We start from the raw sequence: 60948 nt of genomic DNA, 5'->3' as shown, positions 1-60948 counted from the left end.
AGGTTCAAGATTAGGTCATTGATAGGTGATTTGACATTTCTTGAGATCATTGCCAGAAGTGCAACATCTTTATTCATGCTGTTTTCTTGATATTAAAGAAAGATGCACCTTGTACAAAATTGTAAGTATGGTCTATAAAATTGTATTATATTGTTTATACAATTGTATGTATTTATTTATAGTATCATAATATTATCTAATAGCTGGATATGTTGTTTTGATGTAATTTGTAAGTTATTTAGTAATATCAGGATCTACATTTAGTAGATTTGCCTTAATTATCATTTTTGTCTCATCTGCTCGAGTGAGGTGAGCCAAAGGTGTCACTTTACAATGGTAATGTGGCGTTGTCAGTGATTAAGTTTTGTAAGTATTTTGCAAGTATGTTGAAAGGAATTCATAAATATAAAGATGCATATGATATACTAGTTTCAATGGAACACGTGTTTTAATTTTTGGACATCAAATTATCATAAATTAAATGTCTCTGTGTCATGGTTTGGTTCTTGTCTTGGATTTTCTAGATGTTAAATTTTGAAAGTGATTTTAGAAATACAGTAAAACCTGTCATGAGTTACCATCCCTTGTGCCTACAAAGAAATATTTCTCAAGACAGGTGGTCTCTCATAATAGTTTTGTATTTGTACTAAAAGACCAGTTTCCATGGTCAAATTACTGACCTTTTATAGAAGGATATATAACCACAATGACTGTACATACATTCTGTTCTGTATTCATAGTTCTTGTTACAAATTACAAATTATATAACAATAAAGATATACTTCAGCTGTTAAACATTAATCATATTTATATTTGAAGATCACATGTACATGTATTAGCATTTGAAATCATTTCTAATTTACTCCTTGTCTGTTAAAACACATTGAATTTGTTTTACCAACACTTAAACTATTTATGGGTTGTCTTCTCTTTTCACTTCCTTCAGTTACAATAATTATTTTCTGCCAATTGTTATTAAGGTGCTAGGTCAGCGGTCAACAACCTATTTTACATAGCATGCCATTTTTTCCAGATTAATTACAAAATGAATGAGTTTTGGCTGCCCATTGCCTGCCACACAAATTTCTTGACGTGCCATCTTGTGGCATACATGCCGTAGGTTGCCAAATCCCTCTGCTTGGTGTTAACATTATCAGTACTCAGTTGTAATAATGACTGTAATGACGGTTTTGATCTGGTTTGGGAGAAATGGAATATCAATGCTCAAAAAGTGCAAAGTACGATCATTTCATTTGTCACAACAGTATTCAAGTGTGATTCAGTTTTTAAGCCAATTTAGGAAGCAATTAGCTATCAGTAATATCAGCAACGCCCAGCAAAATTAAATTTCAGAACTGGATGACGGAATTTTACTTTTTGAAACATGCCAGCAAAAGAACAAATAATCAAAACAAAATAAAGTGGGAGAGAGGCAATGAATTCTTTTTTTGTACTGCAAATAACATATTGACATATGTCAGCATGGTTTTGACCATGATTGGCTCAGAGAATCCAGCAGAGAAGTTTGAACACCAGGACAATCCAGGCTCTGGTGAGTGTAGTAATAAACACTAATGAAAAGTGTATTACCTTCAAACCCTCTATTGAATTTATATTTGAATTGTAGCAATTATAAGGTTGTGACAAATATTATTAAAATGGGAGGAAATTTTGGAAATTGGAATCTGGGCTTGTGGAATTTTAGTCAGGGTTTGTGGATTTTTTTAAGTCACCAGCTCTGGGCCTGTCAGAAATTACTTTTTTGAGCACTGAATACATGTACATTTTATATATACTGATGAATGAAATAAAAAGACAAGTATGTCATCGAGAAAGCAGATCATTTATTCAGAGACATGTCAATGGTTTTAATTTAGAGATGACATAACCAGAACTAACTCTTTAAACAAAAACTAACTAGCTGCACCAACTTGAACAGACCACAGCTTGGTGTGTGGGATGTAATCATTTGTGATATGTACTTTAGTCTGGTTTACAGTCCATAACAAATTACACTAAATTTGACATGCCAGATTTACAAACAGGTAGCCAGACTCCTTTGTTGTTTGTTTGTTTGCTTTTTGTTCTTCATCAGAACAGTCTTGACTTTTGAAGCAGTCATGTTTACCAATGATTACATAAAGGTCAGTGGTGTTTATCTCATTTTTGCGATGCAGTCATTCATAGCAGAGTAGAAAAGCATATTTTGCCAAGACATTGTGGTCTCTTGTTGCATTCAGCACGTAGTCATTCACAACTGTGAATTTGTATAATAAAAATTGACTTGTGCGTTATGATTGTGGTTGTAAATGACAAGTGGTTGGTCATAGCAGAGGTTGCTCAAGACAAGTTTTACTGTATCTCCTTTCTAAATTAATTCATTAATGCAAACTCGTGCATGGCAAGTACAAAATAACAACATAATGACTATTGCAATACTAGAATCTTCAGTGCCCCGACATTTGTTTCCATTACTGATAAACCATTGCTTACCCTCATTCAAAACTACTGGTCATAAATTATGGGTTGGTATTTTGTCTGTTGTCCCTTGTCCATAAACACAAGTTTGTTATCTCTGCACCTCCTCAACTACCTGGAGGATCACCATGAAACTTTACACACACAAATTCCATCAGTAGTCTAAACGAAAATGGAACCAATCTGACTTACAATATGGTATCACATTGGCTATCTCAAAAATATTGTTCCTGCTAATCCTCCTGAAAGACTTTTGATGCCTAGTTGGTATGAAACGAAAATGGTTCCAATCTGACTTACAATATGGCCATCACAGCAACATTCTGGAATTTTGTGTTATTACTACTCCTCCTCAGTGGAAAGTTACATTGAGATGGGTATTCAGTAGAAGAATTCTTATAATGTCTAGTTGGTTCTAAATGAAGATGGTTCTGATCTGATGTACAGTTTGGCCATTTTGAAATTCTTGTGATACTACTTCCCTGAATCGATGTTCATATCAACTTGGCAGTTGTCACTAAAAGACAAGAGATGACTGCTTGGTCATATATATAGTCCATGCAGCGAAATCAGCCCACTACACTACAAAGATCATGGAAAGTTCCAGCTGCAAAAAGCTCTTGGAGATTACTAACAAGCTAATGTCAATGAAAAAATCTACGCCACTTCCAACTACCTTCTCTCCAGTCGACCTTCCGGACATGTTTGCAAATGTTTTCCATGACAAAGTACAAACCATTAGAGATAAGCTTGACACCACAATTTCAATTGACTTGTCGTCACCATACATTTGGGATACAGAATTTGAGCGGCAACCATTAGCAGCATTTGAATCTGTCTCTATGGATTTCGTACGTACAATCGTGATGAAGAGTGCACAAAAGTCATGTGAACTTGATCCAGTTCCAACATCACTGCTGCATGAGTGCTTAGATCCAGTATTGCCTTCACTAACTGGTGTTATTAATACCTCTCACTCATCTGGGGAATTCCCATCATTTTTCAAAACTGCCATTGTAAAGCCTCTGCTGAAGAAACCAACACTAGACCATAACGATTTAAAGAACTACCACCCAGTTTCTAATCTCCCATTCATTTCAAAAATCTTAGAAAAGGTTGTTCTATCCCAGCTTGTATCTCATCTAAATTCAAACAGTCTTTTTAGCAATGTACGATTTGCATATCGCCCTTGCCACAGTACTGAAACTACTCTTCTAAAAGTAGTTAATGACATTCTCTCTGCATTGGATAGCGGAAAGATTACAGTCCTCACCCTCCTTGATTTGTCTGCAGCATTTGACACAAATAGACCATGATATATTACTTCACCGTCTCCAGCATGTATTTGGCATTCATGATACAGCCTTACTGTGGTTAAAGTCCTACTTGGTCAACAGGACACAAATTGTATCTGCAAATGGAATACACTCCAATCCTGTTGATCTATGTTGTGGTAATCCACAGGGGTCTGTTCTTGGACCTGTTCTCTTCATTCTGTACACTCAGTCGCTCTCAAGTGTCATAGATCATCATCCAGTGTCTCATCAGTTGTACGCTGATGACACGCAAATATACAAATCTAGCCACCCAACTGAAGTTGATGCTACCATCCAAGGTGTAGAGAGGTGCATTTCTGATGTGAAATCATGGATGACTTGTAACAAGCTGCAGATGAATGATGATAAAACTGAGGCCATTCTGATCAGAACACAAAGACTTTCTCATTCACATCCTTTACCTAAAACAATAAATATCAGCAACGCCAACATTAAATTCATACAATCAGTACGAAACACATTAAATTCATACAATCAGTATGAAACCTAGGTGTCACTCTGGATAGTACTCTTACATTGCACCAACATGTCATAAACATATGCAAGGCTGCATATCTTGAGCTGAGACGCATCAGCTCAATTCGCAAATATCTTTCAGCTGATGCCACTAAAACACTTGTGTGTTCATTAGTACTTTCAAGACTGGACTATTGTAACTCAATTATGTCTGGTTCAAAAAGTTCAAAACACAGCTGCTCGGATCATACTTAGAGTACCACGATCAGAACACACCTCCCCGATGCTCTGTACCCTACATTGGCTATCCATTCAATCCAAAATCAAACACAAAATTTGTTCTCTGTGCTACGTTTCACTGTCGGACTCTAGTCCAACATACCTATCTGACCTCACCCATGTGTACACACCAGCAAGATACTTACGCTCCTCTTCTGACAATCGTATACTCATTATTCCAAGTATGAAAACAAAGTCATATGGACAGCGTTCTTTTGCATACCAGGGCCCAGCAACGTGGAATGAATTGCCCACTGAACTTAGACACAAAGACACAGTGATCACATTCAAGAGGGCTCTCGAAACTCACTTATTTCGACAGTAAGAACAAACTTAAAGACCTAATAATGTTTCCTACCTGAAATATTCTCAGCATGTTTTTTATTTTATTTTTTTAAAGTTTTTCTAATTTCATGTTGTTTGTTTTTGTAATAATATTGTTATGTTTCTTATCTTATAGGTGTTGTCTAAAGTTGTAAAGTGCTTAGAGCTTCTAAAGATTAGACGCTATACAAAGTCCTCATTATTATTATTATTATTATTATAAATGAAAATGGTGCTCATTTGATGTCAAATAAAGACACCACAGCAGCCATGTTGAAAATCTTGCTGTCACTACCTATCCCTGAATGAAAATTCATATTGACAAGGGTTTTCGCCTGAAGTCATCTTCATTATCTAGTTGGTCCTTAATAAAAAAAATATGCAAATTGACCCTCAGTTTGGCCACAACGATCTTTATCTTAAAAATATTGCGGTCTCCATTCCAAAATGGATGGCTCAATCAGCACGGGATTTTCACTAGTATATTTCATATTATACCTAGTTGTTCGTAAGTAAAAACAGTGTTAATAGTAGATCCAACATGGCTGCAATGATGGCCATCTTGACAATCTTGTTGCCATTACTCCCCAGAATGGATGAGGATATTGACCTGGGGTTTTCACCAAAAGACCACTGATGATATCTACTTGGTCCTGAATACAGATGGTGCTAATCTAACATCCAACATGGTCACCACAGCAGCAAATTTGTAAGTCTTGTTATTGCTGAAGAAAATCAGAGATACTTACAAGACTCGGCAACTAGAAAGAAGAAATGGTTTTATCTTGAATTCCTAGAAATTCTTTTCAGCCAGCAGAGCATCAGCCCCTTTGTTGTTGGATTGCAACAAAATTTCACCTTGTAGATGTCTGTCTGCCTGAGATCAACACAATGTTCATTTTTGAACATTCCTTCTAAATTAGTTAATTAATGCAAACCCAGCATGCATCACGAGTATAAATAAAAACCAATATTTAGGCCATTGCAATAGTATGTTCTCATAATGCACCACATTTATTTTCATTACTAATAAATCATAATTTAACATTCTTCAGTGTTGCATGTAGATCCCAAGGGCAGGGAACATTGTCACCCCCTGTCCTCCAAACTTTGAATGTTTTGACCGTTAAATTTTTTCTGATTTTAGAAATGCGAATTACCTGCCATGATAAAGCTTTTCATCTTCTTTTAAGATTTGGCTATTGCTTGAGCAACATAGATGTGGATACATTTGTACTTAAGAAATATAGTTGGATTCCAATTTTTCCTTGATAAATAAGCACTTTGTGGGGGTGAAAAGATATCAAGGTTGGGGGTTGGGGTATAGGATAAAATATTGCAGGAAACTGATTCCATGCTCTTGATATAACATCGCTTCACTTTATTTATTATTGGGGTTGGATTGCATAGTAATTCTGCCTGTTCTGCCATCTGGCATCAACACTCAGATTATGGTTTGTGTTATAAGTGATTTTATCAGACATCATTACTTGTGGTATCAGGTAGGATGTCGTTTAGATGTGCCATTTAGAGTACTTTGCATTTCAGTGAAAGGTAGGTCACTGCGTCCATATCATCCATTGATTTTTATTAACCCTTACCTTAAGCATCCTGAGGCACATAACTTGATAAGTAATTGCTTCATGAAGAGTCATCACTGAAAACTTAGTGATGGGGACCTATATTTCATGGTTAAAAGTGATATATTCTTACCGTTTGTTTCAGCTCAGTTTTGCCTAGCGAGGCAGCTTTGTTGTTGTTGTTCTTGTTGTAGGGTTTAACGCTATTTTTCAGCATACAATAGGCTATACATGGCAGCCTGTGTTACTGGTGGAAGAAGAATCCGGGAAAACCCCGGAAAGAACCACCAACCCACGAGAAGCAACTGGCAAGCTTTCTCACATACCCACATTGGCTGAATCCTAGACTTGAACCTACGCAGACTGAGGTGAGATGGCAGAGCGCTTTAGGCCACTCGAGGCAGCTGTTAGTACCATTTTTATAAGTCTTTAGTATGGCTCGGCCGGGGTTTGAATCAGCGACCTTCCGCATCCAGTCGGTCTGATCATTTCGCATGTTTCTTCTTTTAATCCGTTACCCAATCATAATATCTTAGAGAGAACTACTACCTCCCCGATAAATCTGTTAGCTAAATAGAGCCATCAACACCTCTGATTCCAGAAGTGATACAAAAGTATGAGAATCGGAGTGTCGCCTCATCCTCATCACACTACTCGAATGGAAGAAGTCGTGGATCAACGACCTTATCAATCTCACAACAGAAATTCCACTGAAAATAGCGAATTTCCCTAATCTACTAAAACAACCACGACGGCAGTTTCACACCCAAACTAGACCTACTGAACCAGTACGTCTGGATCATATTCAACAGGCTCTCAAAAATAAATAGTTCTCTCAACCAGTTATAGAGAGAATCGCTCAAGTAAGAAAGCCATCCACTCTGTAAGCTTATGAAGGCAGATGGAAATTTTTAGACAAAAACACATACTATTATAAGCATTTATACCTGAAATAGCTAACCTTCTCCAATGGCTTTTCGACGAGAAAAAGTTAGCACCAGACGAAAGAGAACATGTTACAGAAGGCGATAGAGCATTTGCCCATAAAACAAGCGGTTGCGTTTGTCTGGCTGTTGGACTCCACTGGCTTTTAGACTTTTTCTGGTCATGAAACCCAGACAGAAATTGAAACTTGTGATATATTTGAGTCGGCTTTATCAGTTTATTGCTGCCCCGAAATTCTAAACGGAGACGGGTATCCGTGCGGCGTAACGAATACGCTATCAGTCTCAATCAGTTCGACGAATATTTCCATATATCTAATGACATGGTACCTCGCAAGTTCCTTCGTTGGGGGGGGGGGGGGGGCATTTTTATACCAAGTTTCTTGAAACTCGACAGGAATTGGACTATGCTTATAAATGAATGTCAATCTCCACACCTTCCGTGCTTTGATGGAGCATATCCAAGGGAAAGCTGTTTTCATGACGTCAGTCAACCACCTTCATAAAACGGGGGACGAAATCACCGTAGATCTGAGGTAACGTATACGATTTTTACCTTTGGTATTCCCAATACCATATACGCATACAAATCTGATATATCCCAGACAGGTTTAACGTTCTGGCCGATTCATGATGAAGGAAAGGCGAACTGCTTGATACAAAGTGGTTTCTCCAACCGTGAGTCTTTTATCGGTTTTGCTGCATTCCATGGTCAACAGCAGGTGGCCGTCGACACCCTATCATATGTGTGGACATATTCCTTCCCCCAGTGGTTTAAATACCGAAACCTGTTCATTAGATGAAGCACAAGACTTGCAACATTGTTCTGATCGTTCATCTCCGAAGGGGCATACCCTGGGTCAACGATCTGCTCGATTTCGCAACAGGCGTACCTATTATAATGGTAGATACCCCAACGTTGTACAAGTAGCGGAGGTCATCTTATTACACACGTGTCTGGAGAAACTCATTGACGCCGGAAACTTGACAAAGGTGCATTACGTGAAAAGGAGTTTTATGTTTCAATCGTAGAAAGGATCTCGACATCTGGAAGATGTTTTAATTTAAAGGCGTACGAGGGGAATATACATGTTTTCGCCAAGTGATGTTATGTTAATATTATCAAACCAGTCTTTGCCTTCAACCGTTAGTTGGGTAGCATCTTTCTTTTCCTTTTTGCTTTTGTTGTTGTTGTTGTAGGGTTTAACTCCATTTTTCAGCACAAGATAGGCTATACATGGCGGCCAGTATTAATAGTGGAGGAAGAACCCGGAAAGAACCACCGACCCACGAGAAGCTATTGGCAAGCTTTCTCACATACCCACATTGGCCGAATCCGAGACTCGAACTCGCGCAGAAAGAGGTGAGATGGAGTGATCGGTAACGGTAAGCGCTTTAGACCACACGGGGCCCCGTTTCCTTTTTTGAGAACACAAGCTCCAATTCACGATCAGGGGACACGTTCCATGATTTCAGACATGTTCAAGCGTCATGGAGGGGATGATATTTGCCGCAACAATGATCTTTCATAATTCTTGTACAGTTTCGATATATACAGGTCCTGCTTCTTCGTTTTGTTCCGGAAATGGAACCTCTCCTAGGTTTGTCATGGGTTAACATGCCCAACTTTGAGCCCTCCCCCTCCCCCATGAAGTTGTCATCTTACCAGTTTGTTTCCTGATAGCACTAACTTTCACGTGGAGGTGTGTGAGATGCACGCGCTATCTGTTGATTCGAACTAGTCCAGTTTCTTTCTGACGGATCGGTGGTAGATACCCCAATGCTGCTCAAGGCGCAACCTTGTTTTTGTATTTGTTACGACTTCATGGCCTTAAACTGAGTAACAGAACAGAGCGAAAACAAACAAGTTTTGTAAAATTCAAAACTAATTTATTTCCAATGATTACAAAGTGAAAATTTAAAAAAAAAAACTTCCAGTATTTTGAATTAAATTACAAATAGTTTAAAAGTTTTATCACAAGTCTAAAGGTAATGAGTAATCTGAATGAATTCCATTGGTATTCCGAATAAAATACACTCTTGAGTGTGCTGATGTACCAATAACCTGGAAAAGTGTTGTTATGCTAGCATTCTTCATTTATCACAATGATATCATCCAAAATGTTACTAAATGAATTCACAATAATCCCAAAATAGTTATTTAGTCTAAAAGCATTAATTAGCACTTTGTAACTCCAATGAATAATTTAAATAAATCCTCTCAAACTAAAACTGAATACAACTAAAAGACTGATTCCACTTAAGATGTTAAAATAGTAATAAATAATTATGATGTAAACAACCTTAAATTAAGGAAACGTAAGACACAAGAAGAAGACCCGGATGAGAGTTAAAAGTTCAATTTCAGAACATTCTAAGTTGTAAACAAGGTCAGGTCTTTTACTTAAATTTTAGTATAGAACATGGCAAATACCAGAGGTGGACCAGGAATTCCTGAGGGGTTAACCAGTGTCCTAAACTCAAATCCAAGCAAACATGTTTACCTACTAGTAATAATTTTCTTAAAATATAGTTTACAGTCCTATACAAAAAATAGCGATGCAGTATGATGTTTGCAAAAAGACCCGTACAATCTATGATCATGGACAAAGGCCAACATACAATACACATTAAATATGCAGGTAACTGTTTACAGTTAATACAAAAAAAATCAGTTCGTCGTCTGTGAGAGCGGCGAAGCTGATAGATCCACGTTAGTGTCTCAAAGGCGCACGATGAACGTTGCACCAGTCAGAATCTTTGTACCGATTTAGACGCGGTAGCGACGCGTAACCCAGTAAGTGCTGGCCTCTTAGCAAAGGTGTGTTATTAGATCGGCGTACTCTGAACTTTCGAAGGATCGGGTACGATTCATGAAGATCTCGGCTCACGAAATAAGCGATATCCACGAGCAGATCTTCGAACGTTATATATTGGTTCGAAACATAGCGAAGTGAGCTGGCTGGAACGTCCGGTCGACTTGCGCCAGTTTCTATTTACAGGACTTGGTCTCGCATTGGAGATAGCTGAATCTCGTTGAGCCACTGGTAATTTCCAGACAGTTACCACACCTCATCCATGACAGTACTGAAGCAGTCCAGATATAACCTCATAGCTTTCGCTGGATTCACCTGGGAAATATTTGCAAGTACTACAGTATGTTTTTTGCTAAGTTGAAACTGGCAAACGTCAGACACCTGTGGCCACCAATATATATATATATATATATATATATATATATATAGAGAGAGAGAGAGAGAGAGAGAGAGAGAGAGAGAGAGAGAGAGATAGCGGAGGTTATTTCCTAATGTAAATGGGATCGGGTTAGTATTCTGATAGAAAGGTAGCTTTCTGAAGAAAACAAAATAATTTTTTTCAGGATTACACGGCTGATGACACTAAAACGTCTTGTCCTTTCATCTAAGGTCTCACTGGATAGTTTCGTATTTTGACACTCACCCCCCAATTTTTAAGTTAGAAGGCATGGACCTAATTATCACAAGCCTAGCATTTATAAATTCACACACAAGCTAAATCTGTAATGTGGTTGACTGCCTGTCACAGTTAGATGAGCATTGGAGATCAAATGCGTAACTTGGGCTGCAAATGAGCAGCCGACTTGGCTTACGTATTTACGTGTGTCTGCTACAGAGGTAAATATTTAAAAATCTAGCTGGTTGAGGGGTGATGAAAAGTATGCTAATTTGTTATAGTACTATTGAACTTTATTCATGCATATGACACATACTGATTCTTGTAGCTGCCTTATCACAAGAAAATATTCAAAATAGCTATTTCCTGTCAAAAATGAATGTAAAATGTAGGGGACAGTGGCAGTGTTGGTTCAGTATAAAAACCACCAGTTGCATCAGGAATTAACCTGATTTCTGCAGTCAAAATCTCACATGTATGCTTTCTACAAAAATCATTAGTTTTTATTTGTATCTTCAGTGTAAAATTATTCTCATTTTTCTGCAGTAGGTCATTGTTGGATGAAAATTCACCAGAAAAACTGTCCAGTGAGACCTAAATGCATTTCCATGCTGTGCTATTACTTTTTAATTATAATTCTGTGTCTCGACTTTTGCTAGGCAGTAGTCTTTGTTAAATAAATTTACAGCTTATGAACTGAATCTCACTGAGAACGGGACCAATTAAAGGCATAATTAAAGGTGATTTCTTTTACAAAGAAAGGGACTGAGTTTATTTTTAGTACCCGAATCGTGTTTATTTACGGAATAGGTCATATTGATCTTCAATACGTTCCGGATGATGAATGAAAGATATTTACCGTAATATATACTAGCTTATAAGACAGCCTAGGTCCGTGCTGTTTGTTAAGAGTAGTCAGTAGAACAAAAATCATATGCCTTGATATGCAGGTACATTATGCTACGGCAGATGAGGATCTTCGCTGTTTGCTGTTCGACTCGATTTATAAGCGTGTACCATTTTTCGCATGGATTAAAATATACAGTGCGTATAGGAAACATTGCAGAGAATCTGATCTGTCAATTTAGATGCTGAGCATGAGATTCGTTTGGTTTTTTTAGTGTTTACTGCACGTTTCGCGTGAAATTACATAGAATCGGTTAGTTTGTTGTATGAGATTTAACCGTCAAATGTGACATTTAGACATAAATTAAGAGTATAATCTCCAGCCACTTTCATAATCATGGCTTAGTTCAGCACACTATGTCATATGCGCACTGTATAAAGATGGTCAAAAAATTAATTCCAAACAAATAAATCTTGCGCAGATTGTTTAAAAATCTGAATCATTAGTTTTTTGCGAATAGTGTAAATACTGAAGCAACTGAGTAATCATTTAATCTTTGAGAAAATATTACGCATTCTGCGCTAGCTAGTGTGCTTGAGTTGCTACGTGGGTAGTACTGTAATTCCCCCATGTGAAGCACACATCCAACATCGACAAAATTCTGTTTCGTAATATGATAATAACTTTTACAAATTTAAGCCCCAACTCTACATTGTTTTTAATATTTTTGTAAAAGCCACGCCCCTTGGGCCTATCATATGGAGACTATTCTAAATACGCGTCTGAATAAACGCTTCTCTTACTTATACTAAAATGTTTACTTTGTCACCAAACCTAAGGATATGATTTATTGTAACGCCGTTTCCGGCTACAATATTTTTGGGTTCTCCTGTCTAGCTTTTGACTAGAAAGAATAATACAAGACCGTATAGAATCAACATCGAAAATATTTATTTGTAAATTACCTCAAGTACAAGAGCAGGTGGACATGCAATTACTGAATGTCAATACAGCTGCATATACATAAACATTTAAGATTTAATACCAGACTTTTGTAAACCAGAGAATCACGGGAGACAAAGGTGATCGACTCCCGTGGGGAAGGTGCAATGGAGCTTCAACTATAATTGCACCTTCTCTACCTCTCTCTGAGTGGATTTAAGAATATATTTGTAATTATTTATATCACATAGAATTCACGTTATGGAAGTACAAGAAGAGTTGGTGACTGCCTGTCACAGTTATATGAGTATCGGAGATCAAATGCGTAACTTGGGCTGTAAATGAGCAGCCGACATGGCTAACGTATTTACGTGTGTTACGATGTTAAGTCGGGGCGGTGAACAAGGTGAAGTATTAACCTTCAAGCGTTGAAGGTGATGGTGCAAAGTGAGTTCGCCATCTAACGAAGGTGAAGAGTGACAGTTTAGTAGCGTTAATATACTTATATATCAGTTCCTGAGGGAACAATTTGTATGTTTCCCAGGATTATATATCTCGTAATGATCTCTCGCCTTCACTTACATGGGTTAATCGCGGTGATAATTCACCGAAGGTGAAATTATATCAACCAGTACGGTAGCAGACGTCACCTCATGAATAATAAATAACTTCTGGAATTCCCCGTAATGTCAAGCAAGCATATCAAATTTCATTAGAACTAACCATTGCAACTTAACTATGTTTATCCAACATAGCTTGAGACATTATAGAATAGTTGAAATGGGTACAACGTCACCCCGATGCTTACTTCCGTCTGCTCCAAACGCTGGACAAGATAACAGTGAAGTTTTACATTACATGTACGTGGTGCTATTTATAGGGAAAGATTATGTGACCAATAGCCAATCAGATCCCATAGCGCTCACTGAACCAAAAGAGTGCAAATGGCGGATTAGTTCGTATTCTGGCGGCGAGTGCACAGCCAAACATTGGAATTATGGAATAATTTGACCATGTCCTGGTGTATTTATACATGATACAAGGTATTTTCATTATACTGCTATGACTGACATGTAAAATATGCACAAAATATTCATACAAGGTTACAATACATACCGAATCTGTTTATCACATCGTGTCAAAACATCTTGAGTCATAGCTACGAGTTCGTAGCCTCAACTTGATTTGCTGTGGTTGAGGCTACGAACTGATCCCATATCATGTAATGGAGCAAAAAAAAAATCATCACTAAAGTCAGAAAAACAAACCGTGTAGAAATCAACTACATAAGTATAATCATGTTGTGAAAGAAGTTTGGCTTATTTTGAATTTATTAAAAAGCCCTTACACGATAAAATAAATTGGCATGGTTACTCTAACCTTATCCTGTCCACCATGACAGATAACGCGAGACTCTCGCCGTGACCCCTTTTCTACGTAAGGCTTGCCAGACCATATTTTGGATATTCTACGCTATATTATTATCAATCAAGTGCGAATAATCGCTTCTTGGTGGAATTTCAAAGTTGCCGATAATATGGGCAGCCGTCGCCGCCAAAATTACATTAATCAAATGATCTAGTATGAAATCAAATGATTTAACCTAGCAAATGAAATGATCAATCCAGATTCCAAATGATGTGGTGTCACATGAAATAATTTAACGAACAAAACCGAATGATGCATTTAGATTTTAAATGACGTGGTATTAAATGAAATGATGTAGAGTGAAATGAAATGATTTAACCCATCAAACGGAATGATGAATTCAGATTCCAAATGATGTTGTGTGATATGAAATGATTTAGCATGAAATGAAATGATTGAACCCCAAAAATGAAATAATGAATTCAGATTTCAAATGATGTGGCGTTAAATGAAATGATCTGGCATTAAATAAAATGATTAAAAGAACAAAACGGAATGATTATATCTGTTTCCAAATGACGTGCAATTAAATAAAAGGATGTAGTCTAAAATGAAATGATTTAACTCAACAAATGAAATCATGATTTTAAATTCCAAATGATCTGATATTAAATAAAATGATTTAAAGAACAAAACGGATTGATGAAAACTGCTTCCAAATGACTTATTATTAAATGAAATTACGTAGTATGAAATGAAATGATTTAACTCAACAAATAAAATGATGAATTCAGATTCCAAATGATGTGGTATTAAATTAAATGATTTAAAGAACAAAACAGATTGATGAAATCTGCTTCCAAATGACGTAGTATTAAATGAAATTATGTAGTCTAGAATTAAATGATTTAACCCAAAAAATGAAATGATGTATTCAGATTCCAAATGATCTGGCATTAGTTGAAATGGTCTGAAGAACAGAATGGAATGATCAGATCATAATGATGCGGTATTAAATGAAATGTTAGGAATGTAAACGGTCTGATCAAAGTGTAAATCAGCTAGCGTAAATCCAAACAAACACAGGGGGGCGCTGTTAGCCAGACTTACAATTGACGGGCGTATTTACAGCATTCGTCTGAGATTTTAGCAGACGACATTTGACAGCTAAGGTTAGTGTTTCTTCTCATTTGATATAAACAAGAACTATGTTTTCCAATCAGGATAAATTGACTATCCACATTAATGAATGTCTGTGTATTTTATCTTAGAATCTGCCTTGTACTGCACGAATTTTTAATGCTTCATCTCAGCTAGAACTATCAGCTAAGGAGATTAAATCTTCATCTTATTTGATAAATAGTAATTACCATGTTTAACGACCTAACGTAGCATACGCACTAAAGCAGCAATTTGTTGCCCGCCACTTTTTTATGAAAGCTTTTTCATTCACACACACACACACACACACACACACACGCGGGGGAGGGGGGAGCTGACCATAACCGGTTATTGACATTATTTAGATTGTATCCATTTCAAACGCATGTGACGAAAGGAATGCTCTGATGGTTCTTCTTTAGCATCTCTAGGTAGACAGTTCCAAATGATTGGACCCAAACTATTTTTATGCAATTCCATTTCGGGCTTAGAAAGAAGAAAGTTATAATTTTGCATAGAGCGATGTATCGATAGACCAGAAACTGTATTGACATTATTTTTCCTTTTACTGAACATATCGTTTATATAGTTTGGCGTCGAATCATTAGAAACAAAGTCTTTATACTTTGAATAAATTTATTTTTGTAAAATTTCCACGTATGATGTTGTCACTCATTTATACATAACATTACTTTCATGTCATACGCTATCATTATTCTCATCGCGTTCTAAGTCATACTTGCTGTACATACCTTACATATTGATTGGAATGCATCTATCGCTCTTCTTTTCATAATATATTTTCTCAGCGCACGCCTGCACATGTGATACTGCTGACATATATACATATTTTATGGAACAAAATCTATGAGAAAAGTTATAGATCCCTACTGGAGTTATTCTTCAATAACAAAACATTACAATCACCATCAATATTTAGCACCACTTAGACCAATAACTGGATGGCGCCTCCAGTCATGTCAGAAAAATGCGGAGAGGTGCTTGAGGGTGTGTACAGCACCACAATAAAACAAATATCAAGAGAATAAATTAAAGACACCAGCAGCACAAATATCATGTTCACCAATAATAATAATAATAATAATGATAATAATAATAATAATAAGAAGAAGAAGAAGAAGAAGAATTTACTTGACATAATAAATCTGTTGATTGTGCACAAAGTTAGCTTTTCTTAAACTTTACGGTTTCGCTTGTTTCTGTTACTTAGTTTAACACCATATAGTTGTAACACTTCATTTAGACCCAAACTTAAAGTAGCAAGAGATGCTAATTATTGATACACGTTCCATGTTGATTTGCTTGATCTTTTTGAAGATGTGGACAGTATGTTTTTCTAAGGGCTCATCACATACCACTTTACCAGTATGGAAGTCCTTGTAGTATTGAAACATATCGAAAGAAAAAACAGCAATGGAATCGATTTCTTTTCTTCTGTCTGAATTATCCCAGTATCATGTCTCTATGATTCTTGTACAATATTTTGTTTTCACAATTTTTCAAGGAACTTTACAAAATCATATATTACCATGAAGGTTCCATCTTTGTTTTTATTAAAAATGTAGACGCACCAGAAATAATATGCAGATGGAAACTGGAATAGAATTATGAAACTACCTGACATTAATAATTCATTCAAACTAGATATTCTTATAAAATACAAAGTTATTGTTTTGGTACTAGGTTATATATATATATATATATATATATATATATATATATATATATATATATATATATTGGAAGATAAAAGGCTAAAAGTTTGGCTTATGAAAAAGATAAAATGTGGACAGAAATAGAAACTACAAAAGAATAACTATTTAATTATTATGCAAATTGATAAAACTTGTTGCACGAATGTTGCATGCACGAGGTTCGTGTAAATTTTAATCATAAACGTTTATAAACTTCCATGTTAATATCATTTCAAAAACTTTAATTTAATTTAATTTTTATTTTTATTTTAAATTATTTATTTTAATTTAATATTTTAATATTTTAATGGCCATAGTTTCTTCAGTGGTACTTCTAATACACATATAGCCATATATTATTACCGTTTACTGGTAATACATTTAAAATATAGCCAAAAAACAATGTCATGCCTTAAGTACATCCTCCTTTATAGTGACCAATATATAAGAAATAAAGCAACATATACACTGAGTTTCTTGATATGAGGAAGCCTGTAAAACTGACAGGATTATACAATTTTGGAGACAACGCTGTTATTGGTTGATCTCAAAATTAGTCAGTACTGAAAAGTTATAAGCTACCATGACAATAAATAAATAAATAAATAAATAAATAAATAAATCTATGTATTCTTCTTCCTATTAGTATTGTAAGAAGGAGAAGAAAAGCAAGAACAAGAAGAAAATGAATTATCTAAACTGATATAATGGTATGGTGATGACAACAATGATGATAGTGCTGCTAATGGTAATGATGATGAGCTGGAGGTTGCTTATTTTTTGATTGAACATTATTTTTAACCTGATTGTATATATTTGTGATCACCTAAAAAAAACTCTTCTGCTAATACACTTTTGGGAACCAATGAAAATTGGACTTAAATATTTCATGATGAGGTACAGTGCTTTTGTGGAATTGGTTTTTATATTTGTGTGTATGTGACACAATTACACAAACATATAAAAAAAAATTCTCACTTCCACAGGTTATCACATCATCAGCTAAGGGTGATTTACCCTAGCTACCTTATGTTTTCTCGTCGCGGAATACACAAGAATGATAATGTCCTACTTTAATTTTAAGTTTGAATCTCTTCTGACTAAAATGGACTATTTTAGTAATAAACTAATATCCCTCATTCATTTTATCTGATATTAAGTGGCATGACAAGGAGATCAAACCTTTGGGGGAGTAGTGCTCCACTGAGCTATTGGGCTTGACTTATATTTGAAAGCATACGATTAAGAAACCTTGATTTTAGGTATATGATGTCAGGAGAAGGAAGTACATAATATAAACTTGCATGCACCAGTGTTGTAAAGGAGGGTGGGGGTACGGACGGAGTGTTTGCTCCGGGCGCTAGTGGCATTGGGGCACCAAAACCATGGATGGGCGCCAGAGGTGTTGTGGCGCAAAAAAAAAACCTTAGGCTATCATCGTCGTCCCGACGCCATTTACCTTTAGCACGCCACTGCTTGCATGCAAAGTTAGAATGTAATTATACTTTAAAACAAACATTGCTCTTGTGGCAATGACAATTTGTTACTTTCGACATGACATATAATTATTATTATTATTATTATTATTGATATTTTGTTCTTGTTTGCACTGCCAATGACATCAAAGTAGAAAAGTGTTAAAATTTGCTTCGCTTCTGTAAAACAAGACGAGAGTTTGAAACTCGCGGCGGCATCCCAATTCTTTTGTAAATACCTTTTTTGGCATTTTTATTTTCAAAATTTCTTTCAAATTCGCTCATCCCAATTTTACTTTTTTAATTTTTATCTTGAAAATGTATCGCCTTTTTATATTGATCGTTCTATGTGTCAAGCTGTCTAACAAGAGGTCACAATTTTTTAAACACCTTTTTTGTATTTTTAAATTCAAACTTTTTAAAAAAGTTTGCTCATCCCATTATTATTTTTTGTTTGTTTACTTTTTGAGAATTTTTTTTTATGTTGAAACAGGCAAGTGAGCTAGGTACAAATAAATACCTAAATAGCCACTACTTAAATCGATGGATATCAGGTAAAATCTAGCATGGGTCCAGCAGTCAGCAGAAAGTACAAGCTTCGACCGTTCTATGGCAGAGAGAGAGAGAGAGAGAGAAGGAGAGAGAGAGAGAGAACACGTCTTTACCCTAAGGGCTACGTGGTATCACTTACAAATCGCTGATGCTGTTGTCTTTTTAAATAAAATTCTGATAGAATCCATGGCCTTTCCTTGTTATTTTCATACATCATTTGCTAAATTTTGGGTTTATTCAAACATGATCTGTGCTTCTTCTTCGCCATAAAACACTCCAAAGGAGGTAACTGTTTATTGTTCACGTATTATTCTTTCAAACTATATGACTAAGTTCCCCCACCCCCAAATTTTCAATACGTTTGGAAAGGAGAGTGGGGTGTTTGAAGTACGCTAAGATTCGTGAATAAGGGATTCTAAGAAAAATTATATTCGATATCAAAGAGGAAATATAAAAGAAGAAAGAAAAAAAAAAACCACTAATATGTCGCTGCAAACTGGATTCAATGGCGGAAAAAGAACTGATAACATATAGACCTTGGACGAATAATGCGTATGCATGTAGGGCCGGTAATCTAAAATATACCAAAAGTGATGGGAAACACATTTTTGGCTTAGTGTGTAAGGTCATTAAACATGGTAATTAATATTGATCAAATAAAATCAAGATTTAATCTCTTTAGTTGATAGATCTCGCTTTGTTGAAACCTAAGAAACTCGCGCAGTACTGGGCAGAACTTGAAGAAAAAATACATGCACATTCATTAATGTGGATAAAATCACTTTATGATGATTGGAAAATATGGTTCTTGTTTATAAAATACGAAAAGAAACACCTTTGCTTTGCTGTCCAACTGTCGTCTGCAAAAATCTCAGCTGAATGCTGTAAATATGCCCGTCCATTATGTTTCGGCGCGCTGACATCATACGTCATAGATAACAGCGCCCCCCGTGTTTGTTTGGATTTACGCTAGCTGATTTACACTTTGATCAGACCGTTTACATTCCTAACATTTCATTTAATACCACGTCATTTGGAAAAAGAGCTGATCATTCCATTCTGTTCTTCAGACCATTTCAACTAATGCCAGATCATTTGGAATCTGAATGCATCATTTCATTTTTTGGGTTAAATCATTTAATTCTAGACTACATAATTTCATTTAATACTACGTCATTTGGAAGCAGATTTCATCAATCTGTTTTGTTCTTTAAATCATTTAATTTAATACCACATCATTTGGAATCTGAATTCATCATTTCATTTGTTGAGTTAAATCATTTCATTTCATACTACGTAATTTCATTTAATAATATGTCATTTGGAAGCAGATTTCATCAATCCGTTTTGTTCTTTAAATCATTTTATTTAATACCAGATCATTTGGAATTTAAAATCATAATTTCATTTGTTGAGTTAAATCATTTCATTTTAGACTACACCATTTTATTTAATAGCACGTTATTTGGAATTCTGTTTTGTTCTTTAAATCATTTTATTTAATACCAGATCATTTCATTTAACGCAACATCATTTGAAATCTGAATTCATTATTTCATTTTTGGGGTTCAATCATTTCATTTCATGCTACATCATTTCATATCACACAACATCATTTGGAATCTGAATTCATCATTCCGTTTGATGGGTTAAATCATTTCATTTCACTCTACATCATTTCATTTAATACCACGTCATTTGAAATCTAAATGCATCATTCGGTTTTGTTCGTTAAATCATTTCATGTGACACCACATCATTTGGAATCTGGATTGATCATTTCATTTGCTAGGTTAAATCATTTGATTTCATACTAGATCATTTGATTCATGTAATTTTGGCTGCGACGGCTGCCCATACGATAAACCGTATTTACTTTTAATGCTCAGAATTTATGACGCAATCGGCGCCAAATTTTTACTACGATTTGTTTACATTTCCAAATAAGGCGTCAATGTCCTTATATGGCACACAAACAAACAAGGCTGAGAACGGAAGCAATCATTATTTGAAATAATATGGCGGACAAACTAAACGAAAATATCGGCTAAAAAAGGTAAACGAGATTTTACAACTATTTCTACAATGATTTTCGATACTTCCGGTATTAAATAAGAGGACTACTCAATTGATGGGATTCTATGCAAGGAATTTGTTTAAAGTGTTATTTTTAGGCTAAAAGAGCGCCGGGTGTGAATCACACCCGGCTTGCTCCATTAACACATATATGCTCATGTTAGTACCCTGTCCACGAGGTACGAGTAAGGGTACTAATATTAGTACTGCGTGAGTCAGTGTGTTCCAATCCACAATGCAGGTAACAAAATTCACTTGCTAAACGCTGAAAGGCGTGTCCTAGATAAGTTCATTATACATATTACCATACATAAAGCACACCTTTCATCTAGGAAATGAAGTATAGTAATTACATTATAAATTCGTAAAGGAGGTAATGATCATTGCATTATGATGAAACTATGCATTGTGTGCGTAATTATTACGTTCACGATTTACAGTCGGTGAAAGGTTTTATTGGTCCTGTTAGGGCAACTATCAGATTTAATTGTTAATACCCCTCCATCAACAAGCAAGTATGCACTTCTGAAAATCCATATTTTATAGTACTAATTTCTGTAAATGGTATTTACCAGACGTACGTAGCTGAAATCGCACTATATTTACCACGGTAGTCTTACTTGGAACGAAAAATAAAGGTATTTTCAATAAATAAATAATTGTTGTACATGAGTATTTAACTATTTTGAGAACAAACGTCCTTATAGAAGCCTATAAATTTTGAACAGTCCAATCCCTATAGATATCCATTTGGAAAAAAATTATATACAATTGAGTCTCAGTGGTTATACTTTTATTATCGTTGTGCCTATTAGTATCATGACAACTATGCACTTAGACAAAAACATTCTAGTAACATGATAAAGCAGTCAATTTTTACCATCCACTGGACGACTATATGGTTTTTCTAACAACTAGTTGCTCGCAAGTTTAATGTGACTGTAATGTAACGGGATGGGATATAAAAGCCTAACTGTTGTGGTCAAAAATCGAACCCGGTTCGTCTGTGTCACAGTAAGTCGCACATACTACTGTATTAAAATGGTCCGGACCAACTAGGCTGGTTAGTAAGTGACCCTGTCTACCTCAGCCGCAGTAACACTACCTAAAACTGCTCAAAGTTACATTCCAGTTAGTAATTCTACTGGCTAACATAGAATATATTAGTGACGAAAGGGCAGTGTCTAACACAATCGGCAATTACATCGTGCCAGACCAAAAGGTCTTAACAACACTACTCCACCGCTTCTGCAGACCATACCGTCGCAAAAGTGAAGTCAGTATCCACTGTATATAATGTAAAACCATAAATAGTACACCCCTTATGTTTTAAAAGTATTTTGGCTACGAAAAGGAACTTGATTTATGCCATCTTTTCTCTCTTTGTCTGTTCGTCTGAAATACGATACTCGACATGGTTGTTTGATAATACTAGCAGAAAGTGTCTACGTGTCTACACAGTGGACTATTTTGTTTTGCTTTACTGACTGCATCCAGTTCGATTAGTCATATTTTACAAGTGATTGTTCTTTTAGCATATTCGCAGATAAACTATCGAAATAGTAGATGTTTTATTATATAACTTGCTGTGATCGAGTTGTATAATTTCCAAAGCTTTGTCTAAATAGTCATTTGCTTCTGAAAGTTATTGTGACAACTTTATAAGGCTACTCGCTATATATCGAATAGTTGTTGACTGGCAAAGTAAATGTGCTGATATTTCTCAAACTCACTGTCGTAATTAAAGTTTCCTATCTTGTTTCGATACACAGTATCTTCAGTGTACTTACAAAAACTTGTAAACACTGAACCAGTCAGTATTTTGTTCCTTTGGCTGCATTCTGATACAGCCGAGACAAAATATTCACCATGACTTCCAAATGGATGGCTCCTTGTTCAATCCAATAAACGTATGTTTCCTTACCAGACAACAATATGTATGTAAATCATAGTATTTTACTGCCAATTCAATCAGACAATTTTATCCCGTTGTTTCCAGCTTTACTCTAAATTTAGGTAAAGGAAAAGACTAGTGCAACTAAGTTTTACATCACTGATACCTCATTACTTGTATAAAAAAATAACTTTGTAGGCATGTGCATCCGCCTCTCCCGCTCCCATTAAAAATCAATTGTAAAAAAAATTATATATAAATATATCCCCCGGAAATTTTCATGCGGACGCACATGTATGTAAATGTCGATGAATATTTTCATACATTGTTTACTAATTGTCTCCTTTTTTGTACTGATAACCTAACAATAATGATGCAATTATCATTAAATATATCCCCTCTATCACCAAGAAGTTTGTTTATAATTCATCTGGAACTAAAAGGATATCAATTATTCCTTTCAGAAAAGCAAGATCGAGAGAAGCAGATGGTATTTCAATACTCCTTTTCTGTCTTCATGAATTTTTTATATTTAAATGCATCAGCCATTAAATGCTGGGAACAGCAAGGTTTCTGTAACATGACCATGCCGATAACAGAGGCATGTTAATATATGTGCAGGTTACTGAATTTATATCAGTAGATATAAACAAGTGTTTTCTGTTTATTTGTTGGGGGGGGGGGCGTTTTTTTTTCCCCCTCATCAGTGATACTGTGAGGCGTTAAGACCACATTATCGCTCAGATAAAACTCGTTCAGATTTTCCCATATATATATATATATATATATATATATATATATATATATATAATTGTTCAGAAGCAAACTCTTTCACGTGCAGAGTTCATTCACATCAACAAAGAACACTTATTTGGGAAATCTTGCCACGAATTTGAAGGAAACATCTCAACAAAGAATACCTTTCATGAGAATTGCTGCAAATCTAACACCATATGCCCCAAACAATTTTTTGTCTCAGTTATCGGAGGTTATATTAACCTTTATCATGAGTATGTTGTATAGTTTATATAAATGGCGCGGACCTCATCTAAGACACTCAAAGATACAGGCATTTTCCTAAACACGAGCTCCAGTGCTTAAGTGGGGACGGATTTCATGGAAGACAGCTGATGATTTAATCTGTGTTTCCCCAACCGTGCAGTTAAGTGGCTGTATTGGCATGCTTTCTGCTAATTAATAATACATTCAGTACATTTATGTTGGGTTAAGCCAGCGACATGTATTGTGTTTTTGTAGTGAACATTTTATTAGAAGTACGTTGTGTCATATCTAACTTTAGACACGGACAATTCAGTGAACTTATCTGGAAGAAGGAACCGCGTGTGAATTTTATGCATTTTTGGATGCTTTAGCAGTTTGTGATTTAAACGTTATCTGTTTAGTGGAAAGTAACCACATCTTCTGACAAGAAATGTACAGCGAGCAGCGTGCGTTAAACTGCATCTGCTTTTTATCATTCTAGATGTGTACATAAAGGTAAGGCGGTACATTTGTGTCTTTTTCGTTGCTTTATGGGCATAAGATATTAGCAAATTCACTGGTTTAAGTGTATAATTCATTCAAACTTCCCATTTTGTCTACTTAATTCGTTATATATGAGATAAACAATCAATGCCACATTATCACGTGTCATTACTGCAAACCAGACAACGCGTGATCATTCCAAAACAATAGAATAAGATAGAATATGAATCATCTTATAGCTTTCGCCTGTTCGTGCTCATATGTCTGTTAGCACTAAACATGCCAATAAAAACATTTATTTTAAAGTTTTCGGTATGATTAAATATGTGAACATGTACAAGTTTTAAGAGTTCGGTCCATCACCGTGATTAAGAAGGCATGGGGTTGGAAGAGAGTGTTATTTTGGTATGGACCGCTGTATATGTAGAATATGTGATTCTGGAAGCCTGTTTCCTTACATTTTAAAACATAATAGTAGTTCTTTTATATTAGCATAGTTTACTTGTTGCGAATATTTTTTTCTGAATGTGATATATTTTCAAAATATAATGTCTTTAGAGTGTATAGAAAAAATGTCCGATACTCTCTCTCTCTCTCTCGCCAAACCAAGCGTGTGTGTATGTGTGAAATAGTTTAATACTTCCATAGAAATAAAGGATAAAGGAACATATCCCCTAGTTTGACACATATCCCCTCGTTTGACACACACACACATATGTATGTATATATGTATGTATACTGTTGTAGGGTTTAATGCAATTTTTCAGCACACGATACGCTATACATGGTGGCCAGTATTTATGGCGGAGGAAGAACCCGGAAAACCCCGGAAAGAACTACCGACTCAACGAGAAGCTACTGGCAAGCTTTCTCACATACCCACACTGGCTAAATCTGAAACTCGAACCGGCGCAGACAGAGGGGAGATGGCAGTGATCCGTAACAGAGAGCGCTTTAGACCACTCGGCCACTCGGGGCCCCATGTATGTATGTATGCATGCATGTCTGTATGTATGTATGTATGTATGTATGTGTTTTTGTGATGTGGCGGGTTGTTATGCCACTACTGTGTGGTAGGTGTGTTATGGTTGAGGCGGGGTGCTCCCAATATTCTATTTAAATTATTATAGAAGTCTCACCCTGTCTTGATTTTGGTTGAAAGTTAAATTAGTGAAAGATAGATGTACATCTCCGAGCCCCCAGTCAGCAATGCCGACGGTTAGATGGTTGAATATACATAAAAGTGAAATTCAACGAATAACAATTTAATTACGATTCAATAGTCAAGTGCTTCAAATTTCCCAATTACTCCCCTTCTGCTCGACCCTGTGATAGCCTATTGCATCATTTGATTAGTAGTGTGAGATAGTTTTCCATCTGTCCTGTATTCTACTCATCTGTGTATTCTTCTCTCCTATTCCTCCAATTCCTTCTCCTCTATGCTCTTCCTTCTCCACTTTCTCCTCCTCGACTCCTTTCCTCCTCCTCTTTGACTCTCTCCACCGACTAGACTTTGTCGACACCGACTGCTCTGCTAGTCTCACTTCCGTCTCCACCTCTTAGAGACTCAGGACTGAACTGAACCGGAAGGACTGGTATTATGATGACCTTATTACGATCAAGCAGGACAATCCCAAGTGCTGTATATAGCTACGTAACAGAAAAACCCCAAACATGTATTACTACGCTCAATTAAGATTTCTATTTTTTTAATGATGCAAACAATATAACATAACGAATAATTGAAATTTCAATTATAAGAGTTTAACGTTGTTTTTTCTGAGTTTATCGTGGTATAAACTGTCAGTTGCCGACTCACACAGCTTACATAATGCCCTTCGGGCGTTATTTGCTGTGTGAATCGGCAACTGACAGATTATGCCACAATAAACTCAGAAAAAACGTTAAACTCTTACTTAAAGGTGCTTTTACCACACTGTAGGCTATGTCTGGCTTTCACCACACTACTGCGGCTTAGAAATTTTTACATCAGTAAAAACTAAATGGCTTTACAATTGAACGTTCAGCTCTGATTGGCCAAAAGGGGAAATTCAATCTCGAACTCAGGATAAGTTTTATGATCTCTATGCCAGCTTACTGAATCATCCCGAGAATATTTACATTTTAAATTTTCACAGATTAATACGCCGTTGAAGTGAGGTGAGATGGGAACAAATCTTATTGACCTAGCGACCAATGAGTCTCTATTCACCTTCCTGTCAGAGTTTTACGAGCCCTGGGCCGGTAAGTTGTTGCTTATGTAGTAAATTTTATTTATTTATAAATAATAAACAAATACATTGCATTAAAACTTCGATGACACACACAAGAATCACTCAACTATTCGGTATAGTTTAAATGACTCGTACAGTCTCGTTATAACACATTCTCATGTCTGCGACCTCTGAAAACTTCAAACTACTGACGCAAACAAACATTCGGGGCCGTAGGGTTTCTATTTATGAAAATTCCTTATTTATTTCTTTATTTATTTATTTATGCTAGTCCTTGCGCAGAGAACACTAGTGGTTTTTAACCATATTTTGTGTAGCCTTTTTCTCAGTCGTAAGTTACACAAGATTTATGGACCAAAACAGACTTAGAAATTATGGATTGTTTGGGAGACCAGTCCCCGATTAATAAAATTAAATATAGAGTTAACCGTCAACGGAGGTTTAAATGTGTGGCTTAATTGGCATTAACGTTGGCTCATTAGACCATTTTGTGTTCATTTTATCAATTCTTCTATTGTTTATACAAAGTACACTCATATGTATCAAGAAATGTAACCTGAGATGGACGCTAACAAACCAATATCTGTATCTTAAAACAAAACTAATGTGTGACTCAGGTCTGTTCTTTAAAAGCCATAAAGATCACTCCGATGGCCTGAGTGGTTTGAGTTTCCGACTCGGAGGTCATGGGTTCGAACCCTGACCGAGTCATACCAAAGACTTATAACACTGGTACTTGCAGCTGCCTCGCTTGGTGTTCAGAATTAAGAAGTTAGTATTAGGACTGGTCAGCCTGGTGTCAGGATAATGCAGCTGGGATAATGATGCCACATGTATGTGTCATGATGCCCTAGTGTTAGACATCACTATAAACTACCACACTGCAGAGATCGCAGCCATATGGCTCAAATTGTTAAAGCTACGTTAAAAACCAAAGAAACACATACAAGCCATAAAGACTGTACCATGATTGCATTTTCTCTTAATCGCATACAACTCTGAAATAAATTCAAAACAGTCAAATACAATTTATAACGCATTTTAGAATTCTCGAAAAAGATCTATATCTATTAAGTTTCTGTAGCTGTGTTGGAAAAAAAATCTTCCGTTACATATTGTCATAGAGCATAAATTTGTAGCTCACCCGGCCGTAAGACCAAGTGAGCATCTGATATGGACCATACGTGCGTCGTCCGTTCTTCAGCGATTATTTGTTTCCACTCTGGAGCACTTAACTTCTGACCTGAGTTTTATTACACTTGGAATATGGGCCTTTAGCAAAGAGCTCTGTGACGAGTTCATTAATGACCGACATTTATGCAAATGTTGAGGCAATCTTTTATATGGTTGGATGAGTTTGTTACCACTCTGCAGGTCATATATTTGCCCCAATTTTGATCAGAGTTGAAATGTAAGTTTACATCATCAGTATTTCAAATGACTTTTACAAAGAGCGAGATCCATGCATCTGAATGAAGTAATCATAAATCTTTATATATGTGAGATGATCCTGCATTTTACTGACGGATTTACTTACCCATCAAGAGGCAAGGTATTTCATCTGATTTTGATGAAACTTGGTAGATAAGTTAATATCAGCTAGATGATGGTTAAGGTTTATTAAGAGCGCAACACTGGAATATTAATAAGATGTTTTAGCATCTGACTGGCTGAGCCTGTCGCCTCTCTGGTATATTTTTTATATAGGAATTTGATTAAATTTGGTAAATGATGAATTCGATTAAGCCCAAGATCCACACATAGTAATGAGGTGATCTAGCATCTGATTGGCTGAGCTAGACACTCATTATACATTACCGCTTGACTGAATTTCCTCTTTCTTAACATGTACTGTTCAAAGTAGACATATAAATAATTAATAATTTATCAGCAATAAATCCTCGTTCACGGAACTTTAAATTAATTCAGTCCTATATCTCTCAAGTGCATACCATCATTATTTAAATATTGGTCTCTAATACGTGCACTTTACACTCAAAACTGAAACACTTCTTATTCAAACAAACCGCTAATACGAAAAATACGGTTCTACTGTGCTTCTTTTTCAAATGGAGGAAACAAGATCATATTGCAAAATGAGACTGTCTAATAAAATAACAAAAGGTAAAACTATCAGAAAATCGACTAGATATTAAATAAGATAGTAACAAGCGCTGACACAAATCCTGATGTAATGTGTTTTTGTCAATCCGGAGTGACATTTTTGCCAACTGAGTCCCCGGGGATATCAGTGTATACATACGGTGTATTACAGTCAACAATTGATGGTTGTATCAGCTTTCATGCCATGTTTTGTGTAAACTATAAACTAACACTGCTTATTTCCATCAACCCTCAAGCACATAGTCAACAAGAGGCTCGCATTAGATTATTTGTACGAATGGGATTTATTAGATTTTTCTTTCTTATTGAACCGACTAGTTAATTTTATGGACGAAAATGGATTGGTCATATTGCTTCCTGCGTGTACACTGGACGTTATAACACACACATGCATAGCCAATTTAATTAAAATCGACAACTTTAAAAAAAAAGTTAGATCTGACACCATTGGTTAATGTTTTGGTGATCTCTGGAATTTTATGTTCACTTACTTTTTAGGAACCAATCCGATCAAGAGTTGCATCTTGTGTTAGGGAAAGTTACTGTATGAAACGATATGTTTTGAATGATTATTTTTGCTTTCATGGTTGTGAAAGTTGTAATCTTATCGGTGACTCAAAAGGTCAACAACAAAGAGAACGTTACCTCATATTATTTGTCAGATCTCCGTTATGTCCGAGATCTCGACCTGAATCATATTGATATACATATAGACAGGCATACAAAATGATATGTAGACAGTAGTATATATAGTGACATAATATATAATAGCAACATTTTAAAAAATAGTACGATCTTTTCTTCGCATGGTGGATTTGGGAGATTCCATTACTCATGGACGACAAGTTCAAAGACGTCCATTAGCTTGATATTATGGTTAATCTCATTTATTGGTTGCAACTTAATACTTGAAATACAACTGCATTTCAAACTGAAAAATATACACTGTTGTCAAGTTTGAACAATAAACGTGTCTTAAATCTTACATTACCTAAAAGTAGTGAATGGGGATACCCTAGGGACAATGGGAATTACCATTAAAAACACCCTTGGGTCAATCTGGGGACTATGTAAATTTAACATTAACCACCCTGGGTCACTCTAGGGACAATGGAAATTTAACATGGGCAAAAACCCTGGGTCACTCAGGCGACAAGGGAATTTAACATTGGAGAAAGGAAATATCCATGCTAGGGACATTCTAGGGACAAAGGCATTCGAACAATGGAAATTTAACATGGGAGATATTGCTGGGTCACTCTAGGGACAATGGGAATTGAACATGGGGAATAGAGTTTGGGCCTGTATAGGGACAAGGGGAATTGAACATGGGATTTTTTTATTTTTTTATTTTTTTAAAAAAAAAAAATTTTAAAAAGGGGTAGGCAATGGAAAGTCAATCTCTTTTCGAGAAATGTGGGTGGCCCTGAAAAGGGCCTTTGGTTTCATCATCATCTTCTTTTATTTCCTCCACTTCTGTAGCCATCCTCTTATTTTTTCCATCATTCCTTTCTTCTTCTTCTTTTCTGTTTCCGGTATCCAGTCCGGGTGACCCATGGCTCGGAACTTCTGTTGGATTTTTATCCAGTTAGCGTTCAGTTTCTCTAGTTCTTCCATTTTCTTTTTATTTTCTTCTTCTTTTCTATCTTTTGCCCACCTGTCCTTTATTTTCTCCACTTCTTCATCTATCACCTTTCTCATCTTTTCTTCCCCTTTTTTCAATCTTTCAACACTCCTTTTGACAAAGGGCCACTCTGACCTTTTTTCTATCTCTTCCAAAAACCTTCTTACTTCTTCTACCTTCTCCAGGGCCTCTTTTAATGTTCCCACTCTGACATAAGGGGGATTTATTAGCCTTCTTAGTCTCTTCACTTTTTCTTCAATTAATCCTTCTATCATCTCCCTGGCTAATTTTAGTTCGTTCACATAGTGCACACTGGTTCTTAACCTCCAATCTCTTTCAGTCCTTTCAACTCCATATTCACCATCCACCATCCAGAAATAAACATGCCTTAAATCATTGAACAGTTGGGACACTTCCATCTTCTTTTTTATTCTTTGTAGAATGGTTTGAACATCAAACCTTGTGGGGTCTTATAGTGAAAGCGCGGACGTGAAGGAAAACATCCCCTACTTTTCTCATTTCATATAATATACTATCTACATAAGTGAAGCAACATTTAACAAACCCCAAATCTACTATTTACACACACAAATCATTAAAACCAAATCCATAATCTACTATCCACACAATCGTACATGAGTGGTTACAAAACCCAAACTATACTCTCCTCATACGCTAAGAAACAATAAACAAATCCATAATCTACTATCCACACAATCGTACGTGAGCGGTTACAAAACCCAAACTATACTCTCCACATACGCTAAGAAACAATAAACAAATCCATAATCTACTATCCACACAATCGTACGTGAGCGGTTACAAAACCCAAACTATACTCTCCACATACGCTAAGAAACAATAAACAAATCCATAATCTACTATCCACACAATCGTACGTGAGTGGTTACAAACACAAACACACAAACACAAACACACAAATACATACGCTAAGAAACAATAAACGAAATCCATAATCTACTATTCACACAATCGTACGTGAGCGGTTACAAAACCCAAACTATACTCTCCACATATGCTAAGAAACAATAAACAAACCCATAATCTACTATTCACACAAACTTACGTGATCGGTTACAAACACAAACACACAAACACATACACTCACACTATGAAAAAAGAGTCCGTGTTTATATTCACACTACTCTACCTACACACATTGGCAAATCGATTGTTATTTCTTTTCTGGTTTTTAACTCCAGATGCACCTATCTAATGCTGGCACCTTCCTGGCCTGGCGCCACACACACATCTTCTTCCCCAGTCTCTTTTCACTCTTTTTTGGGGAAGAGCAGAGGCGGGATATGTGGCTTCAGAATCCCAATTTTCTGTCTCTGGGATTCTGAAATGTTTTCTCTCCTTTTCCTCCTCTTCTTTTTTTCTTCTTTCCTCCTCCTCTCTCATCCTTCCCTCTTCGACAATGGCCTCCGCGGCCAGTTCGTTCAACAGGCGCCTGGCATATTCCAGGTGCATCTGGAGTTCTAGAAGCTTTATAATTATGGTATTCATTCTCTTCATCAATCAACAAGGGTAGCTAGACTGCCCAGCAAGTTTCAATTTATAGTAAAAGCGCGGACGTGAAGGAAAACATCCCCTAAAACAAAATTGATCTTACCTAGATCATAACCAAAACAAGGCGCGGACCTAAAAGAAACACTCACTCACTTTTTTATACTACCCATTACTATTCTAAAAAAATTTCATTAATCACTTCAATATACTATCCACATACGCAAAGCAATCCAATCAAACCCCAAATCTACTCTCCCCACACCTTAAACAGCCAAAAACATGATCTTAATCTACTATCCACACCAACGTACGTGAGCACTTACAAACACACAATCCTATACACAAACACATACCCTCTCACTATAAAAATGAGTTCGTGTTTATATTCACACTACTCTACCTACACACATTGGCAAATCGATTGTTATTTCTTTTCTAGAGTATTGGGGTAGCCCTGAAAAGGGCTGTTTTTTTTTGTTTTTTTGTTTGCTATGGCAATCTTTTAGTTTCTAAGAATGCAACATCCTCTGAGGATAGACTTTCTGATGATAGGTCTGCTTCTTCGGAAAGAGAAGAAGAACTCTTTGGTGTTGATACGACAATCGACAAAGACTCTGTCAGGTTCAGGTTCCTGCTGCTGCTGCTGTTGTTGTTGCTGTTGCTGCTGTCTCTGAAGTCTGTACTTCTCTGTCCATTCTTCTTTCTCCCTGTTCACTTCTTCTCTGAAGAGCTCTTCTATCAGGTCTTCAGTGACTTTTAGCATTCTCACATTCTCTATCTCTTCTGGCTTCGGTATCAGACTGTGTCTGACCCTGTGCAAATTCACGTAGGCTTCGTTTAGCTTAGCTAGTTTGGAGCACATCTTCGTAGGAGGATGAGTCGACAATGGATGGTTAGACTGGAAACTACCCCGGTTCTTAAAGTCAAAGCGCGGACGTGAAGGAAAACATCCCTCTACGGTTTTCGAGCTGCAACGTTCAATGAGTGTCATGAGAGGGATAGTAAGAAGTCAAAGAGCATAAATCAACATTCTTATAGCCAAACAAACCACAAAGGCATTTTTTTCAAAACACAACATTTTTTATTCAAAATCACTTAACATTAACCAACAACTCTAACATTTTTAACAATAATCCAACAATATAGCATCAAACATTTTTTTCAAATGACAAACATTTTTTTCACTTTACACTCTACTTTAAACAGGGTTGGCAACGTTGTGAATGAAATTGTGATTTCCACTGTTGCAAGTCATTGAGTCATGGATGGACACTACGTTTCCTAGCTGAAGACAACAAAATAAGCATACTAGTCACAAAATCAACGATTTACTTTCTCATCGTTTCTAGAAAAATCACGATCAAAATAAGTCACTAAATGTTCTTTTGCTGATAATAAGTGATCAATTTCGATCTCGACTTTCTCTATGAATTTGTCAAAGAGGGCTTTGATGTAATGGATGTCTGGAGTCGTTAATGGAGGACAGAAATGTTCATGCAAGTCTTTATACCACCAATGTAACACTTTTTTTTAAACAGACTCCAAGCTTCGTCCAGATATTCGTTGAATTTTTCTTCTTGACTGATGTTTTGACATCCATAGTAATGATCCTTCATCCATATCGTAATTGTGTCTGCCAGGTATGTAGCACAGTAGGAGACCAATTGCTGTTCTTGTTCTGGACATCTCGACTTGATCACGATGTCCTTTTCGTCTTTGTGTTGGGATTCTCCTTCCACGGTCTCCTCACATTCCATCTTCAAAGCTTCTCCACTAGGTAAAGAGGGAGAACAGTCTTCCATAGCTTCTAATAGTCTAGAATGACTTCTCTCAAACTGTTGATTTCTATCGTATTATCGAATTCTGCATACAGGATGACGTTCACTGTCTTGTCCAGTGGTTCTGTAAACTGAAGTTCCACACGAATCTGGCCAGATTTTATAGGGTGGAAATGTCCCTCGTCGCTGCCCTGGTCTGGAGTGAAATCGAAAGCCCACAAAGCATAGCCTCTTGCGTGATCTTCATACGTAATGCCGTGACTGGTGTTGGTTCCTAACTGTCCGGTGGCTTCGTACAAGGACAAGTACGATCTCAAGTAATTCATTTTATTGGGAGAAAAGTTAGGTTCGAAAGGTCTGGTACACAAGGTCTTGCCATCGCGACTGACTTCGATTTTCTTCATGTTGAAGTGTTGAAAGTTGAAAGTATTTTCTTTGAAGGCTCCGTTGAAGGCTGAATTCAGGACCATACCAAGGATTAAACGCTTGGGTAACTGTCCTTGAAACAGATGATCTTCGATCATGGAATGATGGTTAGCGGGAATGGTGAACGTTTTCACTTCCACATGTCGTATGGGATACTTGGCGGTCGTTCTGCTCAACGTTTGACTGATGTCATTTCCCACTTTGGGTAACACGTCCACGCATCGTACATAGAGTTTGACGTCCTCGATTTCGCTTTTAGGATTGCCAGCAGCAGTATCAGCCAACAAATGGAAAGCGGTACTGCTGCGATTCAGTCTCAAGCAAACATTTACCCCGTTCAGCAAATATTTCTCTTGCAACCACATGTCCAAATGCAAACGATCCATCAGTTCTAAACTGTTCTTATTTAAGATTTTTTTTTGTCTTTCCTCAAAGCCGTCATTGCTTCCGTCTATTTTGTCGAACTTGCCCGCTTCGTCAGGTTCCCATAGCACACAAGCATTGAGATGAGTATTCTTGGCATCTATTCCATACGTCAAGAGATTTTCCAGGTAGGCACGATAAGGGTAAGTATCCATGCTGCTGCTGACCAGTTTGTTATTCAAGTACAGGTCCACTGAGCTGAACAAGGAATGCATGAAATTGTTGATGGGAGCTATATTCTCAGTGTCTTCTGCTGCACCATCATCCTTATCTAGAACTTTGACTTTCAAGTACAAGTAACTGCTATTCAGATCGATGTAATTTTCGGGCTGTCCCTTGATTTCAAACTCGATGGGAGCGGAATCGGTCAGTGAGGAGACGGGATGAAATTCCACCCATTGGGATTCTTGCATGGTCATCATGGTGGGCGGCATGGCAAACAGATCCAGTTCCGACTTGGAACAGGCGCATGACTCTCGGTGCATCATTTTTTTGTTGCTGTGTCTCAATAATCGAAAACGTCAAAGTCTCGAACGGTTCTTCTTTTCTTGGCCTTTCTAGTTTTAGAAGTGTGAAATCTAGTGAAAGGGTGTTTTCTTCGTCGTCTCTTTCTGCCTTGTCCTTGCTGAATGCCTGACTCGGTAGCGTGCAGGGCATTTATAGGTGTGTCTCGTTGGCCCAAAAGGTCTTTACCCGTTTGCAGCAAGACATTTTTGCCTGCCCTCATGAAAGCTTCTTTAGGGTTTTGTTTGTCGATGATGACATTTTGGAGAAATTCTTTGCCTTGCGTCAGTGCCGCATCTTTCAAGGCGTGCAATCCGCATGTCACCATCGGTTTCAACACTGGGGCCACCGAACGAAAGGCCGATTTTAACATATCTCCTAAACCGTGTCCTCGCTGTCGAGCAACCCCTCGGTACACTGGATACATGACTTACGAGTCGTGATAGAGAACCGTTTTCGAAAATGGAGTTTCACCGTGACTTTTCCTTAGGTGAATGGAATATTTTGTCCCAGATCTCCTTTTATAGCAATGTTGACCGTGTCCAAATAAGACTTACTGACAGGCAAATAGTGAGGATGTACAGATTCACGGTGGACGTGATAAGTGTTCCCACCTTCCTGGTCACTGGTCGTGGTACTATCCACTTTGAAAGGAATGACACGCAGTAACGGCACCACGTTGTACTCCACCACATCGGAATACACGAACATCAAATTCAGTCCTTGGTTCAGTTCTACCGGGAATCTAAAAAACTTGTAAAATTCCGTATTGCTGTTGATCTTCGGTTTAAAATTTGGAGCCATTTTTGTGTCTCCACCTAAAATATCAAACAAGTCACGATTAAAACTGATGGACAACGTTTGGGTATCCTGAAATTTCATCAGGAAGCGACGAGCCACTTTATGGTATTCCAGGGTGACACTTTTTTTTATTCTGTTCAGGGCTTTGCCAAAGGCTAACTCGAACCTGGAAGCAGTGGTGTCCCCCAAATGTTGGCCACTAAAATAAAACCCTGACGGAATTTTCAAGTTGTAGATATTGAAGGGTGAATTGTTGGATGGCCTTATGTCCCCTGAAAACCCGATTTCATTTATGGTTTCTTGCAATTGTTGGTTCAGGATTTCGACCTCAAAAGTGTTTTGCTTTTCAGTGATGTTTTGGATTTGTGTAGGGTGAATCATTTCTACCAAAGCCACTTCCCAATGGGCTTCGTGATCTAATGGGATGGCCTGAGGTAATTTGGCCGTGTAACGGCACAACGTGTTGTGGGGAAACACCTCCATGGAACTGTCACTGGGTAAGGTTAAGTAAGGTTAAGTAAAATTGGTTTTGGTGACTCATAATTCCAGAGTTCTCTGGCTGTCCAAGGGGTTACTGGACGTCAGAGGCGTGTCTCCGCTTAAAATGGGGTTGTTGTTGTTGTTATTGGAGTGGTGACTGGCACTGGCACTGGACACAAGGTTCCCGTGGTTCCCGTTCGAGGAGAATTTCAGGGAGGGATTGGGAAGCAGGTAACCGATGCAACTGCTCAATAAAATGGTCCACAATTGTTTGTCTCCTTGTTGCAAACTCAAATTGGCAATGGCTGCCCCGATGACACAATACACCACGAAGATTTGGCAGAAAAAGGCGATTTGCGTTTTAGGCACACATTCTCCGCACCACACCCACAAGGGTTGTTTTTGTAAATCTTGCACAGAAGAACTGGGTGAAGGAGTGGTCGACGTAGCTGCGTCTGTGTGAAAGGGCATGATGGTCACTTCTTTTTATAGTCGATGACTTGCGAAGCGTCGATCCAAGAATCAAAACTGGGTGGATATCCTTTCCAACGTACTTTGACTTCTTTGACACGTCGTTTGCCCACTTTACGGGTTCTGCGTTCGAGAATGCTTTCGATGTCGTACACGTCGTCTTCTTTTCTGGTGACACATTGTAACTCGGGCAAATAAAACTTTCCTATGAGCACTTCTCCATTCATGTCTTCCAATTTATAGACGGCAGGATGACGACCATGCACTCGTCCAGTGACACGAAACAATTCGGTCGTCCAGTTAGGTAAGTAACCTTTGTCGAAAGTGCGTTTGGTTTTGCCAATGCGCACCCAATCTCCTACGGCCAACTCTCCACTTTTCTTGGGGACAGCCCTCGTCGGGGACGTACCAAACAGGCGCTCAAACACCAACACTTCATTCTCGGGAGTCACTTCTTGCGGGGCACGTCCGATGCTTCGATGGTAAGATTAGTTGTACGCTTGCACCAGGTGCGGTAAGATGTCGATGTACTTCAGAGTGTGGTGATGCGTAAAATATTTCCACATGCGTTCTTTCAAAGTGCGGTGAAAACGTTCCACGATGCTGGCTTTGGTTTCGGGATTCTCGGTGGTAAAAAAATGAATGTCACGTTTCTTTAATTCTTTTTGGAAAGCTTGGTTCAGAAATTCGGTGCCTTTGTCCGTTTGCCATCGAAGAGGGTGACGACCGCTTTGTTTCAACACTCGTTGCAGGGCTCGCACTAACTCGCTGCTTGATTTGGAAGTCAAGGGTATGACCCAGGCAAATTTGGAAAAGACGTCGATGACACTAAACAAATATTTGTAGCCACGATTGTAGCTGGCTAAATGAGAGACATCGGCTAAATCGGCTTGCCATTGATGATCGATGCCTTACACTCGGTGCGACTTCTGGCAAACTTGCGTCGAATGGGTTTGTGTAAAGTGTAGGTAGCTTGTTCTTGTAACCATCGTTGCACTTGAGGTAAACGGAGACTTTTCAGTCGAGTTTTGGCAGCACGATACAATTTTTGAACTCCTGCGTAACCTGCAGGATGGGAGGGATCGTAGTAAATGCTGGCTAAGACTTTTTCCAATTTTTTTGGTGTGTTAATAAGTCACCCACTCTTGGAGGATGCTACTCTTTTTCTGTTAGGGTATTTTCTTGGATTGCAATGCTTTGCGTGTGCGACCGGCAATAGATGTTGAAGAGGAGGATGTCTGAGCGGGGAATATCGGTTCTTGTTTCACTTCTGTCTTCACTTTCTTTTTCTCTTGTGATGAAGAAGGGGTGGCCATCATCTTTTTAATCCATCCAATTCTGGAGGTAGGTGGTGTTGTTAACTTGCGTACTTTTTCTGGTGGAGTTTGAAACCCTTCTTCTTCTTCTTCTCCTTTTTCTGTCTTGGTCACTGGTAGTGGTGGTACTGGTACTGGTGATGGTGCTGGACTTTTCATCAAGGTCTTAAAATCTTTCAGAGTGGGTAGAGCGGTTTCGTCTAAAGCTTTCTGGTGAAAGAGTTGCAGTCGTTGCAAGAGTTGACCGTACTTTTGCGATTTTTCTGTTTCGGACAAATCTTGGCGATCCATCAAGGACTGCAATTCGTGTTGTAACTGGGACATCTCGCTCAAATGGGGATTGGGAGGTAAATGCGGGGTGCGTTGTTCTTGCCAACGATGGTATTCCATCCATCGTTTGTAAGGCACTAAAGCTAGTTTTCGTCCTTCCATGGGGTTGTCAGGGGTCGATTCTGAGATCTTGGGACTTCTGAGGGCCTTTTTATCTTGCTCCCACCAGTCCTCCCAACATGGTTCCCAAGACTCCTTTCAATAAGCGACCTAACAAGAGGGGTAAAATGCCTCCACGTTGGACCAACATCTTCTTCTTTTGACGAATGGGAATTTTCTTTTGAACCATTTGGCGAAGAACGTGACGATGTTTGCCTAAGCATTGTTTCTGGTGTTTGGACAAAGGGATCGTGCCTTTCAAGACGTTCAAACAGCATTCGCACACGGTATCGATGACCTCTTTGGAGGCCGATTGAATAAGTTTTTTTCGTAGGGGTGGAGAAGCTTTGGACAGGACAGATAACATGTCCCCATGTTTGACTAAACGAGGAGGTAGCCCTTTCCTTTTCTTTCCTTGGGGTTGTTTAGAAGAGGGATGTTTTCTGGAGGGTGACATCTTTGAGTCTTCAGGAGCACCAAAAAACACTGATACCCTACTTGGTCACACACCTTTTTTATACGGGAACGCGTCGCCACTGATTGTCTTTACGTCGTATCAATTTGAGGACAGGCATTACACGTCATGCAGGGGTACGTAACTGACTAAATCGAGCCAGTTCTTGCTTGGACAAATCCAGTAAACTTTGTTGTTGTTGTGGGGTTTGACGCCATTTTTCAGCACGATAGGCTATACATGGCGACCAGTATTAATGGTGGAGGAAGAACCCGGAAAACCCCGGAAAGAACCACCGACCCACGAGAAGCTACTGGCAAGCTTTCTCACATGCCCACATTGGCTGAATCTTAGACTCGAACCGCCGCAGACAGAGGTGAGATGGCAGTGATCCGTAACGAAGAGCGCTTTAGACCACTCGGCCACTCGGGGCCCCAGTAAACTTTGTAACATGCCCTATCTTTCTTGGACTTTGATTTTGGGAGAAGGTACTTTGTGAGCAGCAGCCACTGCCACTAAATTGGAGGGTCCTGCCACTGGGGAAGTTGTTCTTGGGGTCATCAACGGAGAAGTTCTTGGTGTGATCAACGTCTCCAAGTACTCTTCAGTTCTTGGTGTCATCAACGGAGAAGTGGATGAACTTGAGGCTGCCGGAGACAGGGTCACCGTTGTGGCAGGTCGTGGTTTGCGAGTGTAAAGTTGCATCCTGGCCGAAGTGCCTCTCTTGCAACTAGTTTTATTCTGTGGACTTTTCTTTTTCTGGGGGCTTCTTTTCTTTTTCCGGGGTGGTGTCTGGTAAGAGGAGGGTCCCGCCACTGGAGAAGTTCTCCTTGGGGACCTGGTCTTTTTCTTCTTCTTGGAGCTTCGTTTGACTTTTTTCTTGGGGAGAAGTTTGGGGGCATTAGGATCCCATCTTAAGAGAGAGTGAATGATGACCCCTCCTAGAGTACCGCTCCCTCCAGGTTTCAAAATGATTTGTTTTCTGGTTTGAGTGTCGATGCGGGGATCGGCCAGTTGGGTCAAAGCGACTTTGTTTCGATCAAAAAAGCGTTTGGTTTGATGAGGAATCTGAATGATTCCTTGGAGTAATTGACGTGCCGTCACCGTGAACCATCGTAAGACTTCTTTGAGACTAGCTTCTAAGACACGAGCTCGTGTTTGTGGATTTTTTTCTCGACTGATGCCATACAAGGCACGAATCAATTTGACAGGAAGATGCGACTGAAGGGACGTCATGTTCAAAATGTGTGTGAGACAGACGAAAAGGGTCTGAGGTTTTTATAGATTTTTTTGTGGAGTGAAATTAAGTCGAGGACGGAGACGTGTACAGGACAGGCCCTCCGTCTTTGCCCCAGTGGTGAAACAAGCGGGTACGAAATCGCAAATCCTCGGGGGTCGTAGGTTTCAAATCGACGAGTAAATAGGCGTGTGGAGTTTGAGTGGCATCATCGTACGCCTGAGTCAGCCAAGGTGTCCCTAACTGTTTGGCTAAGACTTGCACTTGCGATTTATCTCGAGGGCTTTTAAACAAGACCACGTAATGCGCATTGAGACTGATGGTGCGATGGGCTTTACTTTGTTGAAACAAATTTTGGGTGATGTAAACGACACTGGCATTACGGTGATGCCCTTTGCGTGTGAACCACAGTTTAATTTCTTCTTCGTCTTCTCCTAACATGTCGTCAAAAATGACCAAATGGGTTTGATGGGAGTCAGAGACGATGCCGTCGTCTTCTTTAGGAATGCCTTCCACAAACACGATGGAATCGCCTTGACTTTCTCGCAAGAGGCTGTACGCCGATTGCCACTCTTTGTAACACCACACGATCCGCTGAGGTGGCCAATCGATCAAATGATATTTATGTTCAATCAGAGGTAGCCATAGTGTGAGGAATGTCACTTGTGACACAAAAACAAACAAGACGAGAGTTTATGTACTTTTTTTCAGAACACGTTTATTGAATGTTTTAAACATGAATACCAAAGACAAAAATACATAAAAGCCAAAGGCTTAAGTACAATGATAACAGGCACATGATAACCATCAACGTGGAATAAACACAAGTGTCTGTACAACATGTTTTGGGTAATGTTCTGACCAGTTCTATAGGGGGTAAGGTCACACAAGTGTCCTCCCGAAAGGGCCTTTCAGGCCTGTCCACGACAGTCCTGGGTGACGGGTTCTTCTGGCACCGTCACTAACACAGGTTGAAAAGTCGCAAGGCTCACAATCGCATTCCACTTCAGAAGCCCCACACTTGAATTGTGCCTTTCTAAACTTGTTTTGTGTTTCTCTGAAAGTATTCATCTTGTTCGCTCGGTCTTGGTAGTCACAATGAACTATCGATCTTGCCTAGGGTTCCCTTTTTATATACAGACCAATACCGATGTGTCCATACGGTAAGGTGAAATGATTGGAAAGTCGCACTCGCTTCTGGTACACGATTTGATAGACTTTTTCCAAGGGTCGACTGACGATGTGGTGAGTGGATAAACGTACAATCTTGTTCGGTTGATAGGTGGTCACTTTAAAGTGGTCATCTTCTCCCGATTGCAAGGCTTCTTTCAATACCCCAAAGTTGACCACACGACTGGTACAATAATTCAGAGTCAATCCTTTCACTTTACACGTCGTGTGCACTTCTCCTTGTGGGTCCCGGTATTCGTAGCCGTAATTTTTGGGACCGCCACTGACGAAACTTAGAATCTTGTCGTCGGGATGCTCGTCTGTCTAGGCTCCTAAACGGTCTCCTTCGATGTCAGGGTGCTGTTGACTTGGGTGATGGATGTAAATGCAGCTGTCTGTGTCAAAGTACAGGACACGTTCCCCTAACAGTTCTAAAGCTTCATACAATTTTAAGCGAGCATGAGCTGTCACGTAAGCCGCAATGATGACATTTCCAAAGGGGCCGTCTTGTACAAAGTAAATCTTCTTCGCAATTGACCAAGATCAAATCCTCTCGAACGACGTCCACGTGTTTCATGTATTTGGTTTTGTCGTGAATCATCTGGAAGTAGCGGGAAGGTTCTGTCAAATATTCCGTCTTGGGTAAACACGGTCGTTGTGCCATTTTACCCCACAAGCAATTTAACATCACTTTGGCAAACAATCGCTTGCCTTCGTTTTTCTGGATGTGGTCTAAAGAGATGCCTTCTTGTTCATAGTATTTCTCTTTGAATGTCTTTTCGTCTTCGGAAGTGTGACACCAGGAAGGATAGCCGCTGGCTTCTTGCTTCAGTTTCAAAAAGGCATCCACGTAGTCTGCGAAAATGCCTTTCTGAGTGGGGTCACCCTTGTGGTGTTGTTGTGTCTTGGGAAAGTGGCAAATTTCGTACACTTCTAACAGTTGGTATCCCATGTCCAGAGCTTTGAACAATTCTACGCTGACCCACGTCCCCGTCAAGGCCCATTCTTCCTGTGTGTGCTGACAAGGTTGGTCTTGGTTGCACGTTTCGGCACAAGTACGGCACAAAGGAAACATCAGTTTGCCTTGGCAATGGTGAGATAAGACGGGATGGTACAAGTCCGTGGGAGGCAAAACTTTACATTTGATCAAGCCTTCATATTGTCGAATGTTTTTCAGGTCGATGTGTTCCGTCAGCAATTGCGGGTGCCCAGCAGGAAAGTGACAATATTTGCACACGTAGGGATACAGCGAACACACGTCCAAGTATTTGATTTCTTCTCCTTTCTCTTCGTCGGCTTGGTACAGCAAACAGGTGGCATTGGTCCTTCCTCCGTACAAACTATCCCTCGGGTTCAGGGGGTCCATGAACTGGTAACTTTCCACGAGGCGTTTAAATTCGGGATCGGTTTTCATACGGTGATCGTATTCGTGTTCCCACATTTCCACCACTTGGTATCCTTGCTGTGCTAACTTTAGGCGTCGCTGACAAGTGTCCTGGTACAAGTCTTCCATGGTTCGTTGTAAAAACTGATTTTTAGTGCTACCATCAGGGTAACAGACGGGACATCCGTGAAATAAGCAACCGTTAAACTCGTACACAATCTTGGGGTTTTCTAAGTCCCAGCCATCAACCGAATACGTTCCGATGGTCTTTTCACCCCCTCCGTTGCGGGCATGCTGAATCCACTTGTCTTCCTTGTCGCACAAGTAATGTAACCAACGTAGGGCTTTGACCGAGTATTGACGTTTGACAAAGTGGGTCGTTTGAGGACTGATGACAGCCACGGTGTTTTCAGGCATGAATCGTTGCCGGTACACTAAGGAACACGCTTTGGCAATGGTGCAAGCTTCTTTCAAAGGATCGACCCCTCCATGTTCCATGAACAGTTCTCGAAATTTTCCACAGCAACGCCGTAAAATGTCCACGTCGGAACGACAATACTTTAACATTTCTTCCTGAAAGTCGAAAGGGTCCGAGGCGTGAGCCTGGTACCAAGCGTAGAAAGCTTCTCGTTGTTCGGTACGCATGTTGTCGGGGTCGTAATAGTGAGCCTCAGGTAAATGGGGTAGAACGGCGTGTTGATTGTCTTCCGTATTGAAAAAGTGTGGAAAGTACCCTTTAGCCACTTCTGTCATTCCAAACGTTTTAGGCATTCGACTCAAAGGCATGGCGAAATAGCTCATCGAATCTTTAAACTGTACTTGTCCCACTTGCATGAAAATGATTTTGGCTCCGTTCAAAGTCACTTTAGGACGTTCGGTGCCTTGTTCCGTATAGTATCTCAAAAGAAACTGTCCATCGTATCCAGAGAAATTGTGAGCCATCACTGTGGCATGACGATGACAATCTCCGTAACGTTCGATGTCATCTTGGCTCCACGTCTTGTCGATGGGATCTAAGACCCATTGGGCAAAATCGGCTAACGTGTTCGGTCCTCGAAAGATTTTTTCACGCCCTCCGGGAATCTTACTGCAGTGAGGACAATGACTGAAGATAGGTTCCTGAATGCACTTCTCGCACGCTCGATGAGCCATGCAGAAATTAGGAATGTGAATGCTGGTCTCTTGCATGCATTCGAAATCGAAAAAGAAGAAATTGCCTTTCTTCTTGTGACCATCCTCTTTCTCTGGTGGGGGTTGGTATTTTTGCACGTAGCATTGGTATTCCAAGTCCACGATGTGGTGACAAATGTGACATTTTTTTTTTCCTGAACATACGTGTGTCTTGGTACTGTTGGTACGTAGGCCTTGTCCACACGTAGGGCACAATCTCAGCAGTTGACAAGCACATTTCTGCTGTGAACCTTGCGCCTTCAGATGTTGTTGGTAACAGGGAGAGCTGACAAACGTGCGCAGACAAGCAGGACAATGTACTCTTTCTTGTCCTTCACTCAGACAGGGTGGAGAGGCCAAACATCCTGGGCATTTCCATACGCAATGTTTGTGTTGCTCTCGATTGTTATAGCCATAGTCACATTTCTCACAATAATAACCATATCCCAGGAATCCGGTGATACTGGTAATGGTATCGAAATGGTCATCGTGATAATAGACATGAATGTATTTTCCATCCTTAAAGTCTTTCCCTCGAAACAACAGAGGTCCGCGCATTTCTTGAGAGTGCACTTTCAAGGTGTAGAGTGGAGCTAGGACATCTTGCAATTTTTGCATCTCAGGAATGCCACAGGGTGTGTCTTTGGACAGTCCGGCTTGTTGTAACAGGAGTTCTGCTTCATTTCGTTGTTTGGCTCGGTCCGATTTTCGAATATTCTCCCAGGTTCTTTTCCATTCTACCGTGTCGTTCTTGTTGGCATAGGTTCGTCCCACCACGATGGCTCGGGCTAAACACATCTGGTCTTGAGAATTGTGAATTCGGACGAGACTTGTTTTGGTGTTGCGAAGGTCGTCCACCAATAAGACCTTTTTGCATCCAGTCCCTTGAGGAGGAGAGACATGGGCCATTTTCAGTGTGGCTTTACCATCGGTGATGTCAAACTGATCATTAGATTGTTGTACGTGTTGAATCTTGTCCATGACTTTGGAAGGGGTTAGTTCTGCGGGTCTGCTAAACTCGATCCAAACAGGGGATTTCAAGCTGTCGTGATCCATGGATAGTGTCAAGCGATCGTCCTCTTTGGGTTGACATTGTCGCTTGAGTGCGGTGAGCAAAGAATCCCACATCTCGGTGATAAACCCTTCTGCTTTCTCCAATGGTACGTTGGACTTGAAATCTTTAAACTTCACTGTGTAGGTGTAAGCCGTGGTTCTAAATTTTCTAGAGGAGTGCTTTTCCGTCTCACGAATGGAATAGTACTTTTCAGGGTTGACTAAGGGTGGTGAACTGTGTTTGGAGGGTTCGGATTCTGGTTCACTCATGTCCTCTTCAAAATCACTGGCATGAATTTGTGCCAAGACTTCAGCTCTGGTACGAGGCGATAGATCACGTTTCTGCCTCTTACTTTCTTCTTCTTTCTTCTCGAATGAATAGGATCGTTTCATCTTGAGTGCAAAACGTCAAATGACTCAAGTTTAAACACCATAGACTAATTTATAGTCATGGCAAACCAGCGTATATAAAAGGGTGTGTGTCTTGTCCTTTCACTATTCATTTCACTCTCAAACCGAGCACAACAATGGAAGAGACTACCCAGATGAAACGTTTCATCAGAGCTTTGCGAGGGGTTATTAGAAAATTCTCTTCAGACCAGCCGACGGACTACTCTCCTTCCTTTCGAGATAAAAGTCAAGATTCTTGCTATATCTGTCAGAAGAAACGGCATTGGTCTTCAGAGTGTCCAGACCGTCAAAAAAGAAAAAAAAAACGGGCTAGAAAAGACAAAAGTCAAGATACCTGTTATTATTGTCAAGAAAAAGGACATTGGTCTCCAGATTGCCCAAAAAAGAAACAAGAGGAGTCAGAAGAAAAGAGGGATTCTTTAGAAGAAGAGAGAGATTCTTCAGAGGAAGAAAGCAGCCAGGTGAAGAAAAAGAAACAGGAGAAGAAAAGAAGAAGGGAAGAAAGTGAGGAGGAAGAGGAGGGAAAGACTGTGATGGTGAAGAAATTGAAAAAAAGAGAGAGTAAAAAAAAGAAACAGAAGAAGTGAATGTAATTTATAAAGTGTTCTGTTGTAAATTGTGAATTGGATTGTAACTATGGAGAAAAGAATACATTAATTATATAAGGTAAGTGTCTTTGAGTTTTGATTTTAAATAAGAAGCTACACTCACGCACTCATACACAGACACGTACTATAAGGGTAAAATGGTTTTTTTTGTTGATTTTTGAGTTACTGGCAAATTGAAAGGCTATCTCTTTTCGAGAGAAGTGGGTGGCCCTGAAAAGGGCCTTTTTTGGTGTAGGGGTGAGTTTAAGCAATCAACTTTAACTGCCTTAAGCCTTTGCCACGGCTAAGGCCTACTTCTGATGATGATGATTGTGTTGAAATCACTAAGGGTGGTACGGTAGGCTTAGTCACAGGGTTGGCGTGTTTAGCTCGGGAAGGTCGTATTCTCTTCGGTCGTGATAAAGAAGTCTGATACATTTGTTTCAGACTTCTTAACTCCGCTAAAATGTCTAACAGTACCGTGACCGTTTGATTTTCACCCTCTTGTTTCTTTGCTGCTGCTTGTTGTTGTTGTTGTTGTTGTTTTCTTACCTCTTCTTGCTGTTGTTGCTGTAAAAGAAAAGCTTGTTCCGCTTCCTTCTGTCGTTGTATAAATTTCTCCAATTCTTCTTTCTGTCTCTGTCTAAAATTCTCCACGTGTGGTAATGAAGGTTCCGGAACAAATTCTTGCGAGGTAAGAAAATCCACAAAATCCCAATGTACCTCTTCTGAAAGTAAGTCCGGGTTCCCTTGGGCTGTCTCCACTGCTGGTGCACCCCAGTGAATCGTTTTCTGAGTTTCCGTCATGTTGAATCACTGTCGCATAGATTGACTGCACACAGGCCTAGCGAATCTTTATAGACCACGTGACATCATAGACTGCTTTCTTCAGATTGGATGCGGGCTGACTGAATTTTGTCACGCGTGTTTGGATTGGTCAATGAACTCAATCCGTTTCAATCCTGCCTCTCCCTATAAATAAGCGCAGTTCAGCGCAATCACTCACCTGTTCTCGGAACCTCAAGATGTGGACCGACGTTCAATCTTCCACCCTTGTGTCAACAATGATGTTCAGGACGGACATACCCATGTATGTCCGGTCCAAGTGGACTGTTGTCGATAGGACAGATACTAGTCTATGGATGAGAAGAGTTTACATAGAAAGACAAGGATGCCTCAAGAGGGTACTTGTGTATGGACCTGCAGTTAGAAGGAGTTTAAGAAGAAGATGTGACAGATGCCGACTAACATAAAACCAAAGGCCCTTTTCAGGGCCACCCACATTTCTCGAAAAGAGATTGACTTTCCATTGCCTACCCCTTTTTTAAAAGTTTTAAAAAAAAAATAAAAAAAAAAATCCCATGTTCAGTACCCCTTGTTCCTATACAGGCCCAAACTCTATTCCCCATGTTCAATTCCCATTGTCCCTAGAGTGACCCAGCACTATCTCCCATGTTAAATTTCCATTGTTCGAATGTCTTTGTCCCTTGAATGTCCCTAGCATGGATATTTCCTTTCTCCAATGTTAAATTCCCTTGTCCCCAGAGTGACCCAGGGTTTTTTGCCCATGTTAAATTTCCATTGTCCCTAGAGTGACCCAGGGTGGTTAATGTTAAATTTACATAGTCCCCAGATTGACCCAAGGGTGTTTTTAATGGTAATTCCCATTGTCCCTAGGGTATCCCCATTCACTACTCCTAAATGCAAATTTGAGACAAAAAAGCAGAACATTCTCAGGGGAAAAGACAAGATAAAGATGTATACAAATGAAACTAAATTTGACATGCCAGAAAGATAGATCCATCATTTTGCATGATAACAATTTTAGCAATAGCATAGTGTTAATCATTACAAACAAACAAGAAAAATAAGATTAACAAAACCAATTTACGGCGGATTTACGGTGTTATGTAAATGGCTAATTTTAGAATATTACCACAATTTTTGGAGAGATGTAATTTTGGCAGTATCTGAATGGAAAGAAGAACCGCAAAGTCCTAACGAGTATCTATCCATGAGTATTTTAAATTTTGTCCCCCCTAAAATGATTTATCAATACAAATCCTGGACAGAAACTGGTTTTGAAATTCTGAACGATCTAGTAGATCATCACGGTAATTTAATACCTTTTGAGATAATAAAACAAAAAACTGGAAGCGATGATTTCTTGAAATACTTCTCCTTAATATCCAGAATTCCTAAAGCATGGAAAGAAACCACCTAGTACATAATAATTTTGATAAGCAGGAGGATAAAATAGTGAACTTGCGAAAACAAGATTCACTCAAGTTTGTTTACAAAGATCTTTTACAGGAAACTAAAAGGCAACACACTGCGAAGCAAGAAACTTGGATGCAAGTATTTAATGAAAATATAAGTAGTGAGGAGTGGTCTGATATATATAGCCGGGCAAAATGCTGTACCAAGGATACCAAGTTGATCTCTTTTAACTTTAAATTAATCCATAGAATAATCGCTACTAATGATTTTCTTAAAAGAATTAACATATTTGATGACAACAAATGTACTTTCTGTAAGAGTGAAACTGAAAGTATTGAGTATCTCTTTTATGACTGCAGTATTACTTCACAGTTTTGGTACCGTTTTATTGAAGTTTTTGCACCTTTTTGCCCAAACATTGTACATCTGTCCAAAAAGGAAACATTTTTAGGAAGTGAACAACTGGACAGTTTGGGTAATTTTCTGCTTATTTTGGCAAAATATTATATTTATACTTGCAGATTCAATATGAAAAATCCTTCTATTTTTGCTTTTAAGCAAATAGTTGCAATGCATAAGAACATTGAAAAATACACTGCTAAGGTAAATAAAAAAGAGGACCAATTTCTTCAAAAATGGACCTCAACAATGAACATTTAACTTGTCTCTGACTTGATGGTAAACAGGAACAAAATATTGTAATATCACAAAGGCCATGTCACCTAGATTGTGTGCCATATGCATGTGTATATGCGTGTGTGTGTGTGTGTGTGTGTGTTTTCTTTTTTACTTTCTCTGTAGATTATATTTATTATCCCTAGATTATCTGATAAACAGAAATGTTTGATTGTAAGGTGGCCCTGGGATGGTTCCCCGACCCATTGGTCAACCTATTACGGGGTTAATAAAAAAAAGAAAAAGAATATTACCACAACAAACAAATAAAAATACATAGGGTGATAGAATGAATTAAATCAAAACTGATAAGGTTTCAGTGCGTGAGACGGAAGACTTGTATAGTTACTGGAATATCTGTTGGAATATGTGTATTTGTGAAATAGCTTGTTTACTAAAAAGTGTGTCTAACTTGATGGCTCATCTTTGTCTGCCATATAATTTATCAGTTGACAGTGTTCTTTAGCACTGAACAGCAATCCTATAATGTACCAGAATGTGTAGACTTCACCAAAAATTGATATATATAGTTTTATGTTCTGTTGGCCCATTATCGATCAAGGATTTGTGGGGGAGGGTTGCCATAGAGGTATCTCTAGTCATATTGTGAAATTGTTTTGATATTAAATTCAGTTGTATTAAATCTAAGTTATTGTAATTTGATTTAAATGCTTCATCGGCAGATGCGGGTAATTTGCTTTCACACACCAATTTCCACATCCGAACATAACCGTAATGCTATCTCATCAGCCCAGCCACTGGACAAGGCGAACGAGGCAACCGCCTTGGTCACCGCGCTTTCAGGAAATCAACTCCGCAATGCAATTAATTTTTTGTAGCTTGGGGCCCCGAGCTCATCTCTTGCTGCCTTGCGCCCTGTATGCTGCCTTGGGCCCCGCACATCCTAGGGCCAGGCCTGTATCAGAGCTTTTAAAAATGCCAGTAGAGAATCCAACAACAACCTGCTGCCATCTACATTGCCAAGATTTGTTGATGCGGATAAAATCTCATGCTGCAGTACGTACGTTCTCAGTTTTAGATTTGTCATTGTAAAGTGTCATGATACAAAAATGTGAAAATAATAGTTGTTGAACATTTTCTTTCGCGAAATGGATTTGCTGTATTATACTGGTTAATGTTATTATATTAAATGGAATCGCATGGCAATGTAAAGAGCTAAAGTTCTGTAATAGTCTGTGGGTTTTTGTGTGTATAAGATGAGGCACAGTCAAATTAGAAGTAGATAGGACTATACTGACTAAAGTCAGTTTTTCACCTCCTTATTTCATTTTGGTTTAAAAATAAATATTGTCAGATTTCATAACTCGTCGAATTGTGTGATTAAGATAAAAAATAAAACTCATCTAGTCATTAAGCAGCAGAAGGGGTGAACAGACCTCATTTTTGAAGGGTCCAAATGCCGAAATAAGCCTTCGTAAAAAAAAAAGATTAAGATGGCGCAAATAACCTTGAACAATGTAATATAACCACACTGAGGCTTCTCTAATTGGGTAATTTTTTTTGGGGGGGGGGGAGGGACAGAAAACTTATCAAGATAAGTGTAAATAATTACGAAATTGAACTAACTTGAGGACGCATCCCTTCTGCTGCTGTAATTAATACAGCCAGACTAGCACGAGAACGACTAGAAGCAATTAAGAAATTTCTTCCTGTGACAGATTCTTTCAGAGAAAACCTGCAGGCGCGGCAAAGGCCCAAGTTGAATACGCAGAAGGCACAGAACAGTTATTTTAACCCGTTACAGCAGCCACTGAAAAAGTCGTAACGGCTACGAAGGAGGATCTTCTTCAAGTATCAAAACAAACTGCTGAACAAACTGAAAAAATAGCAAAACGAACTAAACAAACAAAAAAGATTTTACGGGATCTTCCAACTGAGATAGTTGCAGTTCAGCCTCCACTTCCCACCGATGAAATTGAAGAAATTCCTACTGGAGTAGGAGATATCGAAGATCGTGTACAAGAAACAGAACAAGCAAGGGCCAGAGTTGATATAAACGATAAATTTACCGAAGAAAGTATTAACGTCATAAGAGAATTTAAAGATGTAAGGGCGCTAGCTTCGTACGCTGTGCAAAGTTATGATGATCGAAAGAAATTTTTTTTTAAATCCGAATGTGCCAAGGATGTTGTAGGTCGTAATAACTGGTACAAATGGATATATCATATACACTACGGAGTTGATCAGGCCAGAAATAGTGATACTAGATACATTTATTTTATTAATACAGTAGATGCATATATTTAATTTATACAACAACAACAATTTTCTACACCGCAGTAAGAAATAAAACGACAAAAACCTCCTACCACAGCAAGAGCCTTCATATTAACTTCCTCAGCCTCTGCAACAAATAGAAAAACAACTACCTTCTTCATTGAGGCGGGAAGCAGTTGAAGAGTTTAAAAAAGAAAAGGAACAAATATTGGCAGGATCGGAACAAAAAGTAGAAGAAACAAGACAAGAAATAGAAAAATTGAGCAAAAAAGAAATTAATCGGAGAAAGAAATTATCTCTTTTATCAAGTATAAAAGATTTTAAGAAAAAATCTCATGATGATCCTTCCGGCACTACTGATAGCAATCTTACAGGAAGTGGTCTTGTTGCTTGTCCTAACAGTATTCTCCCCGACATAGAACGACTAGAAATTCTCGTAGGAGGAAAACGAGTTGGTAATAACTCCCCGGAAATAATTATGGAAGCAGCTGATATTTATCGGCGATTATTTCAAGGTGGTATTATGGATATCAGCATTTACCGGGAACTTATCGATGAACTTATTGACGACCTTGATTAAGTGACTTATCACAGTGTTAGATAAATGTCAGGAAAATAAGATGATCGTACACAATAGTCATCGTGGATCTGTAATGGTCAGAACAATAAACTCACGATTACCAACTTACACAGTGATTTACGGAGATGGACTTATGTTGTTCGGGGATTATTCAGAAGGTTGGCTCCAAAAGTGGCGCCTGTTGTAAAACAATTGTCGATGAAAGTTATTGACGTTGTTCGTGAAAAAGTTCCTGGTGCAATCGTCAATATTGCTGGTAAAGCATTTGCAGTGGCTAAAGAAAGAATATCACGATTACGCAGACAGAGGCGGTCCGACCACAACAACCAGTAAAATTACCAAGTACTGAATTTGTGCCTGCAAGTGTTAGTAAAATAATAAATCAAGCTGCAAATCAGAAACTGGAATCGCTAGTGGATCAAGGACCAAGTGAAGTAGGGAATAATATTTCAAGTTTAATATCAGGAGGTTGAGTTTCCCGAGAGAGATATCAACGTGTTAGAGAAAAATAATTATAATAAAATGTTCAAACGTATATCCGATACACCATTTGATATTTAAGCAGCTGTCCTTAAAGACGAATCCGTGCGTGATTATCAATTTTATTCTTATGACGCACGAATACCAAATCAGAGTGGAAGAATTGAATTGCAAATTCATGATCCAAGTAGATACTCTCTATCCGCTGAGGCTTTTATTGAGGTAGAAGGTGAAATTATAAGAACAGATGATACTGAATATGCAGATGGAGTACGAGTTGGTTTTGTCAACAACAGCATCATGGCATTATTTGATAGCGCCACCTATATGATCGATGGAAAAAATATCGAGACAGTTCAGAAGGATGTTGACGTTGCTACAGCAATAATAGGATTGGCAAGATACTCTGATGATTACACAAGATCAACCAGTCCCACATTGATGTTAGTGAAAGATAGTTCTGATACCCCCGACGACAATCAGATAAGAGTTTAACGTTGTTTTTTTCTGAGTTCATCGTAGTATAAACTGTCAGTTGCCGACTCACACGGCAAATAACGCCCGAAGGGCGTTATGTAAGCTGTGTGAGTCGGCAACTGACAGCTTATACCACGATGAACTCAGAAAAAACAACGTTAAACTCTTATAATTGAAATTGTAATTATTTGTTATGTTATTTTGTTTGCATCATTAAAAAACAGAAATCTTAATTGAGCGTAGTAATACATGTTGGTGGTATTTCTGTTACGTAGCTATTTATAGCACTTGGGATGTCCAGCTTGATCGCAATGAGGTCATCATAATACCAGTCCTTCAGCCAATGGAAGCCAAATTCTTTCAATTATTTTTGTTTGTTTGTTAGAATGTTGTTTTTCTTTAATGCTTACTTCAGTCTGCCTTAACTGGCGGTGTTTATCTTATGCTGTATACTTGACACTATTTATAGAAGTGGAAAAGTAGTTCTCCTTACAGTTCATACAGAAATGAATGCAATTCATTTTGATCACGTGGTAACATTCTGACCAATGGAAATGTTACTTTCCTTTACCAGCAACTGGCATTGCAATTATTATGATATAAAACGGCCAAGATATTTCGCCGATAACGCTGACGTAGACGTGGCGCCGGTGGTTCGTGGTTCTAATCAAAATTTCAACTTTAGGATTTGCAGCACGCCGAGCAGTGTTGGATGAAAATCGCAGAAATTTTTCATGCGCATTTCCACTGTCACATATATTTGGATTTTGCAGAAATGTTAAAAAAGTTATCTTTGGAGTTAAACACACGGTTGCTCTTGTGAGAAAGGTTACCGATAACGACGATATCTGGAGACCTATTGGTGATCCTGGTAAGGTAATACTAACAAAACTTTCGTTGTGGATGCCGGTAATGACTCCAACGATCTCGGAAGAACAGGGACTATTAACTTTCATGGATACAGGTGGTAAGTCTCTATTGTCATGGTTGACAACAACCACGGATAGTATACAAACAAACGTTAACGGGCAATTTACGTGGCACATAGCATCACAGCAAAGTGTTTCTGCACCACGACATATATTTGTTGCATTTCAGAATTATGATCAATTAAACTCACAAACTCACTCCCATGTGATATTTGACAAATTAGGTGTTACAGAGGGGTTTTTTAACGGATAAACAGACAACAAAAAACCGGCAGAAAATATACTACCAAAATATGAAAAAAATCGTGTAGCACGTGTGTATCTTCGGTTAATGACGTTTATGGGACGTGATCAAAATGTGGATACTGGTTTACAGATCTCACAATATGATTTTAAAAATCGATATCCAAGTTATTACTTTTCACTGGAGCATCTCGATTTGTCAAAACAAACTGTCGTTGATGTACACTTTAGAGCCAGTGTAAATACAGGCGGTGGTGTCAGTGACAGAGCAATGTTACTTGAGGGTGGTAGTGGTCGAATGAGAGTCGTTGATGCACCAGTTGAAAATTTTAATATATTACCTTAATTCACGTTATTTAGAAACACGAGTAATTTATAAAATGTATACAGCCACGTTAGTGTCAGTCTGACTCCTGGTCAAGTTAAAAAATTTCAATTAAATTCAACAAAGAACTACGGAATGAAAATATCACTAAAGCGAGATCAAATCACAGGCGGTCAAAATAAATTATCATTATCAGAACGTCAGCTTAAACATTTCAACAGCGCTAAACAATCTAAAACAGGTATCAAACTTAATCTCTCTGCGGGTGCGATTAAAGACTCAATTAAAACAGGTGGTATATTTCCACTCCTTGCAGCAATACCAGCATTAATTGCTGCTGCGGCTCCAGCCGTAGCAAAGGCAGCCGGGTTAGGTGCTGTCGGAACTGCAGCTGGAATGGCGTTAAAGAAAGCAACATGAAAAGTATTAAAGAAAAAAGGCCGATCCACGGGACAGCCCACGAGTGGACTCGGCCCTGAGATTACCAGGAACCCCTGATCGATACGGAAACGGTCTGAGGCTTTCAGGAACACTTCGTAAGACGCAAAGCGTCTTCTTCCGATGTCAAATTTTGATTTACTTGATGCTGCTAAACAACTAAAAATAAAACACTTCAGAAGTGTTTTTATGCCTGACCAATTACCAAAACAACCGAACAATATTGAAACAGGTATTATTAATCGTGATGATAATTCAGGACCTGGTACTCATTGGGTGGCATACGCAATTGATCCACGTGGAATCGTTTATTTTGATTCGTATGGGCTTCCTCCTCTGCGCGAGTTTATCTTATATGTCACACCGCCCCGGGTTAATTCAGGTGTAAAAACCTGGTACTCAACACTACCAACACAAAAATTAACCGATCCGCCCATATGCGGCCGTGAAGCAATTGCTGTACTCGGGTCTGTATCAAGACCATCATTACCGCCTCACAAAGTTGTATCCGATTATACAAGTCAGCGTTGGAGATCTACGATTTGAAAAAATAAGAAAGGAAATAATGGTTGATATTTACGGAAGATCACGCGATGGTATTACTGTGAGTAAGAAAATAAAGATGATATTGATTTGTCAAATTATGTAACTAAAGACGATCTTGCTGAACTTATGAACCTTACTGGAGTTGATTAAGATGAGGTCGATGTTTTTCAGGTTAAATACGGTATTCTAAAAACAAGCAACATTAATTTAGTTGATATAGTTAGCAAGGTTCTTGGTGCCGTCACTGATAATATTCCAATATTTACCAGAGACGGAAAAATCAAGGATTCAAGTATATCTGTTGCAACTTTCAGAAATGAGATCGCAAGAAGCGTCGCTAATCGATTGAAAAATACCGGTGATACAATGACAGGTGAACTTAGTATGAATGGAAATAAGATAGTTGTTCTAAGAGATCCAACATCCGATGAAGATGCCGCAACAAAGAAATACGTGGACGTCAACAATAACATAATAAACGATAGAATGTTGGCATTCCGAATAGAATATCAATCTCATTTTGAGTACATTTGCGAATCATCGTATAAATTTTCAGAAACTTAATAAAATCGCAGAGAAATTTTTTGGTGATCCATTTACCGTTGACGTACATTTTCTGAAATTAAGACAAATACCAATATGATTAAAAAAAAAAACGTTATGAGATGTCGTGCAGGGAATTCCTAATATCGTTAATAAAATTAATCTGGTTAAAGTTCCCCACGAAGCAACTCCCGGACGGATTACCAACATAGTATGCACAGTATCATCTGGATTCTCGACATGGTCACAGCAAAATAAAACCCTTAAACATACCGCAGCAGTCACTGGTGTGTACAGGCTGTCTGTGTTCAGTGCTGCAAAATTTGAGATATTTACAACGTATCGATGGCGGCATTCAACCGATAAGTTTTCTGGAGTTGTGTCTGTCGTATTAAATACAGGAAACGAAGAAGTATTTATTCTAGAGGCAGCTGATGAGAAATTAACCGCAGCATCTTACTGGTGGTGTTTAGAATTTGTGGCTGAAACACCTCAGTTGGTCACTAAGTAAAATATATTGAGTACCTCAATCGACGTTGCAGCGCAGTATTAAGGTACAATCAAGCACGTGAATGGCAAGCAAAATTAAAGGATACCGTTGAACAATACACTTTAAAAATAAATAAAAATATCGCAAACGTGTAGTTGTTGCTGATATAATTGTCTATTCAGTGTCTACTGTTGTTACTGGAACCGGCGTGTTATTATCAACTATAACAATGATGGCACCATTAGCTGTAACAATCTGTATTTCAACCACAACAACAATTGCCGGTGTTCTCAATATCATTGCAAAGAAAATATGCACTTGCACAAATGCAGAATTGAACGATTGTATAATAAAGTTACACACAACGACGTCAGCGTATTCTAAATTATCTTCATTATTATTATCAGAGAATCTTAATGATGGAATATTTTCTGATTTTGAGTTTTCAGAAATGATTAAAATTTATCATGATGGCGCTGCCATTAAAGGTACAAATGTGTCTAATTTAAATAATGAATCGTCAGGCGAACTACTTAAACAAATTGTAACGAACACATCTCCGTTGAAAACCACGATGATATCAGCAAGTTCGACCAATCCTGAATTTAACGTCAACTTTCCAACTGCAATTCCAGTAAAACAAAATCGCGCTAACACAATTACGAGTATATTAGATCAAAATCAGTTGGTGGATTACAGGCGAATAATTCGCTTGTGTTTGCAAATAAAAATAAACCAGCCAACAAGCCAACACCGATGATGTTGTGACTCTTGATTGGCAAATTGTTGGAATACCCACTGGTAATTATCAGATTTAACAAATCAATGATGAATTTCAGCGCAGAATCAAATCAATAACCGGACGAGAATAAAAAATATCAGTGTTCACGAACCGACTTTATCATCCACGATTGAAATACATTCACCTGATTACGTCGTTGATATTTATCAATCATCGATAAGATCCGTTTTAGAATGGCCTGAAGCAGCACCAGAATATCATGGACCACCAGAACCAAAGTTAAATGAATTTCTCATAAACGAAAAGAAATTTATAACGGAGCCACAATATCAAGATAGGTATCCATGGCGTCGTTATGTGGATCCTTATTATTATTTTGAGGGTAAAATATATCCTGTGATACCTATCACAGTAATTGATAACGATAGAAAAACTCTTACCTATATTGTTTATGAAAGAGATTTTAGAAGACTGGCTGATTATATAAAAACTGAATATATGAATATTCACGCAGTATTAGCACAATAATTTCAAAATATATTTTGGAGTATCCTAATGACGATCTAAAGAGGCAAATTATTAATTCAGTAAAACATTTAAATCAAGTATTGGACCATGAGTTTGCTAATCGAACCATTATTGAGGCGATACACGGTAGTACACATCATGCAGAAAATAAAAAATCCATTAGGCAAATATATATTGATGATTACAAAATAACTGAAGTGGATTTATTAAATTTTGTACTGCCAGGATTTGCCACCGACGAACTAAAGAAATCACTCAGCGATATTATTAATGAAAATTTTCCTAAAATTATCGAATCAGGGAGAAAAATAGTTCCACCTCTGGGTATTCTCAGACACGATAATGATCCACACGGAGGTGGTCTCATGTTTCACCAGGAATTGTTAACATAACATCAACGATTGCGGTTAATCTCTTTTGTGATGTAATTGCTGGCAGCTATCGAATAGACCTCGAAAAGTCAAATCAGGCTCAACAAGGATATATTTTATACACATTCACTCAACAAGTTCCTCCTGGATATTTCTTTGTACAAGAACCAATAAATCCTGTCTACAGTGTCATAATCAATTATTGACAAGAATAAACTTTAGACTTACTGAACAGTCCTGACACTTAATTGATTTAAGAAATGAAAGACTGAACATGAATCTATACGTAAGATCTTAACGATTTTCAACCTCAGCGTGAAATCGGATTTATTCTGATGATAACATTAATTTTTTTCACTGATTTGTCAAAGAAAATCTATCAGATTTCCTATTTCTTGAGGTGGAAACCCCAGCGATTCTCTAATTGATTTATCGGTAAATCGCTAAAATCCCCTTTTGTATTCGAAGATCGATTTTAAAAAACTGACAAAATCACATGAAAAACTGTTTTTGGGTGCATTGCACAGGAATTTATAGATTTATTAATAAATCAGTTAGAGAATCGCTTGAGGTTTGACCCGACGAAAATCCGTGATTTGGTGATTTTTTTTCATAAAAAACGACTAAAATAGGTTTTTTTTAAAAAAAAGACGAATTTGGCTAAAAATCTCGGATTTGTCAAAGAAAACCAACGAAAAAAGAAAAGAAATTATAATCAGAATAAAAAAATATAATTATAATAAAAATAAAAAATAAATAAATCTAAATGATCTGCAATTCGACGGCGACAGGGACCCCAGTTACTATAACCTTCATTTTCACTGTCATCAGTAACAGAGTTATTTTGGATCTGACATAATTTTTTCTTAATTGTCTTACTTGAATATTAATTGTTTTATTTACTTTGTATTCACGAGATAATTATGATCTAATTTTTTCTACTGCGTGAGAAAGAGGGACAAATTCGTTCACCTCGTTTTATTTTACCGTAGCTAACGACTGAAACATCGCTTTTTGAATCCGCTTCATGAACTTGTATTCCGACTAGTGACAGCCAACCATTCAACTGTAAGGGACCTTTAAGGACCCACAAATTGAGGCCAAACTATCAGGGTTTCTTGAACCCATAAAAGCCTGGGGGAGGTGGCACCATTCTCTTCCCCAGGAACAATTAGCAGGCTGTGGTGCAGTCAGAAAAAAGTGGCACATGTACAGTTGTGCGCAGGCCACTATAATTAAACTCAACAACAACAACTTGTATTCCGATGGTAGCGTGTATCAACCTTCTTATTTACGTTATTGTAATGGTTCAAAATCAGAAATAATATTTTCAGAATTTAGTTCATCGGATATATTTATACCGTCTTTTTCTAGTTTTTTAATAGAAATGATATCATTAATATTTTCATGGTTCATTATTTAGTATGATATATATTTGAAATAAAAAAAGAAATAAAATAGTTAACAATAAGCGGCACAACTACTTAATACCCACCGGAGATAGCTTAGTTTGACAATTATCTCTATAATGGAAAATGATTTATTGTTTATATTTTTTGAAAAAGCGGATTTGTATATTTTATTTGCGACAGAACGTACCGATTTCGTTACAATATCGAAATATATGCCAGCTGCATTCATCGATTGAAATATCATTTCTTTGCCAGTCTCTGTGTTTTTATTGATGTAACCGATCTTGCAATTTTCGAATATTTACCAGTATTACCGGATTTGCAATTTTGGCTTTGCGTGGTAGCTCTGAGATTGGATAAATTATTGTTTTTGGCATTTGAGTCAATATGATCGATCACAAGACCATTCTCGATTAATCCATTGAAACATTCAAAAATAAATTTATGACAGTAATAAGGTTTCTTTCCAACAGAAAATTTGAGATAACCGTAATTATTAACATAACCGACTGGTATTTATTCGCTGACAGTTTCTAATCACACCATCAAGGTTTGCTTCGTAATTCGGTATGATAGGATGCTTTATAAACTCCTGGCTCAATTATATAACAATATTATTTGTCTAAATAATAATTTGTCTAAATTATTACTTCGAAAATCTAATTAGGTAACCTTCTACATTTTTTATAGCCCAGTCATTATTTTTTTAATCATAGAATCGTTTTAGTTCTCTATATTTTTTACCACCACATTGTGCACACAACTCTGTTTTTCCTCTAACTCCAACACCACATCGTAGGTACGGTTTTGGTCCTAAACTTCCATTACGAACACTTTGCAAATGATGTCCGCAGAATTCGTTTACACAAAATTTGTTACAAGAAATCAAGGAACCTAATATTAGCCACTTGCATTTATCTCTTGCTTGATGCATCTTATACACAATATTTCAATTTAAATACTTGTCTTGATTATAATATGGAGGAGTTCAAGAGATTATCCATGATCAAGCCTTCTAAAGATAAATTTAATCTTGGTAGAATATCCTCTGACTTGCCAATAAAAACTAGTTGATCCGAAAAATAAAAGTTTGATTAATAAAATTCACGACGCCAAGAAAGAATTTCGCAGTGATGGCGCATCTTACGTATGGTTAACATTCAAAATCGCCAATGGTGTTGATGCTACGATGAACGACGAACGAGCGGCAAGTATCATTGATTATCTCAACAATCGAAAATACTTTTTCAAAATAAAGTTTATTGTGCTAGCAGAAACGGAAATTGGATTATCCGTGACAAATAAGACCCTGTCCTTCATAACGGAAAAATTGTCATGCTGAGTAAAAATTCCAGACCAGGATATTGACCGGCGTTGACAAACCGTATTGCGAGCGAGCGTATCCTATGACAGCACTTATTTACGGAATTTATCCTATAAATGAAAAACCAAGTGTTGATAGTCTGACAATCGTATACTCATTATTCCCACTATGAAAACAAAGTCATATGGACAGCCTCCTTTTGCATACCAGGGCTCAGCAACGTGGGAATTGCCCACTGAACTTAGACACAAAGACAGTGATCACATTGAAGAGGGCTCTCAAAACTCACTTATTTCGACTGCAAGAACAAACTTAAAGACCTAATAATGTTTCCTACCTGAACTATTCTCAGCATGTTTTTTTTTTATTTTTTAATATTTTTTCTAATTTCATGTTGTTTGTTTTTGTAATAATATTATTATGTTTATTATCT

General features: G+C 38.0%; 1 long non-coding RNA gene across 1 annotated transcript; it reads left to right on the top strand.

Moving 5' to 3' along the window:
• The first annotated feature begins 13529 nt into the window (after window positions 1–13529).
• On the top strand, window positions 13530–49860 carry LOC149795156 (uncharacterized). The gene is made up of 3 exons (XR_016422089.1): window positions 13530–13662; window positions 26484–26589; window positions 49689–49860. It is a non-coding gene; the product is annotated as an uncharacterized LOC149795156 (long non-coding RNA).
• Window positions 49861–60948: the final 11088 nt, after the last annotated feature.

The sequence above is a fragment of the Sinohyriopsis cumingii genome, chromosome 7 (assembly GCF_028554795.1).
Source record: "Sinohyriopsis cumingii isolate HCF-2022 chromosome 7, ASM2855479v2, whole genome shotgun sequence".
Lineage (NCBI taxonomy): Eukaryota > Metazoa > Mollusca > Bivalvia > Unionida > Unionidae > Sinohyriopsis > Sinohyriopsis cumingii.
The sequence above is the reverse complement of the archived record's forward strand: the minus strand, read 5'-3'. Positions and strand labels throughout refer to the sequence as shown.